We start from the raw sequence: 72089 nt of genomic DNA on the forward strand, positions 1-72089 counted from the left end.
CCTTGCTCAGCTGACCCCTAACTCCTGGGCAAACATTGTTGGTTTTATTGCCAAGTGTGCTTTGAGCGGCATCACTCCTTCTTTTCCTGCTTTCCTCCGACTTGTAGTTATTGCCCCTTCCTCTCGCTCTCCCTAGGGGTGGTTCACCCTTTATAGCCGTCGGGGATATAAGACGGTAGTGGGTAAAACCTCTAGCTGGGTTTGGTGGAGGAAGAAGTGGTCTGTAGTTCGAATGGAGGACCTCTCCCTTTCAAGGCGTCTTTCTAGGTGGAACCATCAGCCCCGCTATTTGTCTAGGGATGACGCCTTCCCCCGCCTTTTGTCAAGGGATTGGAGGCTCATAAAGCCCCTTTTTCAGGCCGAGATGTATCGGCTGTTTTCAAAGAGTCATGCATGGGTGCCTAATGCTTGGCTTCCCCATGTGGGTCAGTTCACCAACATAGTTTTCCTTGCGGCCGTCGGTATTTGTACCTATTTGAGTAAAGGTAGTTTCCCATAGACTTTCATTCAACACCTTTGTTCTTTTTCTTCTACTAACTTCCTTGGTTCTGTAGATTTTTCCATGGATCGTTTATCCTCTGAAGACAAGGGCTTGGTGGACGTACCCACTTGGTTGTCCGAGGTGTATACTGAAGACATTCTCAAGGCCGTGGAGGCCAAGAAGAAGGACTCCTCCAAGAATTCCGACGAGGGTGCCTCTGGTGATATTGCTAAGGTATGTTCTTGTTTACCTTTAATATGCTTTTGTATTCCTTTCAGATCTATCTTGGTCGTTTACTTGTTACATTTTTCAGGAGCCCACTTCGTCAGTTACGAAGAAGCTCCCTGCATCTTCGACGGTGGCTCCCAAGCCAAAACGACCCTTCTTTAAGAAGCTGAGTACTGCCGACGCTGCAACGAAGCCGTCGCTGGTAAAACCAGTTGCTCCTCTGTCTGGGGGAGAAGTTCCTATTTCATAGGCGTCTATTCCTCTTCCTGAGCACAAGGAAGTCTCTCCCCAGGTGGGCACCGAAGGAGATTTCGCAGTCAGGGCGGCTGTTGACGAGGTGACGGCCGACCAGGCTGATGCTACTGGAGCTACCACTTCGTCCAGGGAGAGCAAGGGTAAGGGTAAGGAGGCTGACGCTCCTTCTGTTGGTGACGCTCCCATGCCTCCTCCGGCTCCGTCGATTGGTTAGTGTTTTTTAGACTTTTAATCTGTCATGACAAATTGGTATTGTATGATATTTGATATCTTGACATTGATTTTGTTGATATGTTCAAACGGATGCGGCGTGCTGAGGTAGCGAACATCCCCCCATCAGGCGGTTTCAGCTCAGAGGCAAAGGATAAGATCCTTTCGGACGTCTATGCTGCCATTCCTGAGGAGTATGTGAGATCGCTTCTCGGGATTGACTTGGGGTACTTTGGGTCCATTCAGTCCCTCGTACTTGATGTGAGATACTTATTCAGGGTCCCCCTTTTATTTATTATTATTATTTTTTTTAACAACTCTATTTTGGTCTCGACAGCTCTTCATCCGTTGTGCCGAAAGTAGGCACTACCGCTTTGATGTGCATAAAGAGATGCTCAAGCATAAGGACCAGATTGAGAATCATGTGGCGTATGCCGAGAGGACAGCCAGATTGATCAATGTGGACGCGGATAAGAAGATTACGTCCGAGACGGAGCCTCTGAAGAAGGCGGAGGAGGACGCCTAGAATTTTGATAAGAAATTGCTGGAGCATGAGGAGAGGTTGGCCGTGTTGATAAAGGAGTATTCCTCCGTCTTAGAGCGGGTGACCAATTTCTCCTCCAAAGTGGACGCCTTGGAGAGCCAGCTTAAGGCTACGCAAGGCGAGATTGAAGTCGTGCGCAGAGAGCCGGCGAGCTCTTTTAAGTTCGGCGAAGAGTCCATTTTGGAGAATGCTCGAAGGGCATAGGATCAGTCTATGGACGGGAAGGACTTTTCCTGGTTTAAACGTCGTATCTCCTATCAGATGGCCGTCTCGACAGCTAGACGCCTAGGCCTAGATCCCCCTGAGTTTGTTAGCGAGGGGGAGGATGAGGACATGGAGGAAGAAGAGGTGAACTCTCCTGAAGGCCAAGACGTTCAGGACGGGAGTTCCACTGCCCCTCATCCTTAAGTAGCCTTTGTTTTAGTTGGTTTGAATGGTGCCGTGGGCGCTTGTAATAACTTTGGTGCCTTTTGGCATTTATTTATTTTGGTTTGTTTGCGCCATGAGCGCATGTATAAATATTTTGTGCCTTCGTGCACTCGTTTTATTTTTATTCCATTTCAATTTATTGCTGATTTTTAGGAATTCTCTTTATGGGTTCATTTGATGGACGGGAACCTCAATGTTTTAGGTGATCAGCCTAATTTGAGGCGCTAATCTAGGCCACTTCTCAGGCCGTCAACCGATTAGTCTTTTTCAGACGCTTTCCAAGGAGGAGGCGTCATGTTGAATGTCTGCTCTTGTTGAGTCTTACTTTGCGTTTTTGTTAGTACATGGTACTTTTAGGGCCGTCGTTTATTTAGTAAATAGTGACGCCTCCGTTTGGAGTTTGTTTTTTGTGGAGTTCTCCACCCCTTAGGGTTTTAAGGGGCTTTATTGAGACTTGCACTCGTCAGATAAGAAAACATTCATTTTTACTAAGTTGCAAACTAAACTCACCGCTTCGAAGGCGGGCATTTACAGGCCGTTTTGTAGGCTCTAGTACAATAGTTAGGCCGTTTTGTAGGCTCTAGTACAATAGTTAGGCCGTTTTGTAGGCTCTAGTACAATAGTTAGGCCGTTTTGTAGGCTTAAGTTACATGGGTTATTCTTAAGGACATTTTACTTTCAGCCACTTTTCTCTATCTTGACAGTTTCTGTTTTGGCTGGTTTACTCTCATGGGTGGCTGGCAGTTCGTCTTCGTGCTTTCTTTTGCTTCTGGCTTCGGCCGAATCTAGCTTCCATGCTGACGGGTTGAGGGTGGTGAGATAACAGTCTCTAGCTTGTTGTTGGTCTCCATGTATGGTGCCTATTACCCCATCATCGCACACAAACTTCAAAAGCATCAGATGGGTGACGACTACTGCTTTAATCTTGTTCAGGGTGGGTCGTCCCAAGATGACATTATATGCTGTCAAGTCCTTAACAATCAGGAAGTTCACTTCCATCTTCCGTCCATTCTTCCTATCCCCAATTCGAACTGGCAGAGTGATGACGCTTACAGGGTGTATAATGCTCCCTCCGAAGCCAATGATGGGATAGTGTATACTATCCATGGTTTTGGGATCATGCGCTAGGCGATTGAGGCATTCCAGGCTTATTATATCGGACGAGCTTCCGTGTCTATTAGGATGCGCTTTACACTCATATTGGATATCTTGAACTCGACCACAAGAGGATCATCATGCGGGGTGGCTATTCGCCCACCATCCGACTCACATATCTCTATCCGTGGGAAGGGGTCCAGAGGTGATTTTGCTGACAGCATTACTTGCCCCAGGCGGCGAGCATATTCTTTCTGCCCCCTCATGGTGGGTCCTCCAGCGGCTGGTCCTCCAGATATGACGGCTACAAACCCCCCTTCGCTGTGCTGTCCCTCTGCAGGTGAGACAGGTGACTTGTTCTTTTTGTACTGGTTTTTTCCAAAGCCGTGAGCATTCTTCTGTAAATAGTTCTTGAGGTGTCCTTTGGAGGCTAGGCCGTCTAGAGCCCTCTTCAAGATTCTACAGTTCTTGGTTTCATGCCCTATGTCTTCATGGAACTGACAATACAACTTGGGGTCTCGACTCTCAGCAGGAGACTTCATGGGGAAAGGTCGTTCAAGGTCAAACCTGGTTCCGACGTCTTTCAGCATCGTGAGGAGATCCGTGTTATACTCAAAATATTCCCTTTCTTGTGGTCGTTCTCTCTTTTGCCCAGGAGAATTGGTATCATGTTCTTTTGAGAGAGCCCATGTGCCATTTACCTGTGGGGCTTTTCGGTCTAGTTTGTCTTTCTTTCCCGAGGAATCTGTTGTCTCTCCAATCCTTCCCTCTTTTGACGCGCTGCATATTTCTGTTGCATGGATAAATGCTTCGGCTTCGTCCAAAACTCCGGCCATAGTCCTCACGCTTTTCTTGACAAGGTCAAACTTAAAGGATCCCTTCTTCAATCCTCTGATAAAATTATCGAAAGAGATGCCGTCGAGCAAATCGGGGATCTGTCCGGCCTCTAGGTTGAAACGCTTCACATAGCTTCTTAGTGATTCATCTTTCCCCTGTTGAATTCGTCCCAAATGCATACTTGTTTTCCTTTATTCCTTGTGTGCCATGAACCTAGTGGAGAACAGAGTTTGCAGTTCGTTGAAAGAGGCAATTCACCCTGGGGGCAATAGTTCAAACCACTTAGACGCCACTCCTTTGAGAGTGGCCGGGAAATATTTGCACCAAGTGGCTTCGTTGGTTATGTGAACATACATGTGATGACGGTATGCAACTAATGCATATCAGGATGGGTGGTCCCGTCATAGGCTTTAATGGTAGGAGTTTTTACCTTGGGTTCTTTTGGGGCGTTCATGATATCCTCGGAGAAGGGGGTACTCATGTGCCTTAGCGTTAGATTATTAAACCCTTGCTGAATGTGGTAAGTTGGTTCACGGCGGCTGGAGAGCAGGGGGGGACGCAAGCTTACCCTATTGGGCGTCATCTGAGTATGTCCTCGAGTAGAGGGGTAAAATGGCGGATCTTACATCACAGGGGTGGACCCAGTGTCCGATAGTTCAGATTCAGCTTTATAATGTTCTTGACGCCTTGAAGCGGGCCGTAAGACGGCTGGTGGGTTTCCCCTAGATGGTGGTCGTATGACCTGGTCCCTTCGAAGTAAAGAAGTTGGGGGGCCGCGGTCAATCCCCGAGCGTTCAGGCACAGGGCTGATTCCCCGACTAGCTTGTGGACGGGAGCTTTCTCCAGCCCTCCATACATTGGATCTAAGTGGCATTCTGTTTATCCGATTGACGCCTAGGCTGAGGGGTCTCTGTGGAGCCGTCCTCTCAGTGCTGTAGAATAGCATATTTTTCCGAATTTCATCTTGCAATGTGGTGCTCATCTGCTGTCGAAAGGTTTGATTCATTTGCTGTTGGAATCCTGCTAAGATCTCGCGTAGCGACCCTACCGAGACTGGCAAGTTTAAATTCTCATCCAGCACGGCATCTCGGACGCTGGGGCTTAGATGGCCACCTGGCGGAGACGCTTCTACAATTGGCTCTTCCTCCACGACCACTTCGGCTTCCTGCACCCGACGTGGTGTGCTCCCTGCATTTGCGATTCGATTGGCTTCTTCTATATGACGTTGACTCCTTTCGAGAGGCCGTCTCTCTTCTTCTTCACCAGTATACTCTTTGTCAGAGTGCAGTTCGGCCATGATACTATACCTCCCCACAGACGGCGCCAAATGTTGTGGGATCTTTTACGGTGATGACGTGTCACGCGTTCCTCGGAGGTATCAAGTATGAGCTGACACGAACATCTAGCAACCTGCAAAACAAGAATATTCCCGTAGGAATATTCCCTCCGATGCTTAAGTAAGTATAAGCTAGAGAGAGAAGTAGTGCTTAGAGAGAAGGCAGAGCAAAGTTAATGCTAAGTTGGTGGGAATGAATTGATTGTCCTGTTTACCTAGGGATCTGAGCCTTTTATAGGGCTAGGGTTTCTTGGGAACTGGTCCTGCATTGATTGGAGGTTTTTGCCAGATCAGGACACGTGTCCTGCTTAAGTACTGGAGACTTGATTTGGACTTGGTGGGCCTTTTAAGCGTTTGGTCTTCTGGAAAGCAATAGAATGGGGTCCTCCTGAGCAGGCGGGTCTCATGACCTTCTGATGGACCTTTTAGGCCTCCTCTTTGGGCCTTCATGATACAACCTAGGTGGCGTTTGTTTTAGGCCACATCATTATACAGTATGCATATTAGTCATAGATTTGTAATATTTCATATTTGATAAATAACAAACATTAGTTTTGACATATATATTTAAAGTGTACCATTATTCGACGCCCGCGTTTTTTAAAAACGCCCGCATTTAGAGGTGAAAAATACGATTTTACCCTTTTAATATTCATTCCCTATAATACTAATAATAATATTATACAATAATAATAATAATAATAATAATAATAATAGTAATAATAATAATAATAATAATAATAATAATAATAAAAATCATTTGATAATAATAATAGTAATAATAAAAGTAATAATAATATGGATTGCTTTAGCATAATTTGGGCGGTTAGGTTAGGCAAACAGGGGGAGAGATAAGGGGGTTGTCGGGTGTTTTTCGAAACAGCAGTCAATGGTGGGGATCCTTCTAACCATCAGAAAGAATGATTTCTTCCGGCAATGTTTTTACCGGCAAGTTTTTTCAGCGTTTGTGGGTTGTGCTTACAGCGAAGAGCGCATCAGGGGCTAAGAGGGAAGCTGGGATGTCGGGGAGTTTATCGGCCAGTTCTGCTCAAACAAAACTTCAATTGTCGCGCGCAACCTTTGAGCCGGCGGCTAGGCTGTCGCGCACAAGGATTGCGCCAACGACATGAACGCCACGCACAAGATTTGCGCGGCCTCCTTGTCGTCGTCGCAATATCTGTGCGCCGCAACCGTGCCACCGGAGCAGAGGTTGTGCGCAGCGGTTTTTATTTAATTTTTTCTAATTTTTTGTTATTATTAATGTTTTTATTAGTTGATTATTATTATTACCTTTTTTTATAATAATAATAATAATAAAAGAAAATCAATTTAAAAATAATTACCAACATTGTTTTTGAGGGCCGATAATTAGTTAATTACTAACCTCATCAAATATTAAAACTAAGAAAAAAGTAATAAAAGGGAAAAAAGTAATTAATAAAAATTAGTATATTGTGTGTGCGCTTTTTGGGGAGAAAAGGGCAAAATCGTATTTTTCAACATCATATACGGGCGTTTTTACGAAAACGTGGGCGTCGAATAAAAATCCCCTATTTAAAACTTGGTGGTAAATATGTATTTTCTACAACATGCCCTATATTGCAGATTACTATGATATTGAAAATAATAAATTCTCTCAGTCCTTCCAATGTTTACTGTTACGGGATGTCCACCAAATGATAATATTCACTAAATACAGATCCTTACTTTTCATATGACCCTTACTTTTCCTCAAATCATTCAATCTAACATATACAATGAAAAGACCGGAACTCGAGCCAGGACTTCTCGAGTTTGACCAGTGGTCTAAAGCACCGCACCGAGGTCAGGCAATTGGAAATATCAAGTTGGTGCCCACAAGGTGTTTGGAAATATTATGCCAAGTTAAGTAGCAAATCAGCTCCTACAACTTACGAAGGCAACTCCATCATCATCAATTCAGTTGTGCCCACAACGTGTTTGATAAAATGCTTCAATGAAGTCAGGTTCACATTCATGCTACCATTCTACAGTGAGAGGTTATAACTGATCTCCCGGAGTAGAACAAAGTAGTCCCAAGCATTGCCGAAGCTCCGAGGCTAGCGCCAAAGCTCAGTTTGCCGAAGCAGCCTCCCGAGCTAAACTCTTGAAGCTCATCTCCCGAGCATAGTGACCCCGAGGCTCAAACAACGATGCTCAGTGCCGAAGGTGAGGTCGATCTCCCGAAGTGGAGAAGCTTCCCAAGGTCAGCAAGTTGAGCCGAAGCTCCCGAGCTCAGCCTCTTCGGGCTACCGAAATTGACCCGCCGAGCTCCATTCCTCAGTCACAAGCTAAGAGCTAAGTTTCACCATCTATTTTTTGATGTTTGAAAAATTATTATACTTACATCTATTTTGATTGCTGCGCATTGCCTATGCATCAAGACATAACTAAACAGATTATGTTATTAATTGAGTAAAGGAGACATTAACTACGCATTATATAGCTATGCTAATGCCATTTGCAAAGGTGCCCACCAAATGTTTGTCAAAATGCTAAACAGATAATGAATGCTTAGTATGTCATTTATTGTCTTGGATAAACTCATGACGATGATCTGAGTTGTACAAACTACTTGTTATGAATGCACCTTCATTTCTATCAGAGTGTCAATGATCATAAAGCTCACTACTCTTTATTGGAGTAAACAGTAAATGATGCAGGGACTCACTTGGCTTGATTGAATGAATTCATATTGATTGTTTATCAAGGCAATACTTGGCTGGCAATATAGTGAGCTACGATCAACTTTCCTCCCGAAGTTGTCGACAAAGTCGCCAACTGGATGTCTGACCAAGCACCTCAATGAGGCTGGCAGAAAGTGTTGTTATACTTCTATGAAATGCCGAGCTCAAAACCGAAGTGTAGAGCCGAGCTCAATGGCTCAGAATCGAGTTCAATGCCGAGCATCCTCTGGACTCTAGTGATGAGTTATTTGGTGACATAATCAGTCATAAATAATTAAAGCTAATCGCCAAGGGTGACCAAGCAGCAAGGCAAAGTCCCAAAACTCAAAATCGATTTTGCTGTCAAACTCAATGCCGGAGGGAAGTGCCGAGTACACCAGCCAATTGCCAAAGCTCCGAGCCGAGCTCTGTCCCGAGCACTGTCGCCTAATCTTGGTGGATAGTGATGGTAAATGGCCGACAAAGCCGAGCATGGTGGAGTGTGCCGAGCATAACTGTGCCGAACTCAAAGCCAACTCAGTGCAAAAGTCAGTGCCAAAGTAAGTGCCGAGGCTCAGTGCCGGAGCTCAATCTCGAAGCTTAATAACTCCCAAAGCTGAGCATACTGCAAACTGATCTCTCGTGGCCCGAGCCAAAGCCTCCCGAGAAGAGCATAGCAACTCACGAGCTCATACCAAAGGTTAGTACCGAGGACAGTCTCCCGAGCACCCGAGGTGACAGAAGCATACCACATTCTGCTGCTACCTGCGAGTTCAGCAAGGAAGAGCTCCCCCGAAGCTCAATTCCCGAAGTCTGCAAGGGTCCCAAGTTCGACTCAAGGTCTGAACCTCCGAGGTTCGATTCAAGGTCCAAACTAAAGAGATCCAATGTCCGAACAAAAGGTTCTTGCTGAAGCTTAATGTCGAAGCCCAGTGTCGACACTCAGCGCCGAGCACAGCAGCGAAGCTTCTACCTATTGGTGCAAATTGTCGGCAAAATACAACAAGCAAGAAAAATGGAGTTATTTTACTTGATAAAATTACAAAGCTCATCATCATCTTGATGAAACTACAAGGCCCTGACATATATCTCACCTCATCATCTTGAGTGGTCGATATGGAGCTGAGACAGCCCGTTCGAGGTTAGCCAATCCGAAGTTGACCACCGAAGTGGGTACCGAAGAGCATGGCCGAAGCTCGTTGCTGAAACTCATGAAACAAGCAGCTCCCGAGCATTATTGCAATAAATATATTATCCAAAATAAATGGGTTTTGGTCAAAAGCTAGATAAAGCTGCAACTTGTGGCTAATAATTGATGGCTTATTAAAGCACGTAAGTCAAAGGTAGCAAAGGCAGAAATACTAAGCTCAAGCGACAGTAGCCGAAGTTCACCATACGACTTCAAAGCTAAGTCTTTCATTTATTTAAGCTTTGTACTTTATATTTTGTCAACATATAATTTACTTGACTTGATTAATTTGGTAAAATGCAAACTATTCTTGGAGACTTAATTTGACAGACATTGTCTAACAATAAGTCATTTTGCAAGAGCATACACCTCAAATTGTTCATCATGTTCAAAACGAATTATAAATTCATGTTTGACAAATATAAGTACACTATATATAGATTATACTTACCTTATCCAATACTACTCATAAGTCAACCAAAACTCAACTCATGAGTAGGGGGCATGATGAGAATACGTATCGGAGAGTAAGAAATTAATATTTCTTTTAGAAACGAAATCAAGTTTCATGAACATATGTCAAACAATGCAACTACATATACTCATATTACTTATCCGTTGATGTATCACACTATCGAATTTGCAAGTCAACTTCATAACAGCAAAATGAACAAAGGCTAATGTTAAAATTCCCTTTTTGTGATAGAGCATCTCACCTAACCAAGGTTCATCCGCTCGGATATTCAGCAAACTCTTGCCCAGATCCTCGGATTTGAAGAACTTGGAGCGAGCAAGTTATGGAGCGATCTCCGGGTCACCACAACTTGGAGCAAGTCTTGGAAAATTCCGTTCGCAACAAAAGTCGCTCAAATCAAGTTATAAAACTCCGGCTCAGATCCATGGATCGCCAAAGTCATAACTAAGAGTCAGACTAGCGATTTCTTGCCCAGGTTTCCGAACCACAAGAAATCGGAAGAATAGAAACCAAGCAAGTCCCTTAGCAGATCTACGGATCACAAGAAACTTGGATAAACAAGCAAGTTATGGAGCGATCTCCGGGTCACCATAACTTGGAGAAAGTCTTGGAAAATTCTGTTCGCAACAAAAGTCGCTCAAATCAAGTTATAAAGAGTTCGGCTCAGATCCACGGATCCCCGAAGCTCATAACTAAGAGAGACTTGCGATTTCTTGCCCAGGTTTCCGAACCACAAGAAATCGGAAGAACAGAAACCAAGCAAGTCCCTTGGATAAACAAGCAAGTTATGGAGCGATCTTCGGGTCACCATAACTTAGAAAATTCCGTTCGCAACAAAGTCTCTCGAATGCAGTTATAAAGAGTTCGGCTCAGATCCACGGATCCCCGAAGCTCATAACTAAGAGAGACTTGCGATTTCTTGCCCAGGTTTCCGAACCACAAAAACTCGGAAGAACGGAAGTAGACGTTAAAGAGCTCAAAAGTAGACTCTTGACAGATCCACGGATCTGAAGAGCTCAGAAGCAGACTCTAAACACGTCCAGACATTTTAAAGAGCTCAAAAGTAGACTCTTAACAGATCCACGGATCTGAAGAGCTCAGAAGCAGACTCTAAACATGTCCAGACACTTTAAAGAGCTCAAAAGCAGCCTCTTAACAGATCCACAGATCTGAAGAGCTCAAAAGCAGACTCTAAACAAATCTACAAACCTTAAAGGTCCAAAAGCTACCGAGTCTCTTAGCAAAATCTACGGATTTGAAGAAACTCAAAGCAAGACAAGTCTCTTAGAAAAATCTACGGATTTTAAGAAACTTGGGCAAAAACAAATCCGAAGGTAAAATCTGAGCCGAGATTACAACTCGAACCGATGTTACAATCCGAGCCGAGGTTAAAAACCGAGCCGAAATTACAACTCGAACCGATGTTACAATCCGAGCCGAGGTTAAAAACCGAGCCGAGATTACAACTCGAACCGATGTTACAATCCGAGCCGAGGTTAAAATTCCGAGCTGAAATTTGCTTTCACTGCCAAGTGATCAAAATCAAAACCCAACCCATTTTTCAAATAGAATTGGGTATGGGGGGCATTTGTTGGGGTGTTAAAATGGGCCCACCATTTTAACCCAAAAGCCAATAAAATCCACTCAAGCCCAATATCACTTACAAGGCCTCAAAGGCCCAACAATGGCACTATATATACCCCTCAAAGGGCAAGGTAAATGGTTCATTCTCTAACCCTAGAGAAGCCACCCTACTCTCTCTCTCTCTCCCCTAAACACCTCATTTTGTACATCAATTGTACTGACTTGAGCGTCGGAGGCTCCGCCTCGGGGACCCCCCCTTGGCCCGGAGTTCATCTTGCAGGCACCGTACGTGACCGGAACTCAAGATATCAAGGACGCTCCTACCATCGTTTCAACCTCGAAACACACACTATTCCGTATTACTATTGATATTATTGAGGATTATTTAATTGCATTACTCTGTTCTTTTGAGACAAGCATAGTTCAATTAAGTTTAATTTCAGATTTAACTCCACTCCTATAAATCAAAGTCAAAATTTAACTCAACAAGATATACGAATGACGCATGAAGGGTGGAGTAAGAGATTTAGAACATATACTCATTTATTTATTGTCCACACCCTGTTTGATAATCTTTGATACGCCACTCTCTATTAGAGCCAAGAGTCATTGTACGGGATACTCCCGTGGCTCAATCTTAGTACAAGAATAACATACTCTCCATAAAATGGGCCAAGTCCCAAGCTCATGACCTAATATTCTCCAAACCCCTATAAATACTCATTATGGGGGGAAGGTAAATTGGGACTCCTCCATTCTCACACTCTACCCTCTACTTTCTCTCTATATATTATATACTGGACACTAATGTTGGGCATCGGAGGCCCCAATCCGAGGAACCTCCCCGGGCAGGAGGATCATTTTGCAGGAACTCACTCCACGCTCAAGATCTTAAAGCCCGACCACACCACCCGATTCCAATACCGGAACAATTGACGCTAGAAGGAAGGGCACAATAACAAACCATTGTGTCCCGAATCTCAGAGTTGAAAGTGAGAACCTACTGCCATATTCTATTGCAGAAAGTTATAATCCAAACATACACCAATACCCATATTTTCCTATTCCAAATCTTAAAACTATGATGAATAAATAATCTGTTAGGGTTTGGTAGAGAAAACAAGAATTATGGCAAAGCAACCACTCAACAAGAGCCGACACCAACGATAACACGAGAAAAGAAACTGCACTGCTTTACAGAGAAAACAAGAAAATGAAGATTCGACAATATTGTAATTGATCCCTTTCTTTTGCCTAATTACTCTGCGTATATGCCTCGCTGGAAGATATTTTAGCCTAAAAAAACCTCGAACTACTTTGTTGGAAGATAATTCCATACTTCCTGAGTCCCAGATCTACAAATGAATAAAGAAAATAAATAAAGAAAAAGCCCAGTTTTATCTTCCTCATCAAAAACAATGAAAAAGCTATTACAGAATCTATTATCCAAAACAAAATTGAGTCTCAAAAACGTATCATGAGCTCAAATATCCCCATTTTATTTTTAACAACTTCATTATAGATAGGCAAAAAACAGTTTCTCTTAAGGCACATAATTGCCTAGAAGATTTTCAGATCTATAACTTAATTTAAGAAAGAAAAAGGAAAGCTAAGCATTAATGTCGTGGGTAAGTTAAATTGCTCAGCATGGGTTTGATCGTTGGCATTAAAGCAAGACGGATGGTTGTGATCCAAAAATAACCAAGTAAAGAAGTGCTACCGGCATCACTGACTAAATATTGTGCTAACGACGGCGACACCAGAACACCACTACCAGCTAAGTTCTCTTTCTCCTTATTTATGTGAAATTGAAAGAATGTGTTAAAGCATTAGCAAATTTGTTGACAATGAAACATCCTAGTATAGAAGTATACGTATTACTCCTTGCATTATGAATGCAGAAGGCAGACTGTGTGGTAGTGTGATACCGTCTGTCGGCTTAAGATTATGGCCATACCTATTGCCGGCTAAGATTATCCGATTCATTGCGGACTGAATTATTGCCGGCTAGAGATACCTGATTCATTGCCGGCCAAACTATCTGATTTATTCCTAGGATAGCCATACCATCAAGATTGTTGTCGGCCTAAAGTGGTAGATTTTAGTCGGCCCAAAGTGGTAATCTTATCCCCATACCGTATAATGTAATCGTTGATTGGACTCCAAGTTGAAAAAGTCTTGCTACCGTCTAAATTGATGCAGTCTAATGACAACCTAATCGCCCCTAGACCTATTAATTTACGCTTTCTAAGCGGCAATATCACCGTGGGATGAGGCTATGAGTCTAAAATTTTTGACTAGAATGCAAGATACACTCATTTTATATTTTCAAAAGAAAACAATACCCTCTGGCTAGTCGGCGCTTAAATTTGATTTCTTAAGTTTCTCGTATGAGGTTATGATTGATAAGTGTTATCCCACTTTTTGGACTAACGACTTAACCGCTCTGACGTTTGATCATGTCGTGTCAACTAGGTTTGATCGTGTCGCAGGTCGAGGTCGAGTCAAGAGGACATGTCAGACGCGACGTCGAACAACGAAGGATAAGCGATAGCCTATAGGCGACATAGGGACAACGACGTTGATGATTGGGACAAACAGGACTAGGGCAAAAGCCAGGCCCAAAGCCTAAGATCCACAGCGCCGTCATAAGGGAAGAAAAGGTCCAAGAGACGGTGAGAAGATCACGGAAGTAGTTGAAAGGAGTAGAAAATCATGGGCAACGGATAACCCCTATCTTTTAGGGATTCTCCTAACCAACTAAGTGAAGAGACCAGCGTATAATAGAAGAAGACGGTGACAAGCAAAGGGCACGTGAACTCAAGCTCTCAGACTCTCAAGCTATCAAAGCATTCATATTACTCTTGTATTTGCTCTTTAAATTTGTTACATTGATTTCTAGAATAATACGCAAACAATCATATAGGAAACTTCTCTGTGTCGTGTCTCTTTTGTCTTCCTTCATTTAATCCTCGCTTAGTTAGTGTCGACCCAAGCCAAAGGTCGCCCCTAGACGAAATTTGGCATAAACAGTTTGGCGCCGTCTGTGGGGACATTAACTAGGTTTCACACAAAATCACCCTACACACCATGACTACTGAAGAGATGACGCTCGCAGAGATGAAAGCGGCCTACGAGAAGGCCCAAGCAGAGCTGGCCCAAGAAAGGGCCTCCATTGAAAACCTCCAGAAGGAGCTCGAATCTGTGAAGAGCACCAAGTATCAATCGCGTTACAAGCCAGGTGCAAAACCGAAGAAGTTGATATTCGAGATGACTGACGACTCCGAGGACCTGTCCGACGACGAGGAGCCACATGGGGAAGAGGATGAAGCAACACTGGACCCCGTCACCAAGCGCCTAAATAAGATGGAAACTCACATGAAGAAGCGATGCTCGTTGATGATGAAGCTGATGACCAAACTGCCAGGGGCACCCACGCCCGTGGAAACCGAACCGACCGACGGGTATGCAGCATCGCCGTTCTGTGAAGCGATCGCTAGGGTGACGGTACCACACCAGCTCCGACTCCCTACCTGGACCACCTTGTATGACGGAACGTCTGATCCATATAGACACGTCAACTTCTACAAGCAGCGAATGTGGCAGATCGGCATCCCCTACGACCTGGTCGAGCCCGTCATGTGCAAATCCTTCGGAGGAACCCTCGACGGAGCCGCCTTGGAATGGCTCATGAACATAACACCTGGATCCATCTTCTGCCTGTCCAACCTCATCAACGCCTTTTACCAACAATTCGCCAGCAGTCGCCAGTTGGAGAAACAGACAAGTGACCTCTATCGGTTGGTCCAAGGACCTACCGAGTCGGTACGCGATTATTTTAACCGTTTTAATTGTGAGAAAATTAGTATAAAAAACTGTGATGTCAGGACAGCCATCGAAGCATTCAAGAGAGGCCTCGTCCCCAACTCGGAGCTGTACCGGGAACTAACCAAATATCCCTGTGCAACCTTCGAAGAGGTCAGATCGAGGGCCACTGCCCAGATGCGAATTGAAGACGACGAGATTACACGAATGGTTTCTCAGCGACCAGCAGGGGGCAGCAGCGACAGGAGGTCGTACACCCCAAGGAATAGCAGCTGGAGACACCAACCATACAACCGCCAGAACCAGGTACAAAATGTCAATCAATATGATGATACTAACAATGTTTACAGGAACGAACGGGTCGTTTATCCCCCCATCTCCGAGTATGGCTTCAACGTCGACATCGGAGGCGTGGTGAACGCCCTTCAAAGTGTAGGTGGTACCGTCAGATGGCCTAAGAAGAGCGACAGACCAGACTCTACGAAGGACATGAGCAGGTGGTGCGACTTCCACCGCGACAATGGCCACACAACCGAGGAATGCATCTCCCTCAAAAAGGAGGTAGCGTATCTACTGAAAAGAGGCCACCTGAAGGACCTACTGAGCGACAAAGGAAAGGAGACGTACAACAAGGATAGCAACTCCCAACCCAACCCAGCACCAAGCGGCGACCGACCGGCCCCGCCCACGTTCGAAAAAGTGGTAAACGTTATTTCTGGTGGTTCAGATATATGTTGACTAACTTCTTCTGCAGCTAAAAAAATCAACAGAGGCGAATCTGAAGCCGTCAAAGAGGGGCAAACCGAAGACGAAGTAGCACTCGACAAGTCATTAGCAGCGATGATAATAACCTTCGACGACTCAGATTCAACCGACACACAACAGGAACATCATGACGGGCTAGTCATATCGCTCCCAATAGGCAACGCTCTCATCAAAAGGATATTGATCGACAACGGCAGTTCAGCAAACGTATTGTTCCTAGAGGCTCTGCAAGAAATGGGACTAGACGAAAAGAGTATAATCAGAAGGTCGACCGTCCTAGTAGGATTCAGTGGAGAATCGCTACGAACAGTAGGAGAGAAATCGCTGCCTACGTACGCAGAAGGTCACTACTACAAAAATTGGAATAAAGAACGCATAATGGATAACAGTCAAGTTGGATAGACGCTTTATAAAACTATATAGTACACCTCCGTTAGATAACCGCTATATAAAAGGAATAAATACATAACACTCCCCAACTTAACCGCTTTGTATTCTGTTTACAAATTTTAATTATTTTTTTAAGAATATTCTTTTAAAATTTTTTAATTATTTTTTAATAATAATAATAGTAATATGGCCATATGGGCGTTTGGTCTCCTTTTTTTTCACCAAATGATTTGCGATTCTTTTAAACCTAAATGTACTCCAGCAGTCGTCACTCATACGAGTAAAAGTAAAATCCCTCCTCCTTCATCTCTCCTCTTTCTCGAGTGTGGGTAATTGACTACCCTTCATCTACGCTTGCTGGGCGCATCACCTCCGGCGACGCTTGTTGGGAGCATCACCTCCGGCGAACTCTGAAGCAAGTACAACATCCGATCTATGACGGTGCACAAAGATGATTAAGTTCTGGTGGTCGTGGCACAAACCCAGAATATTTCCCCAATTATGGACTCCCGACATCGCTCCATCTAAACTATCTCTTTTCATCCTTGACACCAACTATCAGATGAGTACTTCCTCAATACCTCTTTATTCTTTTAATTTTATTGTTTTCCCACCTATTCTCAATTGTTTTTGCTGTTTAATTTTGTGGAATTTGGGAGATTTTACTTATAGTCGTAGTAGGAAATACGAATTAGGGATTTTTTTATAGAGTTAATAATGATAACAATTATAATCATGGTAAATTTGATGATCCATTAATAACAGTGATCAATTGAGTAAAAGATCAGATGGGAGATTGAAAAGATAGGTGTTTGGAAGAAGAGTACAATGGTAAATAAAGAGAGACAACCAGCAAAATGGGGGATTTTATACACCCTTGATTTAGATGGTATTATGTGCAATAGCTGTGGGCCTGTAACGGGAGACCCCTCTATGATTTCAAGTTGCCTTTTCTATCTCTTCAGCTTCTTCTCAGTTCAAATGAGTTCATTTATTTTTCAGTTGTTTAATTTAGAAAAATTTCCATATTTGTTGTTGTTGCTGCTTAATAAGGCCGCCAAAGTTCGATCGTTGACCAAAATGCACTTTGTAACTCTCTCATTTTTTATTTTTAAATTATGAACTTAAATTGATTTTAGACTATGCATATCTGCAAGATTGTTACTCCGTTTTTGTTAATTTAAGAATTCTTGATTGTTTAAATTTTATATGCTATCTGAATTTGTTTGTTTGATATGTCTTTAATTTGTATAGAATATTACCAACTTTTCTAATTCTTTTGTTTTCTAATTCTTTTCTTTTTGGGAAGTGATGAATTTCATTTGATGACTTATAAATGGTTAAGAGCTGCTAGAGGATCAGAAATGTATCTTTCTTGTCCCTTTTTCTGTCTGCATTTGATGACTTGTAAATTGTATCTGTCTGCTATCAAATAATAGAATGAAGCATCCAACACAATGAACAACAAACAGAGTTACCTGCAAGGAAATCGAAGCCATAAGAATTCATGTCTCAAGGAAATCGAAGCCATAAGTTATAATGAACCATACTATCTTACATGTTTTTGTAATAGATCGCCTGATTGTTAGTAACTTAGTAAGTCATTAAATTATATGTCAAGTCATTTATCATCTATCATGCTGGTAGACTAACGAATATAGTTTAACAGTACAATATATTAAGTGGCTCGTTTAAGGTTGGTTTTGAACCCTGCAAAAAGTGAGCTAATCTTAAGTAGTATTTATAGCCTATTTCTAACACCTTGCCATTGGTTTTGAGTGTTAAAATGTCAAATTTTCATTTAATCTAATGCCTAATTGTTATCTATATTTTTGTAAAGGTCTATACTCCGAGGAATGCGCCTTATAGTAATGAGGAAATCGATGTGGTTCGTGAGCAATGGACTAAGTTTTTTACAAGAAAATAATTATTATTGGCATGGGCTTAGAGTTGTTGTTTGTCTGGACTTGTGTCTGCACCTCCCTGCGATTCTGTTGCTGTTGTTGTATTGTTTGTCGTTCTTTGTTAAATACTATTTCTGCTTGCTATCAGTTCATTTCTTACTCTTGCATTTTAACTTGTCTTGTAGTATTTTAACAAAGCTCCCACTTATTCTCAAACTACTATTGATGCAGTAAGGGAGAGGTGGATCTCATACGTTACCGAATATCACCAACCAAAAAACGATGAAAATGAAGATGATGATGACGATGATCTAGTGTGACTTAAGCTAGCTCAAGGAGACGGTTACCTCAGTTTAGTCCTGCAGACGAACTGCCAAGTCTACCACCAGTAGACAATTCCACCAATATGGTCCATGATGTTGCTGTAGAAGATGTTCTTGCTGCAGAAGCTGCTATTGTTGCTGTTACACCATCCCCTGTTGTTGCTGCCACACAATCCCCAGTATGTTGCTGCTGCTACAGAAGCTCCAGCGACTGCTGCAGAGGCTAGCTCTTTAAATTTTTTTTTGATATTGTATTTTTTTTTGCCGTACCTTGTGTAGATCATTTGTATTTTGTCAATGAATAATAGGATTTTGTTATTGAATGAACAATATTATTTTGTTAATAAATGAAAGGATTTTTGGAAAGATCGTGTGGATATCATTTTTATTTTATCTATTTAGATTTGGTTTACATACAGGACCTAGAATCGTAATATCCTATTTTAGGGATGCGCGTGCAGCTATTTTTGAATAATATTAAAAATAAAAGGGGTAGAATATAGAACGGTTATGTAAGGATACTGCTTTCTATCTTAATATTAAACAGGAAGTATATAGTACGCCTATGTACGAAAGATGTTCTGCACCTCAATATTTAACAGGAGGAATAGAGGACGGTTATGTACGGAAGGCGTGCTTTATTATAGAGTATAGGAGACGGTTATGTACGTTAACCGTTCTATATTCCTTCTTCATTTTCTGATTTTAGGAAGGGAATAGAGGACGCTTATCTCTTATCACTGTACTGTATGACTAGGTATATAAAACGTTTTTTTTACCCATTTTATAAACTTTATAGCGCGTTGAGTTGGAAAACGCCTCTAAGGCGTCCTATAAAGTGTATTTCAACAGTACTCTATGCCCTTTTTTGTAGTAGTGGGTGTTAATGTGATGACCAAGTTCAACGTCGTCGACTGCCCATCAGCATACAACGTCATTTTGGGACGACCATGGATCCACAAAATGAAAGCGGTGCCGTCGACATACCACTAGTGAATCAAGTTCCCAACCAAATGGGGAGTCATGGAAATCAAAGGATAGCAAAGGGACGCAAAGAAATGTTATGAAACGGCGCTGAAACCGTCAAAGTCATCCATCTAGCAATTACAGCCAGGGTCGACGGTAGACAAAGCCAGACCAAGTAGTAAGGATCGGAGCGTCGCTGCCTAACAACATCAAAAGTCAGATAGTGTCATTCCTAAGAGAAAACTCGGACTGCTTCGCTTGGTCGCACGAGGACATGACAGGAATCAGTCCAGACGTCATCACCCACAAACTCAATTTCGACCCCAACTTTAAGCCAGTGAAGCAGAAACGACGAAAATTCGCACCTGAGAGAAATAAAATCATGGACGAAGAGGTCCAAAAACTGATAGACTCCGGGAAAGTCAGAGAAGTCAAGTATCCAGATTGGTTAGCAAATGTCGTCGTCGTCAGTAAAAAGAACGGAAAGTGGAGAGTCTGTATCGATTTCACAGACATCAACAAAGCATGCCCTAAAGACCCATTCCCGCTGCCGCACATCGACGCCCTGGTCGACGCCACTGCTAGACACGAGCTACTAACATTTATGGACGCCTACTCCGGATACAACCAGATCCTTATGCACCCAGACGACCAGGAGAAAACATCTTTTGTGACAGACAGAGGAATTTATTGTTATAAAGTCATGCCTTTTGGTCTTAAAAATGCAGGTGCGACGTACCAACGATTGGTCAACAAATTGTTCAAAAACCAACTTGGAAACACGATCGAGGTCTACATCGACGACATGCTAGTAAAATCAAGGAAGGCCGACGACCATGTCGTGCACCTACGAAAATCCTTCGACATATTGAGGAAATACGGTATGAAACTTAACCCAAATAAATGTTTCGGAGTGTCTGCAGGGAAATTCTTAGGTTACATCGTCACCCAAAGAGGAATCGAGGCCAGCCACGACCAGGTGCGCGCAATCATCAACATTCAATCCCCCAGGAACATAAAAGAGGTACAGCGCTTGACAGGAAGAGTGGCGGCACTAAATCGTTTTATCTCGCGGTCGTCGGACAAGTGTCGTCTATTCTACGACGTCTTGCGCAAAAACAAAGGTTTTAGCTGGTCCGACGACCACGAAACAACCTTGCAAAACCTCAAAAAATACATGATGTCGCCACCCCTCTTGTCCAAGCCCAAAGAAGGCGAAGTCCTACAACTCTACCTAGCCGTCAGCTCCACAACAGTCAGCGCGGTCCTAGCTCGAGAAGACAAAACGCAACAGCTACCTATCTACTACATAAGTAAGTCGCTACTAGAAGCGGAAACCAGGTATTCCTCCCTCGAAAAACTCGTTTTAGCACTCGTTACTGCAGCTAGAAAATTAAGGCATTACTTCGAAACTCACCAAATAGTGGTGATGACTAATTATCCAATCAAGTCTGTGATGCGTAGGCCAGAACTAACAGGTCGAATGGAGAAATGGACGATGGCGCTAGGAAGCTTCGACATCAAATACCAACCAAGAACGGCGGTGAAATCGTAGGCCCTAGCAGACTTTGTGGCAGACTTTAGCCCCGACTTGGAGAAAATAGCGGACGACGAAGTCAAACTCATCAATAACGTAGAAGAGGTATGGACGCTCTTCGTCGACGGTTCGTCTAACTTTCGCGGTGCAGGTTTAGGCGTCGTGCTAAAGTCACCACAAGGGGACATGATAGCACAAGCCATATGCTGCGATTTCAAAGCGACAAACAACGAAGCAGAATACGAGGCGCTAATCGCCGGATTGACGCTAGCTGAAGAATTGGGGGCAAGCGGACTCAACATATTTAGCGACTCACAATTAATCGTCAACCAGATCAACAGCGACTATGAGGCTAAAGACCTGAAAATGACCTTATACCTCGAAAAAGCAAAAAAGCTAGCCTCCAAATTCAAACCCCTCTCCATTAAACAAGTGCCACGAGACTTGAACACATAAGCCGACGCCCTTGCCAATCTAGGATCCGCACTCAGAAAGTCACCATTCTCGACCATACCTCTAGTACACCTATTGTCACCCGCTATTGAAAAAGACATACCACAAGATGCCAGCCTCGTCCTATCAGCCACAAACACAGACAGCTGGACCAAACCCATCCTCGACTACCTAACACACGAAACCCTACCCGACGACAAGCTCGAGGCCAGGAAAATACTTTTCAAAGCGTCACGATATGTTATTTTGCAGGGTATACTATTTAAAAGATCAGCGAACGGAATGTTGATGTGATGCGCAGAAAAAATAGAATGGGAAAAACTACAAAAGCAATACCACGAAGGAGAATGCGGCGGACACGAAGAAGGACGAAGCCTGTCAACCAGAATCAAAAGAAACGGATACTATTGGCCAACAATGCTCAAAGACGCAATGAGGTACGTAGCTAAGTGCGACAAATGTCAACGACACGCAGGTATGACACATAAACCATCTGAATTCTTACACCCCACCTTAACTCCGTGGCCTTTCATGAAATGGGGGATGGACATGTTAGGTTATGATACATATGACATTTACATAAATCATGCGGAAACAACCATTAACCCAGGAAACATATTATTTACACATAATCATATAGCATAATTAGATGCATACTCTTTGTTGCGTGCCTTCCCTAGCTGCGCCCGAACCGAACAAGAACAAGTCTTTTAGGACTCCAAGTGTCGTCCCTCCGTAGATAGTCCACAGCACGTCCGGATCCGCCTTAAGATTGACCAACTAGAATCGCCCTTAAGGTACTAGAAAATTCGGCACTTTTATGAGCAAGATGTGTTTTAATTTTCTCTCAAAAACTCACTTTTGAATACTTTGAAACTTGTATGTAAATTATGACCCCTAGGCCTTTATTTATAGAGTTATGGAAAAGGAATCGTAATCCTAGTAGGATGCGAATTAATTGGAATTAGAATCCTACATGAATTCTATTTAATTAATTTATCCAATTAGGAATAGACATTTAATCATACACTGACTCTTGCAGATTCAGGAATCATGCATGAGCACAAACTCACACACACACGGCAGCCACAAGGACTGCCCATGCGTGCGAGCTGCAGCCCACGCAGCAAGGCCCACGCATCCGTGGCCTTGGCGCGCGCTGGGCTTGCGTGCGTGCTTGCTGGGCGATGGCCTGGCTTCGTGCTGGGCCTTCGTCCGGCAGGCCTCGTCCGATGCTAATTCGTACGATACGCTTCCGATTAAATATCCAGTTCCGGAATCTATTTCCGATACGAACAATATTTAATATTTCCGATTCCGGAATTAATTTCCGTTTCGAACAAATATTTAATATTTCCGTTTCCGGAATTATTTTCCGATTCCGGCAATATTTCCGATTCTGACAATATTTCCGTTTCCGGCAATATTTCCGATTCTGGTAATATTTCCATTTCCAATAATATTTTCCGATACGTACCATGTTTCCGTTTCCGGCAACATCTACGACTTGGATAATATTCATATTTCCGATACGATCCATATTTCCGTTTCCGGCAATATCATCGTTTCCGGAGTATTCATTTCTTGCCTGTGACGATCTTAGCTCCCACTGAAACCAAGATCCGTCGGTTCCGAATATTCATAGATGGAGTATTTAATGCCATTAAATACTTGATCCGTTTACGTACTATTTGTGTGACCCTACGGGTTCAGTCAAGAGTAAGCTGTGGATTAATATCATTAATTCCACTTGAACTGAAGCGGCCTCTAGCTAGGCATTCAGCTCACTTGATCTCACTGAATTATTAACTTGTTAATTAATACTGAACCGCATTTATTAGACTTAACATAGAATGCATACTTGGACCAAGGGCATTATTTCCTTCAGTCTCCCACTTGTCCTTAGGGACAAGTGTGCATTTCCTAATTCCTTTGTCGCTCGATGCTTGCTCTTGAACATAAGGTAAGAGTTGTCATCCTTATTATGTCCAGAGGTGTTCCTCGGTTTCAGAGTTCAACTGATCAAATAAACAGATAATCATAGCCTATGATTCATCCGAGCACGGCCATGCATTTCACAGTTTCTAGCTCTCCGAGTGGCCTTGTACAACTTTTAAGCATCTCTTCCCGATTTATGGGAGGACAATCCCAATCTTGCGATCTTGAGATTAGACTTCGTTTGATAGGTGATTACCTGAGCGTTGCCTTTATAGCCTCCTTTTACGGTGCGACGGTTGGTCAACGTCAAAGCAACCAGTTCTCAAACAAGTAATCTCAAATCACTCAGGTATTGAGGATTTAGTGTCTAATAATTTAATGAAATTTACTTATGACAGACTTTCATCTCTTACAGTAAAGTTTCATAGGTCTTGTCCGATACTAGTCTTCCCAAAGTAAGTATCTATGCAAATGATTATGACATTGCCATGTCCACATAGTTCAAGAAACAGAACTACTAGTCATCTTGCATTCTAATCGTCTAACGTTTTCTATGCGTCCAATTTTATAGAAAACTCCGATTAGGGACCATTTTCAACCTTTGACATTCAAGTTCACTTGATAGACATTTCTTAGTCACAGGACTGGTCCTGACAGTCTATCTTGAATATATCGTCAAGTTGAAGGGACTCATCATTTAATAAACCACAAATTAAATGGAAAAATGAATTTCTTTCATTTATTGTGAATGATTAACCAATAATGTTTTACAAAGATTTAAACTCTAAAACTTTAAAACATTAAACAGAGACATCAAAGCCATTCTCCAATATGCTTGATTCCCATAGCTGCAGTGTGCGAGTTGTGCTTCGCTTGCGGCAGAGGTTTAGTTAATGGATCTGATATGTTGTCATCAGTTCCAATTTTGCTTATCTCGACTTCTTTTCTTTCAACGAACTCTCGTAGAAGGTGAAATCTACGAAGTACATGCTTGACTCTCTGGTGGTGTCTAGGCTCTTTTGCCTGTGCAATAGCTCCGTTATTATCACAATACAGGGCTATTGGTCCTTTAATGGAGGGGACTACACCAAGTTCTCCTATGAACTTCCTTAGCCATATAGCTTCCTTTGCTGCTTCATGTGCAGCAATGTACTCCGCTTCAGTTGTAGAATCCGCAATGGTGCTTTGCTTAGCACTTTTCCAGCTTACTGCTCCTCCGTTGAGGCAGAAGACAAACCCAGACTGTGATCTGAAATCATCTTTGTCGGTTTGGAAACTTGCGTCCGTATAGCCTTTAACAATTAATTCATCATCACCACCATAGACCAGGAAGTCATCTTTGTGCCTTTTCAGGTACTTCAGAATGTTCTTGGCAGCAGTCCAATGCGCCTCTCCTGGGTCTGACTGGTATCTGCTCGTAGCACTGAGTGCGTACGCAACATCCGGGCGTGTACATATCATAGCATACATTATTGAACCAATCAATGATGCATATGGAATCCCATTCATTCGTCTACGCTCATCAAGTGTTTTTGGGCACTGAGTCTTGCTTAGAGTCATTCCATGAGACATGGGTAGGTAGCCTTGCTTGGAGTCCGCCATCTTGAACCTATCAAGCACCTTATTGATATAAGTGCTTTGACTAAGTCCAATCATCTTTTTAGATCTATCTCTGTAAATCTTGATGCCCAATATGTACTGTGCTTCTCCTAGATCCTTCATCGAAAAACATTTCCCAAGCCAAATCTTGACAGAGTTCAACATAGGAATGTCATTTCCGATAAGCAATATGTCGTCGACATACAATACTAGGAAAGCAATTTTGCTCCCACTGACCTTCTTGTATACACAAGATTCGTCTGCGTTCTTGATGAAACCAAAGTCACTGACTGCTTCATCAAAACGTATATTCCAGCTCCTGGATGCCTGCTTCAATCCGTAGATTGACTTCTTTAGCTTGCATACCTTTTTAGCATTCTTTGGATCCTCAAAACCTTCAGGCTGTGTCATAAACACAGTTTCTGTTAAAACGCCGTTTAAGAAAGCAGTTTTGACATCCATCTGCCATATTTCGTAATCGTAATATGCAACGATTGCTAACATTATTCGAATAGACTTTAGCATTGCAACTGGTGAAAAGGTTTCATCGTAATCCACACCGTGGACTTGCCTGTAACCTTTTGCAACCAATCTAGCTTTGAAAACTTCAAGTTTCCCATCCTTGTCCTTTTTCAGTTTGAAAACCCATTTGCTTCCAATGGCTTGGTAGCCATCTGGCAAATCGACCAAATCCCATACTTGGTTTTCAGACATGGAGTCTAATTCAGATTGCATGGCTTCTTGCCATTGCTTGGAGCTAGGGCTCGTCATAGCTTGCTTGTAAGTCGCAGGTTCATCACTTTCAAGTAATAGAACGTCATAGCTCTCGTTCGTCAAAATACCTAAGTACCTTTCCGGTTGAGATCTATATCTTTGCGATCTACGCGGGGTAACATTTCTAGATTGACCATGATTCTCACCAGATTCTTCTAAAGATCTCTGAGTTTCATCCTGAATGTCATCTTGAGCATTCTCTAGAGTTTGTTGTTCGACTCGAATTTCTTCGAGGTCTACTTTTCTCCCACTTGTCATTTTGGAAATGTGATCCTTCTCCAAAAAGACACCATCTCGAGCAACAAACACTTTGTTCTCAGATGTATTGTAGAAGTAATACCCCTTTGTTTCCTTTGGATAGCCCACAAGGATACATTTGTCAGATTTTGGATGAAGTTTGTCTGAAATTAATCGTTTGACGTATACTTCACATCCCCAAATCTTAAGAAAAGACACATTTGGAGGCTTTCCAAACCATAATTCGTATGGAGTCTTTTCGACAGCTTTAGACGGAGCTCTATTTATAGTGAGTGCAGCTGTATTTAGTGCATGTCCCCAAAATTCTAATGGAAGTTCGGCCTGACCCATCATTGACCTGACCATGTCTAGCAAGGTTCTGTTCCTCCGTTCTGACACACCGTTCCATTGTGGTGTTCCAGGAGGAGTCAATTCTGATAGAATTCCACATTCTTTCAGATGGTCATCAAATTCATAGCTCAGATATTCACCGCCTCTATCAGACCGCAGTGCCTTAATCTTCTTGCCTAATTGATTCTCTACTTCACTCTGAAATTCCTTGAATTTGTCAAAGGATTCAGACTTATGCTTCATTAGGTAGACATAACCATACCTACTGAAGTCATCAGTGAAAGTGATAAAGTAGCTGAAACCACCTCTAGCATTTGTACTCATTGGTCCACATACATCTGTATGGATTAAACCCAATAGTTCATTTGCTCTTTCTCCAACTTTAGAGAAAGGTTGCTTTGTCATTTTGCCAAGTAAACATGATTCGCATTTACCATAATCCTCTAAGTCAAATGGTTCTAGAATTCCTTCTCTTTGAAGTCTTTCTAAGCGTTTCAAGTTTATATGGCCTAATCGACAATGCCACAGATAGGTGAGATCTGAATCATCCTTTTTGGCCTTTTTGGTATTTATGTTATATACTTGTTTGTCGTGATCTAATAAATAAAGTCCATTGACTAATCTAGCAGATCCATAAAACATCTCTTTAAAATAAAACGAACAACTATTGTCTTTTATTATAAAGGAAAATCCCTTAGCATCTAAGCAAGAAACTGAAATGATGTTTTTAGTAAGACTTGGAACATGGAAACATTCTTCCAGTTCCAAAACTAGCCCGGAGGGCAACGACAAATAGTAAGTTCCTACGGCTAATGCAGCAATCCGTGCTCCATTTCCCACTCGTAGGTCGACTTCTCCCTTGCTTAACTTTCTACTTCTTCTTAGTCCCTGTGGATTGGAACATAAGTGTGAGCCACAACCTGTATCTAATACCCAAGAAGTTGAATTAGCAAGTATACAGTCTATAACGAAAATACCTGAAGATGGAACGACTGTTCCGTTCTTCTGATCTTCCTTTAGCTTCAAGCAATCTCTCTTCCAATGCCCCTTCTTCTTGCAGTAGAAGCATTCGGATTCAGAAGTGGGTTGACTGACCTTCCTCTTTGCAGATTTGGCGCCAGTTTGCTTAGTTGGGCTGGCCTTGTTGCCACCTTTCTTAGCATTCCTCTTCTTTCCAGATTTCTTGAACTTGCCCCCACGCACCATAAGCACATCCTGCTTATCACTTTTGAGCGTCTTTTCAGCGGTCTTCAGCATACCGTGAAGCTCAGTGAGCGTTTTGTCCAGACTATTCATACTGTAGTTCAGTTTGAACTGATCATACCCGCTATGAAGAGAATGGAGGATGGTGTCTATAGCCATTTCCTGAGAAAATTGCTGATCCAGCCGACTCATATTCTCAATGAGTCCAATCATTTTGAGAACATGTGGACTTACGGGCTCGCCTTTCTTAAGCTTGGTCTCAAGAATTTGCCTATGAGTCTCGAATCTTTCGACTCGAGCCAGATCTTGGAACATGTTCTTCAACTCACTGATGATTGTGAAAGCATCTGAGTTGATGAACGTTTTCTGCAGATCCGCACTCATAGTGGCGAGCATTAGACATTTCACATCCTTGTTGGCATCAATCCAACGATTGAGGGCTGCCTGAGTGATCCCGTCGCCTGGAGCTTCGGGCATCGCCTCATCTAGGACATACTCCTTTTCTTCCTGCATAAGAACTATTTGCAAGTTCCTTTGCCAGTCAAGGAAGTTTTTCCCGTTCAACTTCTCCTTTTCGAGAATTGATCGAATGTTGAATGAATTGTTGTTTGCCATATTAAAAACTACAATTGAAAAGAATAAACAAATAAATAACCATTCACAGTTTCTCTTAATAAACTTAAATTCTAGCATACATGCATAATTCAATGTTTATTAAGCATTTTATTCAAGTTATGTGTTCCGGCAGGTGTGAATAAAATGATTCCAAGATCCTAAAATCATTGAAGAACTAAGCACAGTTTGTCGACTTAATCCTAGAACATCTTAGGTAAGCAAAAGCCTTTTGCTAATAGTCTAGAAACTATTCTTGGTTGATAGGTACGTCTAAGAACTTATTAGGTAAACCTATCGAATTTACCACGACATAAAAGGACTCCTTACTTATATCGTTGAGTTTCACCAAAACTAACATGTACTCACAATTATTTGTGTACCTTGCCCCTTTAGGACCAATAAGTAACACCTCGCTGAGCGAAAACTATTACTAGATTGATGTAAAGGATATCCAAGCAAGTGTATATTTTGGCATGGCACCTTTTAACTCAATTTTTAAGTTTGGAACTTAAGGCTCTTACTATGTTGGTTAGATTTTAAGTGAACTAAAATCCTTAATCATGCAACATAATCAAGCTTTTGATCTCATGCATTTTAAGACATATTTAAAACAATAAATAACTTAAAACATGCATAAGATATTTGTGATCTAGTATGGCCCGACTTCATCTTGAAGCTTTGACTTCAAAGTCCGTCTTGAAAATCTCCGTGGGAGGCACCATTTTCTTCAAATAGGATAAGCTATAACTAATTACAACTATTTGATGGTACGCAGACCATTTTGAATTAAAAAATAACTTTGGTGCTTTAGACCAATTACATTCAAATTAATGGTACGCAGACCATATTTTCTATCCTATTTGGGCCATACTAGTCACTTCATAACCTGCAAAACAGTACATATACAATATATACCATTCACCCATTCATTATCATGAATGGCCCACATAGCTGGTTAGTAATACACATTATGCATCACGTAAACATTTGCAGCAATTAATCAAGGGCACCAATAATCTACCAATTATTCAGTCCTTATTAATTCTAATCGAGTTGTTTTAACCTTAAGGATTTGTAGACCTAATCAAGAGTTTATGACTAAAAAGCGCTCCCACTCAAACCAATAAATTCATATGCTTTACTAATTTTAAACATAAAATTGTATTTCTAGTCTAACCGGAAACATACAAATTTAATTAAAATTTAAAGCTCATATAAATTTATAATTGAATCCAAAAATTTAATTTAATTTCAGTCGCATTTAAATTAATTCATGATTTTAATTTTAGTAAAATAATTAGAATAAATTCCATTTATTATAATTATAATATTCAAAATTAAAATCCAAGAAATTAATTCAAATTATTAATTTTAAAATTAATTAAAATTACGTGAACTGAAATTTTCAAATTAAACATTCAAAACGATCTAATCGTAACGCAAACATCCTATGCGTTGCACGCCCATGGGCCGTACGCACACAGCCATTGCTGGCCATGTGCGCGCAGCCCATGCGCTCGTCGCATAGCTGCTGCTGTCTCATCGCAAGCCTCCGCACAGCGCCCCATCGCACGCGAGCTATCGCTCGCTGGGCGCGCTGGCTCGCTCGCTGTGCGCGCGAGCCATCGCTCGCTGGACGAGCGACATCGCGCGCTGCGCGCGCGAGCCATCGCTCGCTGGCGCGAGCCATCGCTCGCTGGTGCGCGACATCGCTCGCTGGGCGAGCGACATCGCGCGCTGCGCGCGCGAGCAGTGCTGGGCGCAGCGCTCGTGGCACGCGAGCTTGCGCTCGCTGCGCGCGAGGCTGCGCGCACTTGTGCGAGGCAGCGCGCGTTGTGGCGCAGCTCGCTTGCTGCCCACACGCGACTGCCTTTGGCTCGCCCTTCGCCCATGCCCATTCGTTCATTGCTCGTGGCACACGACACAAGGCAGGGCTGCTGCCTTGCGCTCGTGCACTACGCCCTTGCTCATTGCATTCGTGCCGCACGGGCGACGAGCTCCCTTGCTCGTCGTCGCATGCCCGCATTATACAACACCCCTTAAGGGTAACACGAAGCGTCCATTGCTTCGTGCGTGCAAGTTATTTGAACGAATCGCATAAAAATTTAAAATTTATATTTAAAATTAATGACAAATTAATAAATATTATTAATTTCATAATTTTAGGGCGAAAAAATCGAAAATTTATTATCCAATTGATTTCCGATTGATATGGATTCAAGTCTAGGTCATAAAAATTTAAAATTTATCGTAAATTTACAATTTTTTATGGTGGTTTTTAATCATAGGTTTCTAATTAAATTACAATTAATTATGAAAATCAAATTAATTCTAAATTATTCTAATTTTCAACAAATTAATCATAATTACAAATTAGATTGCATAATTAACAAGACTAGGCATTCAAACTTGTTAAACATATGCAGTAGGTCAATCAAAAATTCAAGATTTATCAACAAGAATCGCAAATATTTAATTTAACATCTTAAATTTACGAAATTTTGCATTCGAAAAACTAAAACCTTCGAAAAGTCATAGTTAGGCTTCGAATTTGAGAATTCTGGGTTCGGCAGAAAAATACTATTTTTGTCAAAATTTTAGAATGCCTTTTACATGCGGAATTGACACAAAAATCACTCAATTCGGATGAGTAATGAAGAAACTGCCGAAAAACTGCGTACATATAATTAAATAAACGCAATTTGCAATTAATTAACAATTACGAAAATTAATCACCCCTTTTAATTCTTGCAAATTTGTAATATTTAACCATGTTCATGCAATTTAGATTATGAAAATAATAAGGGGCTCGTGATACCACTGTTAGGTTATGATACATATGACATTTACATAAATCATGCGGAAACAACCATTAACCCAGGAAACATATTATTTACACATAATCATATAGCATAATTAGATGCATACTCTTTGTTGCGTGCCTTCCCTAGCTGCGCCCGAACCGAACAAGAACAAGTCTTTTAGGACTCCAAGTGTCGTCCCTCCGTAGATAGTCCACAGCACGTCCGGATCCGCCTTAAGATTGACCAACTAGAATCGCCCTTAAGGTACTAGAAAATTCGGCACTTTTATGAGCAAGATGTGTTTTAATTTTCTCTCAAAAACTCACTTTTGAATACTTTGAAACTTGTATGTAAATTATGACCCCTAGGCCTTTATTTATAGAGTTATGGAAAAGGAATCGTAATCCTAGTAGGATGCGAATTAATTGGAATTAGAATCCTACATGAATTCTATTTAATTAATTTATCCAATTAGGAATAGACATTTAATCATACACTGACTCTTGCAGATTCAGGAATCATGCATGAGCACAAACTCACACACACACGGCAGCCACAAGGACTGCCCATGCGTGCGAGCTGCAGCCCACGCAGCAAGGCCCACGCATCCGTGGCCTTGGCGCGCGCTGGGCTTGCGTGCGTGCTTGCTGGGCGATGGCCTGGCTTCGTGCTGGGCCTTCGTCCGGCAGGCCTCGTCCGATGCTAATTCGTACGATACGCTTCCGATTAAATATCCAGTTCCGGAATCTATTTCCGATACGAACAATATTTAATATTTCCGATTCCGGAATTAATTTCCGTTTCGAACAAATATTTAATATTTCCGTTTCCGGAATTATTTTCCGATTCCGGCAATATTTCCGATTCTGACAATATTTCCGTTTCCGGCAATATTTCCGATTCTGGTAATATTTCCATTTCCAATAATATTTTCCGATACGTACCATGTTTCCGTTTCCGGCAACATCTACGACTTGGATAATATTCATATTTCCGATACGATCCATATTTCCGTTTCCGGCAATATCATCGTTTCCGGAGTATTCATTTCTTGCCTGTGACGATCTTAGCTCCCACTGAAACCAAGATCCGTCGGTTCCGAATATTCATAGATGGAGTATTTAATGCCATTAAATACTTGATCCGTTTACGTACTATTTGTGTGACCCTACGGGTTCAGTCAAGAGTAAGCTGTGGATTAATATCATTAATTCCACTTGAACTGAAGCGGCCTCTAGCTAGGCATTCAGCTCACTTGATCTCACTGAATTATTAACTTGTTAATTAATACTGAACCGCATTTATTAGACTTAACATAGAATGCATACTTGGACCAAGGGCATTATTTCCTTCAGGACATCGTCGGTAAACTACCCGTCGCCCCAGGACAAAAGGTCTTCATGCTAGCTCTAACAGATTATTTTTCTAAGTGGATAGAAGCAAGTGCGTTCCAACAAGTAAGAGACAAAGAGGTATGTTCGTTCATATGGACTAATATCATATGCAGATTCGGAGTGCCATCAGAAATCATATGCGACAACGGATCCCAATTCATCAGCGACAAGACCAGGGCTTTCTGCAAGACGTGGAACATCGAGCTAAAGACGTCGACGCCAAGATACCCCCAAGCAAATGGACAGGCAGAGTCCAGCAACAAAACAATCATCGCATCGCTAAAAAAGCGGATGGACAATAAGAAGGGACGATGGGAAGAAGAGCTGCCATCCATCCTATGGGCCAATAGGACGACGCGTAGGACGGCGACGGGACAGACCCCCTTCTCACTTGTTTACGGGTGCGAAGCAGTACTACCCCCTGAAGTGACACTGCCCAGTGCACGATATGGACTCATGACACCAGAACAGAACGACGTCGAACTTAGTGAAAATCTCGACAACTTATAAGAGTTCCGAGAAGCAGCGTTGATAAGAATGGCGTCGCAACAACAGATCGTGGCAAAATGCTTCAACAAAAACGTCAAAGTAAAAATGTTCAAGGAAGGCGACTGGGTGCTGCGCAAGGTATTCCAAAATACAAAGGAACTAAACGCAGGTAAGCTCGCACCAGCTTGGGAAGGACCGTACTTGATCGACAAAATCGTCGGAAAGGGGGCATACAGACTCGCCACCAAAGACGGCAAGTCAGTCCCCCGAAGCTGGAACGCTACACATCTTAAACTCTATCACTTCTAAACGTTCGTCGTATCCAGTTTTATCAGTTGTCGTACCATCATTTTTACCTTTGTCATTTCTTTTTATCGCTTTATTTTTTCGGAACCATTACTGACTTAGGCATCGGAGGGCCGTTGGCATCCCCAACGGCCAATCCTCCTAGCAACCCATGTTTCCTTTTGCAGGAAAGTGACACCCAACGAATGTCAACTAAGATCGACGACGTACGACGGAAAATAAATCCCAAGTAACAAAACGACGGACAAACGACACAGGTACTGTTTTACATGCATATAATTCTACCGCCTTCAATATATGTTTTTCGTAAAACACACGTTGCACGACACGCGACAAAAACTGTGAAGCACAAATGCAAAAGTCACACACAAGAGAAAAAAGAACACACTGATATTGCAAATTACAAACTGCGCGACCCCTGGGGCCACGACCTACAAAATGCAAACACAAATATCATCCAAACACCTCGCCGCCGCCACCGACGACGAGCAAAAACATTCAAGTTACGAAAATAAAACACAAGTTATCCAAACCACCTCGTCGTCGCCATCGACGACGAGTAAAGAAATTCACAAACAAAACACAAAAAACCAAAAAAATATTCCAACTACGAACTATTACATCCCTTCTTCTTGGGTGGAAGCCTGGATCTCCGCCTGAATCTCCACCTGAATCTCTTCCTGGGTAGAAGTCGGGCCTGGGGGCACGACGACGTCAGTCACGTCCAACGTCTCCTCCAAAGACGCCTCCTGAGCAGCGACGACAAGTGCGTCTCCCTCATGACGCCCATCTAAAGGTTCCCCCCCTTGCTCCAACGCAGGAGTGTCCTCGACCAAAGGAGTAACGTCGGCGTCGGTCGCGACTGTGGCAGCAGTATCCGCCTCCACCTCGTCCACGTCCACCACAGGAACCGATAACTCCGCCATGATACCACCGTTAGCCAGAAAGTCATCCACCTCCTTCTGACATGGCCAAATACTGGTCTCCCCTATCATGCAAGAGTACATCATTTGCGCTCTTGTCCTCCATATGGCCAGAGCCTCGACATCCTTAGCCTCTTCCTGCAAAGCTTCATACAAACTCCGCAGCCCCTCCATCTCCTCCGAAGTCGAGACCAACTCTTCCTTCACCTTCTTCAACTCATTGACCGCGTCAGCAAGCTGCTCGTCCTTGATCTTCAGCTGCTCGTTCTTCGTTTTAACCACTGCAGTCAGATCGACCACTTTCTTCTCGGCGACCTTCCATTTAGCCTCCCACGACGCAGCCGCCTTCTTCGTCGCCGCCAACTGCTTTCCAGCGTTGGTCAATTCGTCGCACAGTAGCGAACATTGCCTACGCACGGCCAACGCAGCCTGAGATGCCTGCGCACAACGCATACCCAAAACAAAATCAACACAATGAACATTTTACACACGATAAACGAAAATAACATAATACTCACCCGCAAGCTAAGTTCAGCAGCGTCCGACGCGACAGAAAGAGGATCCACCTCGTGGTATCGCTGATATGTCGTAGGCAGAATCAAACGATCAGCGTAAGGCCAAATAACGCTCGCCTCACCGTCGCCCAAGAAGTCTGGGGGCAAGGAAATAACCGTGTCCTCGACAGCGCTCTTCTCGACCGAACACTTCTTGGCCGACCCGGCAGACACACCACCAACAGCAGCAGCGACAGGCGACGGCGCCTTGAACGGTTTCGGAGGCGACGACGAAGGAATAGGATGAAAACCTTCACCACCTATAACGACGGGCGTATCAGGCGACGCCCCAATCTTAGAATGGCGAAAAACGACAGACATGGCCCGACTGCCAGACGCAGCAGACGAGCCCTGCCCACCAGCGGCAGCCGTCGACCTCAGACGCTTCCTTGCCCTCTCCATCACTTCACTCTGCGACATCCGCGACACTGGCCTACTTGACAACGTGTGCTCTTCAAAAACAAAAACACAACATCATAAAACACAAACCCCCAAACACGTAACCAAAAAGCCAAAAAATACACAAACCTGAAGTGTCAGCCATATCTTCTTCTCCCTCAGCAGACGACGAATTTGCTACCACCTCCTCAGCCAAATCCAATCTCTTGCGACGACGAACCAAGGGAGCTACCTCCTCTTCTACCTCCTCTGCACCTTCGACGTCGTCTGGCCTAGCCTCCTCCTGCCCGTCTTGGAAACCACCGTCGCGACTAAAAGATCTAGCCTCGACAGGATAACTTAAAAACTTCTTGTACTTGTCGATCGAGTCAGCGTTCAACTCAGTCAGCGACGATGCCTTGACGACTGAAAAACAAAACCAAGTAAGGCAACGTTCAGTAAAATAACGAGAAACAAAAACAAAAAGAAACCACCTTTACCTTCCATCGTCCACCCTTCAACCAAAAACTGCCCTTTATTTCCCAAAGAATCCTTGCTCACATAGACAAAACGACTTTGCCAACCCCTGTCGTTCACAGCTAAGCCAACGCCTAAATTCTTCTTCCCCTTCTTTGTGACTAGTGTATATCTACAACACTCCTTCAGCGCCAGGTCGTAAGAAAACATCAAGTCGGACAAGTCAAAAGGCACTTGCCAGTCTGCTGTAACTCCTTGCACCACCACGAACACCCGCCAGATCTGGGGCATCAACTGACCCGGACTCAAATGAAAAAGTTCAATGAAAGACCTAGCTAACGGAGTGAAAGGAAATTTAAAACCGATTGTGAACGGATACTCGTACATGACGACGTACCCCTCAGGACAGTTAAGAGCTTCTTCGTCTGAAGCTAGAATCCTCACCGGCGGCAAACCAGCCAGCTCGATAAACGCCGCCGGATCCAGCACGGTAGAGTATATCGGATTAAGGGACTTAACCCGAACAGATCCCGACTCCCCCTTCCATCTAACTATAATGGATTTAGATCTAACCTTCTTATTTATGAAATTCTACAGGAAAATCGAAAGAAAACAAGTGAACTTTACCTGAATTCAGACGAACTCAGTGCGAGAACCGAATTCTTCTTTCTCCTTTTCTCTCTCTTGTTTTCAGATCTGGAAACCTTTTTGGAAACTCTGTGTGAAGAAACTTTATTGCATGTCGTAGATTAGTATTTATTGCTCTGGAATTTCGAGCGATTTTTGTCCCACGAACTAAACAGTTACAGACGGTTTATTTTTCAAAAATTGAAATTGTTTCTTTTGCTTTGAATGGCTCCGCAAAATCACAATTGGGGGCAAACTAATATCCCACTTTTTGGACTAACGACTTAACCGCTCTAACGTTTGATCATGTCGTGTCAACTAGGTTTGATCGTGTCGCAGGTCGAGGTCGAGTCAAGAGGACATGTCAGACGCGATGTCGAACAACGAAGGATAAGCGATAGCCTATAGGCGACATAGGGCCAACGACGTCGATGATTTGGGACAAACAGGACTAGGGCAAAAGCCAGGCCCAAAGCCTAAGATCCACAGCGCCGTCATAAGGGAAGAAAAGGTCCAAGAGACGGTGAGAAGATCACGGAAGTAGTTGAAAGGAGTAGAAAATCATGGGCAACGGATAACCCCTATCTTTTAGGGATTCTCCTAACCAACTAAGTGAAGAGACCAGCGTATAAAAGAAGAAGACGGTGACAAGCAAAGGGCACGTGAACTCAAGCTCTCAGACTCTCAAGCTATCAAAGCATTCATATTACTCTTGTATTTGCTCTTTAAATTTGTTACATTTATTTCTAGAATAATACGCAAACAATCATATAGGAAACTTAGTGGATTGATAGCCTCATAGCTATCCGCGGTTTTTTACCTTATTCCTGGGTTTTCCGCGTCAACACTTCTCTGTGTCGTGTCTCTTTTGTCTTCCTTCATTTAATCCTCGCTTAGTTAGTGTCGACCCAAGCCAAAGGTAGCCCCTAGACGAAATTTGGCATAAACAATAAGTACTACTAAGTGTTTATTTTCCAAATCCCATGATAATGGGCCGTACACTGCCATTTTAGTTGCTTCCGGCTAATTAATCACCCTCTACCATTTTCAAGATGTTTGATAAGACTTATAACTTATAAAAGCCCAATACTCCGAGAGAAACTGGACTATTTTCTTTTCAAATTATGTTACCAGCAGTTACTAATCTGTCTAAAATATGAATTTTTGGTCGGCCAGCCGACTCCTTACAAGTTACCAGTCACTCAGAAATTCTTGCTGGACCCAAATTTATGAAAAGGAGTAGGCAGGAGGTCTTAACATTTTGTGAAAAATCAGTTGATTGAGACCAATTTCCATAAAGCATGATATAAGCATAACGTTAAGATAGAAATAAAATAAGTAAGTTAGAATTATACAATAATACAAACTACTAATATCCTAATGTTAGTAGAGTCATGGTATTAGTGAGTTAGCTTTACATATTTGAGTTGGGAATAGATACATAATTTGTACTATATATTTAACTTTGAGATATGAGAATAATAGAGTTTTGAGCTATATTTGACATGGTATCAGAGCCAGACCCACAATTGGGACCTTACTGTACTGTATTCTGGGCCAACTGAACGGGATCCATGCGAGGGGGAGTAATAAAGACACTCTGACCCATGAAACATCACATGTGACCCATATTGAAAAAGGGACCTCACACGTGAGGGGAAGTGTTAAGATCTGACCCATGAAACTGAAGGAAATATGTCCTTCAATCAAGGTGCATTTAGTCTAATACCAAGGTTCAGATTAATTGCGAACAATTAATTCAGTGAGATCAAGTGATCGGAACAGCTAGCTGGAGCAATGCTTCCGATCAATGAGTTCTAATGAATATTAAGCTCACAACTTACTCTTGACTGAACCTACAAGGTCACACCAATGGCATGTAACAGATCACCGGATTAAATGAATCGGAAATTCATTTAATAGCTTTTCGGGAAATTAGTTCGGAAAACATAATTATACGATTTAACATTAGATGGTGAAATCGTATATCGTGATTGCATATATTCGTAAGCTAGGTGAAACGAATAATGGTATCGTATGACAATGGATCGTCAAGTACGAAACGATAAATGAATTATCGAATGATAATTAATTAAAGCAAACACAAATGCAAGCCCACGAGCAAAGCGCAAGGAGCAAAGGCCCATGGCTTTGCTGCCTTGGCTGTGCACGCACGGAGAAGCAACAACAACAGCAGCAGCGTGGCCCAGCCCAATGCGTGCTGTGTGCTGCGCGCTTGTGCAGAGGTTTGGTCGTGGGCCTTGCTGGCCGGTCGGGCTCTATGCTTGGCCGGTTGGCTTGGCTCACTTAATAGGTTATTGATATAACCTAGTCTATTATGTTTTTCCTAATCCTAATGCAACAAATCAGTCACACACATCAAACCCTAAGGAGGAGAGAGAAACCCTAATTCTCTCTTAGCCTCCATGGATGTGTTCTTTCCAAAAGCACAAACTCTTGAGTGATTGTCTAAGCTACGATTATCAAGACGGATCTGAACGTGTCGGTGAACCAAGTAGAGGAATGACAAGTGGAGTTCTATGTTCATGTTCGTTGACTGATTACTCGGGAAAACACGCTTCAAATGTAAGTTTGCTTAATCTGTGCTTTATACATGTTTCCTGAAGGAAATAATGCCCTTGGTCCAAGTATGCATTTAATGTTAAGTCTAATAAATGCGGTTCAGTATTAATTTAACAAGTTAATAATTCAGTGAGATCAAGTGAGCTGAATGCCTAGCTAGAGGCCGCTTCAGTTCAAGTGGAATTAACGATATTAATCCACAGCTTACTCTTGACTGAACCCGTAGGGTCACACAAACAGTACGTAAAGGGATCAAGTATTTAATGGCATTAAATACTCCATCTATGGATATTCGGAATCGACGGATCTTGGTTTCAGTGGGAGCTGAGATCGTCAAAAGCAAGAAATGAATACTCCGGAAACGATGATATTGCCGGAAACGGAAATATGGATCGTATCGGAAATATAAATATTATCCAAGTCGTAGATGTTGCCGGAAACGGAAACATGGTACGTATCGGAAAATATTATCGGAAATGGAAATATTATCGGAATCGGAAATATTGCCGGAAACGGAAATATTGTCAGAATCGGAAATATTATCGGAATCGGAAAATAATTCCGGAAACGGAAATATTAAATATTTGTTCGAAACGGAAATTAATTCCGGAATCGGAAATGTTAAATATTGTTTGTATCGGAAAGAATTCCGGAATCGGGAATTTAATCGGAAAGCGTATTGTACGAATTAGCATCGGACGAGGCTTGCTAGACGAAGGCCCAGCACGAAGCCAGGCCGACGCCCAACAAGCCACACGCATCCAACACGCCAAGGCCTCGACCAGGCCCAACGCAAGGCCAGGCCCAGCCAAGCCTTGGCGCGCGACAAGCTCAGCGATGGGCTGCGAGCATGGGCCTCAGCGTTGTGTGCTTGGCGTGGGCCGCAAGGCTTGCGTGCGGGCGTGCGGTGCTTGAGCCGTGCTTGTATGCGTGACAAATCCTAAAGCTATCGGAATTCGTGCATTGATTAAATCCTAATCCTAAAAGATTAAATTTATTATATAGAGTTCTAAAAGGATTTTAATTAATAAATTAGTATTCTAAAAGGATTCGAATTCCTTTTCCATAGTCCTATAAATATATGCCTAGGGTCATAAATTTATACACGAGTTTTCAATAAGTATTCATACAATAAAATAGTGATTTTTGAGCAGAAAAATCAGTCACTTTCTTGCCCCATAATAGCCGAACTTTATAGTACCTTAAGGGCGATTCTAGTTGGTCAATCTTAAGGCGGATCCGGACGTGCTCTGGACTATCTACGGAGGGACGACGCTTGGAGTCCTAAAGACTTGTTCTTGTTCGGTTCGGGCGCAGCTAGGGAGGGCACGCTACAAAGTGTATGCACCTAAATTATGCTAAATGATTATGAGTAAATAATATGTTTCCTGGCATTAAGGTTTTCCGCATGATTTATGTTTAGTCATATGTATCATAACCTAACAGTGGTATCACGAGCCTCTTATTATTTACATAATCTAAATTGCATGACATGGTTAAATTTTACAAATTTGCAAAGAATTAAAAGGGGTGATTAATTTTCGTAATTGTTAATTAATTGCAAATTGCGTTTATTTAATTATATGTACGCAGGTTTTCGGCAATTTCTTCGTTACTCATCCAAATCGAGTGATTTTTGTGTCAATTCCGCATGTAAAAGGCATTCTAAAATTTTGAAGCTTAACTATGACTTTTCGGAGGTTTTAGTTTTTCGAACGCAAAAGTTTGTAAATTTAAGATGTTAAATTGAATATTTGCGATTCTTGTTGATAAATCTTGAGTTTTTGATTCACCTACAGTATATGTTTAACAACTTTTAATGCTTATACTTGTTAATTATACAACCTAATTTGTAATTATGATTATTTGTTGAAATTCGAAAAATTTAGAATTGATTTCATTTTCATAATTAATTAATAATATAATTAGGTATCCATGATTAAAAACCACCATAAAAATTGTTAATTTATGTAAATTTTTAAATTTTTATGACCTAGATTTGAATCCATGTTAATCGGAAATTAATTGATTAATAAGATTTCGATTTTTTCGCCCTAAACTATGAAATTAATATGTTTTATTAATTTTTCATAGATTTTAAATTAAAAATTAAAATTTTTTTATGAATTCGCTCATGAAAGTTGCACGCACAAAGAAAAGGAAACTACGTGTTACCCTTAAGGGGTGATGTATAGTGCGGGCACGCGACGACGAGCAAGGGAGCTCGTCGCCCATGTGGTACGAATGCAGCGAGCAACCAAGTCATGGCGCGCGCGCGAGGCGAGGAGCCTGGGCGTGTGTGCTGTGTTGATGGGCGGTGGGCGAAGGGGCGTGGCACAAGGTCGAGGCGCGCGCGCGGGAGAGCGCAAGCTGGGTCGCCCAGCGAGCACTGCTCCGCGCACCAACGAGCGCTGCCTCGCCACGAAAGATTGCTCGCGCCTAGCGAGCGGTGCATCTCTTGCGTGTAGCTGCTGCTGCATTGTGCCATGGCCGTGCGATCAGTCGTGCACTCGATGGGGCTTGGGCGCAAGCCCAAGTGCCTCGTCGCGTTGCGATTGAGTCGTTTTGAATTTTAATTTGAATTTTCAGTTCGGAAATAATTTTAATTAATTTTAAAATTAATAATTTAAATTGTTTTCATGGATTTTGATTTTGAATATTATAATTATTATAAATTCCAATTTATACTAATTATTTTACTAAAATTAAACCTTGAATTAATTTAAATTCGTTTAAATCAACTGAAAAATAAATTAAACTAAATGGATTCGATTATAATTTTATATGAGCTTTAAATTTTAATTAAACTTGTATGTTTCCGGTTAGACTAGAAATACATTTTTATGTTTAAAATTAGTAAAGCATATAAAGTTATTGGTTTAAGTGGGAGCATTTTTAGTCATAAACTCTTGATTAGGTCTACAAATCCTTTAAGGTTAAAATAACTTGATTAGAATTAATAAGGACTGAATAATTGGTAGATTATTGGTGCCCTTGATTAATTGCTGCAAATATTTATGTGATGCATACAATGTGTTTTACTAACCAGCTATGTGGGCCATTCATGATAATGAATGGGTGAATGGTATATATTGTATATGTACTATTTTGCAGGTTATAAAGTGACTAGTATGGCCCAAATAGGATAGAAAATATGGTCTGCGTACCATTAATTTGAATGTAATTGGTCTAATGGACCAAAGTTTGTTTTTCAATTCAAATATGGTCTGCGTACCATCAAATAGTTGTAATTAGTTTAATTATAGCTGATCTTATTTGAAGAAAATGGCGCCTCCCACGGTGAAATTCAAGAAGTTTCCAATCCATTTTCCAGACAAACTTTGAAGTTGAAGCTTCAAGATGAAGTCGGGCCATACTAGATCACATTTATCTTATGCATGCTTTAAGTTATTTATTGCTTTTAAATATGTCTTAAATATGCATGAGATTGAAGCTTGATTATGTTGCATGATTAAGGATTTTAGTTCACTTAAAATCTAACCAACATAGTAAGAGCCTTAAGTTTCAAAGTTTAAAAATTTAGTTAAAAGGTGCCATGCCAAAATAACACTTACTTGGATAACCTTTACATCAATCTAGTAATAGTTTTACGCTCAGCGAGGTGTTACTTATTGATCCTAAAGGGGTAAGGTACACAAATAATTGTGAGTACATGTTAGTTTTGGTGAAACTCAGCGATATAAGTAAGGAGTCCTTTTATGTCGTGGCAAAATCGATAGGTTTACCTAATAAGTTCTTAGACGTACCTATCAACCAAGAGTAGTTTCTAGACTATTAGGAAAAGGCTTTTGCTTACCTAAAAGATTTTAGAATTAAGTCTAAATACATAACGTGCTTAATTCTTCAATGGTTTTCAGGATCTTGGAATCATTTTATTCACACCTGCCGGAACAATAAATTTGAATAAAATGCCAATGACTTGTTTAAATTGCATGATTGCTTTAATTTTCAAGTTATTACTCATGATAAATGTTTAGACTTTGCATGCTTCAATGTATGTTTTAATTATTGTTTATAATTAAATATCTTACACTGCAGTAAATCCTTTTAGAAAGGTAACAGTAAATTTCCTCGATTGGTAGTGAATCCAAGAACGATTCACGGAAATGAGAGAAAATGAGCAATTTAAAATGTACGTTTCTTTTAGCGACTTTTATGGTTGTTTTCGAGTATCAAAGTCGTATGGCAAACCGATTGGTGCTTGTGAATTCAAAATACAACGTAGTTTTGAGATCATAAAGCATTGAGTTTAAACGCTCAGCTTTACCAATGGTTAACAACCTAATATCTTTGTCCATTTAATTCTCGAATGAGTTTAGTCCCTAGACATTCGGAAAGATCGATGCTTAGAGAACTTTAGAAGCTTCTGGTAAGATCATCTAGTTGAAGCAAAAAATTCAACATAAATAAAATGGTAAGAACTTTGTTGGAGTGACATTGGACTTATCTAACAAAGTATAAAAGTCAACACCAGAGAATTCAATTCTTAAGGCTATTAGAAAAGGTACAAGAAATAGGAAAACAAAGGAACAAATAAAAGGAATTTACAATTCCGTTTCTAACTAAAATTATATGTTTAAAGAGAAGTGACCTAGCAATCAAACTTCCTTGGTATCATATACCGCTTGAGGTTCTTACTTCTGTAATAACTCAAATAATGGAATCTAGGCTACACTAATGACCTAGAAGTGGGAAATGAAGCATGGAAATGCTACATTAGTTGTAGGGTCATCTAGTTTGTTTTAAGTCATTTCAAAGGCTGGAACTTAATGGCTATTTTGTTCCATAATCAGCATACCTAAATTTCTGCTTCAAACAGAGAAAGACTCACATTCAAGAAAGACAAAAACAATGTTTGTTTGTTTATTTGAATGAAATGGTCATTTACGGGTTGAGTCAATATTCTTGATTAAAACAAACAACACTTTAACAATAAAAACTTTACTAGGTTCAAATCAATCTCTTGATTTGAGTTCCACAAATCTTTGGCATTGTTACTTAGACCATATCAACAAGTTAACGTTCTAAAGCTCTATTTTGATGGACTTTTGAAGTTGATTGATTTCTAGATCAATTCAAGACAAGTTAGTCTTACTTGTTGAAAGTAACAAAAGATATGAACTATTGTTAGAACGCCTAGACAATAGAGTTCAAAGCTAAAGAACGATTTTATGACTTTATTATTTCACCTAGATTTGAGTGAATATTGGTTTATTTACTCAAAGCGATATAAGTTTGAATCCGTTTGGCTAGTTCAAAGGTATAAAATCCGCATGGCAAGAAATCATAAAGATCTGGTTAGATCATGACGATGATTACTTTAAGACCAAATATGATCATCTATGATTGTGTGTTGTAATTTCACGATCTAGCTCCATAAGATATGGCATATCTACGTTGGAATGATCGAAGTCAATTAGTACTTGATTTGATCAATGATGCATCACAAAAACTTTTCCTAAAATTTCTAAACAAAATGCTCAACTACCACCAAACTAAACCAAATTCGTCAAAGCTGTTGAAAAGTAATTTCAGAGTATCTTTTCGATAATATATATCTAAAGAGTTGCTAAACTCAGTGGGAGCTTAGTGTTTGTTATTCGACAAACTAAGGCCCAAGTCTAGATATATGTTTCATTGTGATTTATTCAAATGAGACACAAGGGTATTGTTTCTACCACGAATTTTTGAGAACATAATGTTTGTTTGCTCGAAATAATGTCCTTTTGGAGATTCGTTTCCAAAATGACAAGTGGGAGAAAATAAACCTCGAAAGTCTTTGAGGCGAACAACAAACATAAACGGACATTCCGGAGGCTTTTCGAAGTTCTTTAGGATATCTGAACACTTATTCTTAAGGACTTTAGAAGTGGCTTTAAAGAATAGACATCTCTTAGAAGACTTTACAAGTGCTTCAAGGAGAACAGAATATTCAAAGGACTTTCAAGTGGCTATTGATATTCTATTGTTTGATGTTCTATACCCAAGTAGGCATAGAGTTCAAGTCACTGAAACTATGAGAAGTCACTGAAACTATGAGATTCTTCTATTTGATAGTGAAGAATCATGGAGTTCAGGTCACTGAAGCTATGTGATTCTTCTATTAGATAGTGAAGAAACCTACAACTTGCAGTCAAACTATTATCATGTAGATTAATGAGTTTGTGACTCGTAAGAAAGCTATGACGAAACCTAGATTCCCTAAAATGGTTAGAGACCATATATAGACTTAATGTTTAATTGGTTAAAGGCCATAAAAACATACTCAATGTTCTGATGACAAAATTGAAATTTTGTTGATTTGCAAGAATGATTTACACCTATTGGTTGTAAATTGGTTTTACGGATAAAAACCATCAAACATGGAATTGTGTTCACACACAAAGCTAGATTAGTTGCTAAAGGTTACAAGCAAATTCACAGCGTGGATTGTGTTGAAACCTCATGCATAATCGTAATGCTTAAGTCTATAATTCAAGCAATGATTGCATATTGGTAAATATGGCAATTGGATGACAAAAACGAATTCCTCAATCAAATGTTGGAAGAAACTATGTACATGGCATGTCATAGGCTTTGTGGATCCAAATAAATGCTTGAAAAGGAAAGCTAGCTTATAAAATCTAAGAACAGATTTAAGCAAGCAATTGGGAATTGGAAATGTATTTTAGTGAAACTAATAAGTATTTTAGTTTCATAAAATGTACATGATTCTTATAGATGTATAAGAAGTTTAGTGGGAGTACGTAAAACTTAATTTGGTCCTATGTGTATCACACACATATCTCTCTATTGTGAAATAACATTCAAATGCTAATGACTTAGATTTGAAATTATTCATCAATGATGGACCAAGGCGAAACTTAGTACATACTGGGTATTAAGATCTATTTACAAAGATCTTATGATATTGTTTTGGATTAAGTAATGGCATTTACTAAATCAAACACGAAAGACTCCATTGGAGATATTCGATCCATATGAATAAATCTAAGTAATGAATGTTTGAACTATGTATAAGCATTTACTAAGTAAAACATCAAAGGATCTAAGTAAGATTCTTAACATATATTATATGTCAAAGAATTTAGCTGGATTTAGTATCTATTGAAACTAGATGAGCTAAAGTTACATGAATAGAATTCAATTGGGAATTATTCTGCAAAAGAATTTATCATGTATGATATAATATGAGGATCGCCAAAAACGTATCGTATGGCTTTAGGCATGACGAACATATACCAAACTCTATTGATCTAAGTAAAGATCAATTAGATTGAGATCAAGAAAAACCTATGGTACTTAAAAAGGTACATAGGAATAGTTCTTGATTCAAGGAAATAAAGATATGCTAAAAATTGATGCTACACGCATAAACACTGGCAAAGGATCAAGCAAGATCCCTTTGAAGTTAACCATTGGCAAGGACGAGCTAAAGAGCATCGTGTTTTGAAATGGCAACATGGATTGGAGACCATGAGTTGTTGCATGGGAAATTAAATACTAATTTCTATGTTCTAAGATACAGCTGGAAAATCTTCCACATATCTATGAACTACTTGGATAAGTAAATCCAAACAAAGCATCACTAGCAACCTATACAGTTGAAGTAAAAGCACTTATTTCCCAAGAAGCAATAAAACAGGGTTGTTTACGTTAAAGAGTTCTTCACTGAACTTGGGTGGATCACATGTCTGTTGACTTGATGGTTCTTCATTGCAAAATGCGTAGAACCACTATCGACGTAAGAAAGACTAGATCACATAATAAACTAACTCAAAAGATCTTATCATCCTATTTCAAAAGACATTCGATGAAAGGGATATTAAGATTGGCAAAGCATGATAACTAAACCTATGCAACAAGTGAGAAGCAAAACTCACATTGTAGCACTGGAAATCAAGCATAGCTTTGAATTCCATGGACTGTTTTAAAGATGGGTTTGAGGCCCATGATTGTAAAACATTAGGGTTGAACATTTATCATATATGAAATGTATTTTCATATTCCATTTAATCTTGGTTTAGTATTAAATGATGAGTCCTTTCAATTTAACGATATATTCAAGATAGACTGTCAGGACCAGTCCTGTGACTAAGAAATGTCTATCAAGTGAACTTGAATGTCAAAAGTTGAAAATGGTCCCTGGTCGGAGTTTTCTATAAAGATGGACACATAGAAAACGTTAGACGACTAGAATGCAATATGACTAGTAGTCTTGAACTATGTGGACATGGCAATGTCATAATCATTTGCATAGATACTTACTTTGGGAAGACTAGTATCGGACAGACCTATGAAACTTTACTGTAAGAGATGAAAATCTGTCATAAGTAAATTTCATTAAAATTATTAGACACTAATCCTCAATACCTGAGTGATTTGAGATTACTTGTTTGGGAACTGCTTACTTTGACGTTGTCAACCGTCGCACCGTAAAAGGAGGCTATAAAGGCAACGCTCAGGTAATCACCTATCAAACGAAGTCTAATCTCAAGATCGCAAGATTGGGATTGTCCTCCCATAAATCGGGATGAAATGCTTGAAAGTTGTACAAGGCCACTCGGAGAGCTAAAAACTGTAAAATACATGGCCGTGCTCAGATGAATCATAGGCTATGATTATCTGTTTATTTGATCAGTTGAACTCTGAAACCGAGAAACACCTCTGGACATAATAAGGATGACAACTCTTACCTTATGTTCAAGAGCAAGCATCGAGCGACAAAGGAATTAGGAAATGCACACTTGTCCCTAAGGACAAGTGGGAGACTGAAGGAAATAATGCCCTTGGTCCAAGTATGCATTTAATGTTAAGTCTAATAAATGCGGTTCAGTATTAATTTAACAAGTTAATAATTCAGTGAGATCAAGTGAGCTGACTGCCTAGCTAGAGGCCGCTTCAGTTCAAGTGGAATTAATGATATTAATCCACAGCTTACTCTTGACTGAACCCGTAGGGTCACACAAATAGTACGTAAACGGATCAAGTATTTAATGGCATTAAATACTCCATCTATGGATATTCGAAATCGACGGATCTTGGTTTCAGTGGGAGCTGAGATCGTCAAAGGCAAGAAATGAATACTCCGGAAACGATGATATTGCCGGAAACGGAAATATGGATCGTATCGGAAATATAAATATTATACAAGTCGTAGATGTTGCCGAAAACGGAAACATGGTACGTATCGGAAAATATTATCGGAAATGGAAATAATACCGGAATCGGAAATATTGCCGGAAACGGAAATATTTTCAGAATCGGAAATATTATCGGAATCGGAAAATAATTCCGGAAACGGAAATATTAAATATTTGTTCGAAACGGAAATTAATTCCGGAATCGGAAATGTTAAATATTGTTCGTATCGAAAATGAATTTCGGAATCGGGAATTTAATCGGAAAGCGTATCGTACGAATTAGCATCGGACGAGGCTTGCTAGACGAAGGCCCAACACGAAGTTAGGCCGACGCCCAGCAAGCCACACGCATCCAACACGCCAAGGCCTCGACCAGGCCCAGCGCAAGGTCAGGCCTAGCCAAGCCTTGGCGCGCGACAAGCTCAGCGATGGGCTGCGAGCATGGGCCTCAGCGCTGTGCGCTCGGCGTGGGCCGCAAGGCTTGCGTGCGGGCGTGCGGTGCTTGAGCCGTGCTCGTATGCGTGACGAATCCTAAAGCTATCGGAATTCGTGCATTGATTAAATCCTAATCCTAAAAGATTAAATTTATTATTTAGAGTTCTAAAAGGATTCTAATTAATAAATTAGTATTCTAACAGGATTCAAATTCCTTTTCCATAGTCCTATAAATATATGCCTAGGGTCATAAATTTATACACGAGTTTTCAATAAGTATTTATACAATAAAACAGTGATTTTTGAGCAGAAAAATCAGTCACTTTCTTGCCCCATAATAGCCGAAGTTTATAGTACCTTAAGGGCGATTCTAGTTGGTTAATCTTAAGGCGGATCCGGACGTGCTGTGTCCTATCTACGGAGGGACGACGCTTGGAGTCCTAAAGACTTGTTCTTGTTCGGTTCGGGCGCAGCTAGGGAGGGCACGCTACAAATGTATGCACCTAAATTATGCTAAATGATTATGTGTAAATAATATGTTTCCTGGCATTAAGGTTTTCCGCATGATTTATGTTTTGTCATATGTATCATAACCTAACATTTCCTATCTTTAGGGATTCTTTCCGCACATGTTATTATGTTTAACTGTATTCCCCTACAGTGGTATCACGAGCCTTATGTATTCAAAGCATGTTTTAGCATTATTTATGTGTTTTTGATGTTGTCGAAATTTTGGAATTTTTGTTGATTTTTTCGGAATTTTTTATGAATTATTGGATTAATTGCGTAAGCTGTTCCGAAATAAAAAAGATTTGGTTTTTCGACTTTTCTGACCCTAATCTGATTGAAAACGATTTTCTAAGAACAATTTATGGGAGCGAAATTGCAAAAACTGGCCTCGAAGTGATGTTTTTTGGGCGGTTTTGTTAATTTTTGAATAAAAATTAAAAGTGTCGGAAATTAATTCAATTAAAAGGTCGGCCTAAAAAACTCGGAATTGCTTGAAATTTTGACACGATGTTGCTAGTTATATTCTTGATCTATGGTAAAAATTTTCTTTCCCCAAATTCTTAAAATTTAGATCCTTAATTGATTTTTTAAATAATTTAGATCTAATAATTCGGTTAATTGGGAAAGAGAATATAATTTCATGGGCCAGTGGCTAATTTTAAAAATGATTGGATTAAAATTTTGAATGGTTTCGTTAATTTTAATCCCACTTAAACCTAATTACTAAAATCTGAAATTTAAATGTTTAAAGAACGATTTAAAGTTTTGGATTTTATTATTTAAAAGTTCAAATTTTGGTTGATTCGTTCGTTCTTAAAATTTGAATAATGTTAGCTTGATTTAATATTTTACGAAATTGGATTTTCGTTAATTTTATTAAATCGTAAAAACCGTTGTTTTTCGAAAATAAAAATTGTAACTTTTTTATGAAAAATATCATTAATGCAAAAGTTCGTGAAATTAATTTTTTTTATAATTAAGTTGGTCCGTAGGCACGAACCAAAGGCACGAACACAAGGGTGGGGTGGACGTGTGGCTCGACGAGCCACGCGGGCTGCCATGCCTGTGATGAGCCACAACGACGAGGGCAGCAGCAAGCGAGCTGCATGCCGCGCGCGCTGGGCGAGGAAAGGGCGAGCAAGGCAGGCGCCTTGGCTTGCGAGTGCTGCGAGCAAAGCAAGGCACGAAGCCTTGCGACGCGCAGCGCAACGACGAGCACAACGAAGCGCGCAGGGGCAGCGAGCGCTGTGGGCACGCATGCTAGGCTGCGGGGTATGCGAGCATTGCTCGTGTGCCTCGTAGGCCACACAAGCGCGGAAATGGGCTGGGCGCAAGCCTAGCCCAAGCATGCACTTGTACATTTTTTCTTAAATTTGTTTATTTCGTTGGGCTTGACATGTTTGCATTAATTTGGGCTAACGGGATATTTAATTTAATATTTTATTTACTTGGGCCGGGCCGCGAGTTTTAATTTAATATTTTATAATTAATTATCCGGAATAATTATTGGTTTGAGTGGAAGCCACTAAATGAAATTAAAATGAAATAATTATTTTTAATTATTTTCGTAGGTCGCATTATTTTAATTAAGTTCAATTTTAATTAGAATAATGTATAAGGATTAATAATTTGGAAATTGATTAATCTTTTAGGACGCGTTTATGTGAACGTGAATTTTAATTAATTCACGTAAACACTTGCATAATTATATGGGCCATTCGTTTTAGCATACGAATGGGTGAATGCATATAATGTATATTTTATGTAATGCAGGTACTCCAAGTGACTAGTATGGCCATTTAGGATAGTTAAATACGGTCTGCGAACCGTTCTATCTTTGAATGTAAAGTTTTTAATATGGTCTGCGTACCATGGAAATTTTGGTGTAATTTTATTATTTTCAAGTATTTCTAAGTTTAGAACTTTAAGTTAGCAATTGAACGAAGATTCAAGACGATGCCAAGCTAACAAGATGGTGATGAAGATTGGATTCTTCAAGACAAGATGTTTTGGGCCATACTAGTTCACCATTTATTTATGCATTTTGATATATATTATGCTTGAATGTATGTATGTATACTTTGCATGAATAGGTTGTTTCGTATGACTCGATTAGATTAAGTTCACTAAATAATCGAACCAACATAGAAACAACTAGGTCCAAAGTAATATTGAGTTTAAAAACAAATCAAGCACTTACAAAAATCTAAGGATCTAAGGTAGTAGGTTTCCGCCAAAGCGAGGTGCTATTGTAGTTGACTTAGGTGGTAAAGCGTCCCAAAGGAGCACGTTGATTGTGGTTTCAACTCAAACAACAATGGCATTATGTTGTGGCAATGGGATAAATTATGGTATTAATTTATTAACCAAGAGTAATTTGGAGATTACTAGCAATAGGTTTTGCTTACCTAGAATCTTAAAATACTTAAGACATGCCAAAGCTGCTTAAGGATTTAGGACTTTTAGGGTCTTGGAATCGTTTCATTCATTTTCGCCATGTTTTATTTTTGCATGAATGAAATGTTTAATAGCTTTAATGATTGCGTGAATACTTTTATTTCAAGTTATTAAAGTATGATAAATATTTTCTTTGCTAGATTCATTTTGTAGAATAGTAAATCTTCAACCAGCTTATTGCATTCGGACAATAGAACTGCGATATTTCCTCGATCGATTGGTAACTAATTTTGAGAGAGATTCTCAAAGAAAAGGAGAGTGAGAGCGTATCTTGAATGCTATTTTCTTATAGTGATCTTCATGGTTGTTTTCAAAGTAAAATTTGAATGGTATACCAATTGGACCTCATATATTCAGAATACTGGGTAGTTTTGAAATAATGAAGTATTGAGTTAAAGACTCATGTATAACCAATGGTTAACAACCAATTTTCTTTTGATTCGATAATGAATTAGACTCATTGGATGCTGTCATTCAAAGTGAACAAAAGAAAGAGACTTTGTAAGCATAACAAAGTAAGAAGATCAAGCAAAGAGTAAAATCTATAGGACTATAAGAAAACGTGCTAGAAAGGATAGGAAAGGGGAACAAAAGAAATGAATTCAAGATTCAATTTCTACCTTGAATTTTATGTTAAAGAGAAACGACTTAGCAAAAAAACTCCCATGGTATTAGATTACCGCTTGAGCTTCTAACTCTTGTTAAGAACACAAATTCCGGGTGCTAAGTGTGGTAATTGACCTACAAGTGGGAAATGAAGCAAAGTTGTGCTACATTAATTGTAGGGTCATCATGTTTGTTTTAAAGTCCTTCTAAAGGCTGGAACTAGTATTATGTTCCACTAATCATCATTATCAATTTCTGTTTGGACAACGGAAAGACTCACATTCAAAGTAAACAAAAACATTTGTTGAGCGTTTATTTGAATGAAATGGTTATTTAAGGGTTGAGTCATATGATTGATTAATAAACAAACGAATCTCTTCACACTCAAACTTCAGAAGGTTCAAATCAAACATTTTGATTTGTGTTCCGCATATCTTTGGCCATGTCATACGACCATATCAACAAGACAACATTCTAAGATTCCATGGCATTGATTTCTTAAAGTTGGTTAATTTAAGACACGTGGGTCTTGCTTGTTGAACATGACATAGAAATGGACTATTGTTAGAAGTTTCTAGACAATCAAGTTCATGGGCCAAAGATGGATTTTATGACTTACCTATTTCACAAGAATTTGAGAAAATATGGCTATATTTACTCAACGTGAAATATGTGAAATGCTTCAATGCGATTCACAAAAGGGTATAAAATCAACTTGGCAAGAATTTTGGAACATCTAGGCTGGGTCAAGGTGATGATTGCATGAGCCAAGAAAGACTATCTAGATTGTTTATATGGCATTATAACAATCCAAGCTCCATAAGAATATGGTATGTCCAAATGGAGAAATCAGAATCTATTTCGATTAACGATAATCACGACTATTTTCCTATATAGTTTCTAAATGATACTCTCAAGTGACTATCACACTTATAAAAGTTGTCAAAGCTAAGGATAAAGATGTCATAAGGATTGAACTTCGGTTCAGTACATCTTTTCAGTACATATATATATATCTAGGGTTGTCAAACCTAGTGGGAGTTAGTGTTTACATCAAACAAAGTCAAGTATAATATTTCTATAAGAGCGAATCATAGAAACAAAAGGTATTGGTTCTACCACAAATCTGAGAACATATGGTTGTTGCTTAAGATAATGTCTTTTAGGAAACCATCATATTTCCAAAAAGGCAAGTGGGAGAAAAATGACCTCGAATGGACTTCAAGTCAAGAAACAAACAAATGTAGGATACTTAGGAGTCTTTGGAAAATCTCCTTACTTAGAAGCCTTTGGAAGAGCTTCAGGAAGACTTTGGAAGTGCTTCAAGAGAATCCTAAAACTCAAAGGACTTGAGTAATGTCTTTATAGACACTAACGTTTGATGTTCAATGCCTAGGTAAATCGTATAAGGAATAGAATTCAATCAAGAGAGATGCATAGATATCTTGAGGAATGAAAACTATGAAGACTTTGGAAAGTGCTTCAAAAACATACGATTTACAGGTTACCTACGACGAATTAAAAATTCCCAAGTATGGTTTGAGGCCATCAAAAACATAAGTATGGTTCAAGGCCATAAAAAATGGTTTGAGGCCATTTCATCCAAAGTACCTTCATATTAAAGAATCAAATCTATGATTTGGTTGATTTGCATAAAGGGTTCACTCCCATTAGTTGCAAACATGTTTTCTAAACATAGAACGTTGATTTGCATAAAGGGTTCACTCCCATTGGTTGCAAACATGTTTTTTCTAAACATACAACGTTGATTTGCATAGAGAGTTTACTCCCATTGGTTGCAAACATGTTTGCAAAACATACAAAGGTGATATTGTATACTCATACAAAAGAAAAGCTATATTGGTGGTTAAAGATTGTAAACAACTTCACGGCGTTGATAATGTTGAAATCTTTTTCACCAAGTCGGAATGCTTGAACTATTTTGGATAAATCTAGCAATCATTGCATATGGGAATATGGCAATTGAAAAACGAAACACCTTACTCAATTGGACTTGTAGAAAGGAATTGTGTACATCACACAATGTAAAAGTTTTGGATGCTAGATAAAAGAGCAAGCTTAAGAAATCTATTCGTAGATTAAAGCATGCAAGTGGGAATTGGACCATATTTGTCTAAAAGTCTATTGAGCAATCATAGCTTTATGAAAATATGGATCATCTTATAGATGAGGAGTTTAGTGGGAGCTAAGTCAAGTTTATTGGTTTTATATATATAAGATACATATCTCTGTATTGAAAATGACATTCAAATTCTAAATGGTTATATTTGAAAGTATTTGTCAATATTAGAACCATGGCGAAACTTAGAACATACTGGGCTAAAGATCTATTGGGTAGGATCTAAAGCGTTGTTTGGATTATGTAAAAATAATTTCTAAATCAAACACAATGGAGAGACTCAAAAGAGACTCTCAACCCATATGAGTAAGTCTAAGTTATGAATGCTTTAACTAAGTATAAAGCTAGGCTGTTATCACTAGAGTTAAGCATGAAAGGACCTTGAAGAGGTGCCTTAACCTTATATCACATGGCAATGCCAAAATTTTAGCAAAGATTCAGTATCTCTTGAAACAGAATAAAGCTAAAAGTTACATGGATAGATTTTAAAATGCGAATGGTTTTTGCATTAAAATCAATCATGTATGATGTGATATATAGATCACCAAGAAAACTCGTGAACATTGGATAATGACGAGTTTATACCAATCTCTATTGATCTGGATCAAAGATCATTGGAACAGTATCAAGAACATCCAATACATTTGGATATGTAGGATGAGCACTTGATAAGAGGAAGTGAAAATAACTAAAGTTTTGATGCTACATGCATTTGCCAAAGCAAAAGTTGAATCTTGTTGGTAGGCAAACCACAAACATACACGGGCAATTAGGCGTCATCATTTAAAGGTGGTAACATAGGTTATAAACCATATGTGATGCATGGGAAACTGAATCAATGATTAGTTTCCAAGTTCTCAGTTGAAAGATGTATCTCCCACATCTATGTGAACTGGTTGGAGCATTCCAAAAGGGAATCATCATTTGAAATTCTACATAATTGAAATGAATTCATTGTTGCCTAAGAAGGAATAAAAGGGAATTGTTTTTAGTGGGAGTTCTTCAATGAACTCAGGTTGATCACAAGTCTGCTATCTGGATAATTTCTATTTTGAATATGTGAATCATTCTAACAGCAAAGAAAGACTAGATCATTCTATAAACATGCATATTCAAAGATCTTTTCATCTTACATCGAAAGGCTTTCGATAGAAAGGATGCTAAGAATAGCATAGTATGATAAACTAAACCTCTGCATTGAATTAGACACAACATTCATATGCAAAAATGGAATCAAGTTTGAGTTCCATGAATGTTTTAAGTATTGGGTGAAAGGCCTATATCTGTAAAACATTAAATGCTTGATTTTGGGTTAGAGGCCCACAAATTGGTAAGCATTTGGTTTAAACATTTATCATTTATGAAATTATATTTCATATTCATTTAATTTTGGTTTAGTATTAAATGATAAGTCCATGTGATTCAAAACATTCAAATGGGATGTCAAGATGGATTCTTCAACAAAGAAACACCCATAAGTGAACTTGAATATTGAAATCACAAAAGGATCCCTAATCCAGGTCATTGAAAGGTTGGACGACCAATGACTAATGAAGATTAGATTGCAAGTTGGGTTATAGTTCTGTTTCTTGAACTAGATGGACTGGATGTCAGAAACCATTTGCATAGATACTTATTGGATCTTGTATCGGATTGACCATGAGAACACTTTAAGAGATTAAAGTCATGTCATAAGTAGTTCTCATTAATGGTGATTAGAACCATTCCTCAGAACATGAGCGATTATGTCTGCTCGTTGGAGAATTAGTTCGCTTTGATGCTAGCTAAACATCGCACCAGAAAAGGAGGCTATAAAAGCAGTAATTGGGCGTACTATGAATCAAAGTGAGTGTTCATAGATTGCAAGAATGGATTGTCCTCCTATCTTTGATAGAATATGGTGTTGTTGTGTAACAAGGCCTCTCGGAGAGTTAGATACTGTGAAAATGCATGGTCGTGCTCAGAATGGTTAAGGCTTAACCTTCTGTAAAAGTTTAACAGTTGATCTCTGTAATCCAAGAAACACTTTTGGACCTAATAAGGATGGCTTGGATCTTACGTTATGTTCAGTAAGTAACACTAAGTGACAAAGGAATGTGAATGCACACTTGTCTTAATAACAAGTGGGAGACTGAAGGAAACATGTCCTTCAACCAAGGTGCATTTAGTCTAATACCAAGGTTCAGATTAATTGCGAACAATGAATTCGGTGAGATAAAGTGATCGGAACAGCTAGCTGGAGCAATGCTACCGAACAGTGAGTTCTAATGAATATTAAGCTCGCAACTTACTCTTGACTGAACCTACAAGGTCACACCAATGGCATGTAACAGATCACCGGATTAAATGAATCGGAAATTCATTTAATAGCTTTTCAAGAAATTAGTTCGGAAAACATAATTATACAATTTAACATTAGATGGTGAAATCGTATATCGTGATTGCATATATTCGTAAGCTAGGCGAAACGAATAATCGTATCATATGACAATGGATCGTCAAGTACGAAATGATAAATGAATTATCGAATGATAATTAATTAAAGCAAACACGAATGCAAGCCCACGAGCAAAGCGCAAGGAGCAAAGGCCCATGGCTTTGCTGCCTTGGCTGTGCATGCACGGAGAAGCAACAGCAACAACAGCAGCGTGGCCCAGCCCACTGCGTGCTGTGTGCTGCGCGCTTGTGCAGAGGTTTGGTCGTGGGCCTTGCTGGCCGGTCGGGCTCTATGCATGGCCGGTTGGCTTGGCTCACTTAATAGGTTATTGATATAACCTAGTCTATTATGTTTTTCCTAATCCTAATGCAACATATCAGTCACACACATCAAACCCTAAGGAAGAGAGAGAAACCCTAATTCTCTCTTAGCCTCCATGGATGTGTTCTTCCCAAAAGCACAAACTCTTGAGTGATTGTCTAAGCTACGATTATTAAGACGGATCTGAACGTGTCGGTGAACCAAGTAGAGGAACGACAAGTGGAGTTCTAAGTTCGTGTTCGTTGACAGATTACTCGGGAAAACACGCTTTAAATGTAAGTTTGCTTAATCTGTGCTTTATACATGTTTCCTGGCTTTGGGGATTGTTTCCGCACATGTTATTATGTTTAACTATATTCCCCTACAGAAACATCATGTGTGGGAGTCCCACATTGATAAAAGAGAAGAGAGTTAAATATTCAATAAGGCCAAGGGGCTACTCCCCTTATTGCCATATGGTTTTAAGGTGGAACCTCCTTTTGACTTGTTAAGTGGACTCTCTCTCTTGATGACGGGTGCGGCCCAAACCCGTATTTAACACATAAAGTGCTGAGGTAGTCATTAATCAGTCGGCTAGGCGCCATTGCCAACCTTGATATTGGTATAATAGAAACAACCTGCAACATTGTGACTTGTTTAAACTATGAGTTTTCTATCTATCTATTCTATGAGTTTTCTACCGGCCAATTCCTAGACGGGCTTAGAAGCACAAGTCATATTATAATTGTTTTTGAAAAAACACTCATACCAATTAATTTATTACCGGAAGACTATGCCCTTACCATCTCATTTCAATTATCAATTCTCATAGAGCAGAGTATGCTAGTGTACGTGAAATAGTTCCCTCATGCATATTCTGTTTTGAAAGTGATTCCAGTTTACCAGTTTTGGCCTAAATTGCTATCAGCCCACTTTAAAAATTCATGCCAACCTAATGCTTCTCTATAATGAGAACTTTTGTAGTTCTGATTATGAACATCGCACACAGAATTGTTGCCATTCAACCCAGCTTTTCATTCATTCATTTGTGTAAAATCATGAGCTGCAAATGAGCATTACAATGCCTTAAATAGGCGGCGCATCTACCTTAAACTTAGTGCCCTAAAGACACCTCAGCATCCCCTAAACATGTGACTAGGAAGCTTCCTAAATAGTAGATACACCTATTACATGAATTAGCTAGAAACAACAAAACAACTATGCTATATGAACTGATTGTTGATGCTGGGCTGGGCTTCATTTATGGCTTCATATAGACACTATTCTCAACACTCCCCCTCAAGCTGAGAGTGAGGAGGAAGAACACACTCCCAGCTTGGAAAGAAGGTGGTTCTGCTGCTTTGTAGACAGGAGTTTGGTGAACACATCTGCTAATTGGTTGGTAGTGTGAACATAGGTGGGATTAATTGTTCCTTCAACAACCTTGTCTCTGATGAAATGACAGTCAATGTCAACATGCTTTGTCTTTTCATGATGCACAGGGTTAGCAACTATGGCTAGTGCAGCTTGATTGTCACATAGTATGGGAGTATGTTTGAGATTCTTCAAACCAAGGTCTTTGAGAAGATGTTTGAGCCACATGAATTCACAGATAGTTAGAGCCATTGGCCTATATTCTGCCTCTGCAGATGACCTGGCAACAACAGACTGTCTCTTTGATTTCCAGGAGATTGGAGAGTTTCCAAGTAGGATACAGAATCCAGAAGTGGACCTTCTAGTGGATGGACAACCTGCCCAGTCACTGTCACAATAAGCAGTGATTTTGGCTGCTGATGTGTTAGCAAGCAAAATTCCTTGATCAGTTGATCCAGCAAGGTATCTTAGCACCCTCTTGGCAGCTTGAAGGTGCACTGTTGTAGGTTGGTGCATGAATTTGCTTAGAATGTGGACAGTGAATGAGATGTCAGGTCTTGTGATGGTGAGGTAAATCAGTTTACCAACCAGCTTTTGAAATTGTTCAGGGTTCTCAAGAACATCTCCCGAGTCAGGAGTAAGTTTTAGATGACTATCCATGGGAAGTTTCAAAGGTTTACAGTCTATGAGGCCATATTCAGCTAGGAAGTCAAGAGTGTATTTCTCCTGGGAGAGACATATGCCTTCTTTAGGTCTGTCAACTTCCAAACCTAGAAAGTATCTTAATTCACCTGGATCTTTCATGTGAAACTGAGAGGAGAGGAATATTTTGGCTGCAGATATGGAATCCATGTTGTTTCCAGTAATGACCAAATCATCAACATATACAAGGATGGCTGTGAAGTTCACACCTTCTTGCTTGGTGAATAGAGAATAATCAGCCTTAGATTGAGAGAAATGGTTGTTCTTGAGTGCAGTGCTAAGTTTTGCAAACCACTGTCTAGGGGCTTGTTTGAGACTATACAAAGACTTTCTTAGCTTGCACACCTTACCAGATGTGGGTTTTGGATACTCTTCTCCTTCTTTGTGAACATAATTCTGGAACCTATTCCATTGTATCCTTGAGGCATAGTCATGTATACATTTTCCTGCAAATCACCATGTAGAAATGCATTTTTAACATCCATCTGATGTAAAAACCAATTTTCTAGGGCTGCCACAGCTAGAATAGACCTAACAGTTGCAAGTTTTGCTACTGGAGCAAATGTTTGATCATAATCTATTCTATATTTCTCTCTATTTCTTAACACAACCAGTCTGGACTTGTGTCTGTCAAGTCTACCATCTCTGTCAAATTTGGTTTTGTATAACCATTTGTTTCCTATGGCTTTCTTCCCTTTGGGAAGATCAGTGATTTCCCAGGTGTTGTTTTCTTCAAGAGCATCAATCTCTTCATTCATGGCTTTGACCCATTTCGGATCTTGAATAGCCCTTTTGAAGTGTATAGGTTCACCAGCTTTGGCTTTGCTGGCATTTTTTGTGAGATGAGACATGAAACATGAGAATTGAGGTGTAGGTTTGGTATAGGCTATATGTTTGGCTTGAGTTGGTTTATTTTTGGTAGCAAGATTGAGAGAGTGGTCTCCCATCCATGATGGTTTTTTAAGAGTTCTTATGGATCTTCTGATCTCAGGAGGAGACACACGTGGAGGAACAACAAAACTGTTGGGAGGACTTAGTTCAATGGGTGTATGGACATCCTCCTGAGAAAGAGAAATGTCAGTTATGGTTTCAACATTATCCATGGATTGACATGGATGATGTCAGTTCTGGTTGTAGGTTTGTGTTTAGTGTTGTGAAAGAGTTGATAAGGAAAGATATATTCATAAAACCTCACATCCCTGGATACAAATGTAGTATTAGTGGTAAGGTTCAGGAGTTTGTAGCCTCTTTGAGAGAAAGGATAGCCCAAAAATACACATTGCACACCTCTAAAGTTGAACTTATCACTAATTATGCTAGGGTTACAAGCAAGAGCTAAACAGCCAAACACTTTCAAATGATTATAAGTAGGAATAGCTTGATACAGTACCTCATGAGGTGACTTGTTGTTCAATAGAGGAATGGGAATCTTGTTTGTAATATGAACTGCAGTTTTAACACAATCCCCCTAGAACTGAAGGGGCAAACCAGCTTGAAATATAAGAGCTCTCCCCATTTCAAGAATGTTTCTGTGTTTTCTTTCCACCCTTCCATTTTGTTGTGGTCTTCCCACACAAGATGTTTGATGAGTAATTCCCAGTTCAGAGAAGAAAGGTCTGCATTGTTTGTCATCAAACTCCAGTGCATTATCTGATCTGACCTTCTTCACAGTCATATTGAATTGATATTTCACCATTTTGACAAATCCTCTTAAAGCTTCATAGGCATCTGATTTCAACTTGAGTCGGTGAATCCAAGTTGTTCTTGAATAATCATCCACACCAGTGAGGAAGTATCTGTATCCACCTCTAGTGCACACCTTGTAAGGACCCCAAGTGTCAATATGAATCAACTCAAATGCTTCACTTGCTCTTGATTTACTGGAGCTAAAGGGAAGTTTGGTGAATTTTGCCAGTGGACATGTCACACACACATCAGTGCTTTCTGTATTGAACCCTTTCAACCCATGGATCTGATTGATCTTTGTGAGTGGGGCATGTCCAAGTCTGTGATGCCATAGAGTGGTGTCATTCATGGGCTTAGTGTCCCTTATTGTAGTGGGAACAATGAGATCCCCTGAGGCTGTCATGGCTATCTTTCTGCTTGCTGCTGTTTTTGTTTGAGACACACACTTAGTGATGAGTTTCACAACTTGATCAAGGGGTTCATTCACTAAATAATACAGTCCATTCACAACTCTCCCAACAGCAATCACCTTGGGACTCAGATGTTCTTGAATGATGCAGTACTCAGAGTGGAAGATCACTTTGCACTTCCCATCTTGGGCAAGTTTCTTGACATAAAGAAGGTTATGCTTGAAAGCTGGCACACACAACACATTCTTAAGTTCAAGTTGATTGTGTAATCTGACATTTCCTGTGTGAGTGATGTCTGAAGTTTGCCCTGTAGGCAAGTTGATCTGTGGACTATCTTCACATTTAATAGGATTGATTATCACATTCAGACTTCCAGTCATGTGATGGGAAGCTCCAGTATCAATGATCCACTATTGGCTTGTTGCATCAGCATAGTAGCAACTAACCATTCCAGCATACCCTGTGTCCATTTCATCTTCAGTGTCAGAACCAGGTGTGGCTTTAGAGGGTGTGGGAAGCATTGTAAGAAGTTGCTCAAGCTGTTGAGTGGTGAAGGTTGAGCTAGCAGAGCTGGAACCAGCTTCACTTCGATTGTGGACATTTGCAGCCATTCTATGTTTGTTTCCAGATCTTCCTTTGTTCCATTGTTGTCCTGTCTTAAAGTTGTTGTTGTAAGGGTTTTTAGAGGAGTCTCTCCCTTGTGCTATGTTTCTGTGTTCTCCCTTTTTGCCTTTGGAATCTTTTTTTCCCATTGGATGCCAACTTGGATAGCCTACCACAAACCAGCAAGTGTCCCTTGTGTGTCCAGGTTTGGCACACTGAGTTTGGCACACTGAGTGCATACTATTTCACTTCCTTTGCTATACATAGCAATGACTTTAGACTCTTCTTTGATAGGTCTGTGTATATCTCTCTGAGATTCTTCCTGCTGCAAGCAACTACATGCACTATCTACTTTGGGAATAGGTGTCATTATGAGTAACTGGCTTCTCCGTGGATTGTACCCATCATCTAGTCCATTCAGAAATTGAAACAACTTCTTTTCTTCTTGTTGTTGATGCAATGCACCTATAAATGCATTGATTTCAGGTGTCATGGTAGTGATGGGAGGATACATGTTCAAAGCTTCAAGTTCTTCCCACAATGCTCTCATCTCTGTATAGTATACTGAAATAAGCTTTCCTTGTTGCTTAGTTTCATAAATATCCTTGCAGATTTTGTACTTCCTGGACCCATTTGATACAGTGTACCTTTGTTCAAGTTGTTTCCATATGGTTGCACTATCAGTCACAAACATAATGTATTTCTTGATGGGTTCAGATACAGAGAACATAATCCATGAAATGACCATACTATTACAAGTATCCCAATGATCTTGCTTCACAGTATCACTAGCATCTCGTTTTACTACACCAGTTACAAATCCTAGTTTCCTCTTTGCACCAAGAGGGATTTCCATAGATCTTCTCCATGACCTATAGTTGGAAGATCCCTGAAGTTTTTCTACAGTTATGGAGTTACTGCCATCTGAGGGATGCAAGTAAAGGGGACTGGTTGTTTCTATAGTAGTCATAGTATTGTTATTTTTGGATCTTCTCCTAGGCATACACAGGGAAAGACACTAAATTTTCTGGGTTTAACAACTGTAGACTACAAGACTACAGTTCATGAAAAATACTACTTAAAGCTTCAACCTTTAGAAGAGAAAATACTCTAACAACAGCTATTAGTAAACAGAATAGCAGAACTGTGCAATAAATGAACCTGGATGCTCTGATACCATGAGAACTTTTGCAGTTCTGATTATGAACATTGCACACAGAATTGTTGCCATTCAACCCAGCTTTTCATTCATTCATTTGTGTAAAATCATGAGCTGCAAATGAGCATTACAATGCTTTAAATAGGCGGCGCATCTACCTTAAACTTAGTGCCCTAAAGACACGTCAACATCCCCTAAACATGTGACTAGGAAGCTGCCAAAATAGTAGATACACCTATTACATCAATTAGCTAGAAACAACAAAGCAACTATGCTATATGGACTGATTGTTGATGCTGGGCTGGGCTTCATTTATGGCTTCATATAGCCACTATTCTCAACATATAACGTTTGAATTGCTACCAGCATATATAGTAGTATCTCGACCTAAAGTAATAGTGACTACCTATAACAATGTGATTTCTTAAGCTGTGAAACTTTCCTATCAGTGTTCGACTCTATACCTTGTGAATAGCGGTGAAAGACAGGCTATTCAAATCAATACTATTGTAGGCCCTGTGTCGACTATGTCTGATTTCCTATTTGAGTCTCTTGTACCTCGAATGTGTGTATGGATGTGCAAGCATAAATGGCTGTGCTTGCTCTTACACCGTTTAAACTTTAAATCAGTCATTCTTACACCATTTAAATTTGCTATCATCCATTCCATTGTCAGTCAAACAATCAATTATTTTTCTAACATACTGGTTAATCACCATTTGCTAAAACAGTCTTTTCTACGCATAATTTGTAAGTGTTGTGATAAGTTCAATTAAAGGTGGGAAAGCATATGGCCAAGTTAAAATGTGCAAGCTACGTATTGGGTAAAATACCCAACGCTAGCCAGGCTTTTTTGGATAACTCCATTAATCCTCAAAAACCTCAATCATAAGCTCTCCGTCATACAATAAGTGGAAATTAAAGTTGGCATGACTTGTCTTTCATTAAGGAATTATGCATGCTTCCTAAGGAATTATTAAGAAATAACAACATACGTACCGTATAATTTACTTCCGGACTATTTATGCCGGATTCATAAATATGGGAATTGCTAAAGTCTTAGCTCGTTTATTGTCAATGAAGGTTTTAAGCACTCTAGGTACAATTTTTTGGTAGTGCAAAGATTTGTACTTCATAACCAAGAAGCTTTAAGTCTTCTTTCGGCTAGTTGTTTAACTCACTACTTGTTGGACATAGTGTTATTTTAAATTCACATTGTGTGTATTAACACATGGCTCAGAGAATGACTCACGCACTCTAACTTTCAGTGTGTATATAAAAACTTTGTTTGTACATTCTCACTATATTTAACGAAAAAGTATCAACTCTTGGAAGTCTTAACACCGAGCCTTATTGCATCTCGCCGTGTTAGTAAAAGGTAGTAGTAGTACAATAGACTGTTGTGTTGAAAGCTCCTCTTTTCTTTGGTTTTCATAAAATGTTTACTAGAAGTTTGGATCCAATGCTAACTATGAGTTAAATTATTTTGCGCAATAGGGGAAAAGTAAAAAGAAGCATAACACATTTACACTTGTATGATAGTCAAGTATTATTAAGAGTCCCATGGTGAAACCAATTTTCTAGGTAGAAAAAAGAGGATAAGTTCACTTTATATATAATTCATTTGTTTGATAGGTGCTTAATCCTACCATTGCTTCGCAACTCCGAGGGAGAATCTAAATAAAGTCCTGGCATAGATGCTCCATCGTTTATGGGCTTAAGCAGGAAAACTCTGAGATAAGGGTGAGCTCGCAACAATTAATTAAGTTAAAAACCAGGAAAGTCTACTTAACTCCTCATATACGCTTGATATGAAATAATAATGGTTTTATGCATGAGAGAGAAATAACTATGCATAAGAAGGAATTGCCATTAGTTATTCAATGTACTCATATGAGGCATGTGGTTACTTACCCTATGCAATGCCTAAAAGCAAGCTTAGAATATGCATGAGGTGAAGCATAATAGTGTCATATTTTTTTTGTCATGGTTATTATCCAACCTACGACATGCTTGGAAAATCATGTTAGTCTAGAGTAACTAAGCTATGAGTATTGAACTTTCTTAAGTGGTAAGCTAATTTAACCTTCTCGGCACTGATTGCTTATTATAAGCGTACGTGACCGTCACAACATAATAGCCACAACACACAGTAGTCGTGGCAAGTTAAAAGCAAGGAATTATTAAGTTATAGTGGTCCTAAGTGCCCAAGTATTGGACGTGAAGTTGAGAATGAAGGAAATATGTCCTTCACGTACCTAATGTGCATTAGTCTAATACCAAGGTTTAAGTAATTACGAATAATTAATTCAGTGAGATCAAGTGATCGGAACAACTGGCTAGAGAAATGCTTCCGATCAGTGATTTCTAATCTATATTAGGCTCACAACTTACTCTTTACTGAACCTATAAGGTCACTCCATTGGCATGTAACAGATCACCGGATTAAATGAATCGGAAATTCATTTAATAGCTTTTCGGGAATATAGTTCGGAAAACATAAATATACGATATGACGTTGGATCAGAATCGTATATCGTCTTGCTATATTCGTAAGCTTGGAGAAACGAATAACCGTATCGTACGACGGTGGATCGTCAAGTACTATATGATAAGCAATCGCCGTAAGGCATTGGACGCAAATACAAGAACGCAACGCTTCCGGCCCGACGAGCCAAGTGCGCAAGCGCGCAAGGCCTATCAGGCGCAGTAGCGTGCCAACGGCACAAGCAAGGCCCAAGCCCTCCGGCTGGGCGCGCGCGGATCAGCAGCAGTAGCAGCAGCGCACACAGCACGGGCCGAGGCCCGACGCCTGTGTGGCTGTGCGCGTATGAGCTTGCGAGGAGAGCTGGTCGGTCTTGGCCTTGTGCCTTTGCCGGTTGGTGTTATAACCGAAAGGTTATAACATTAATCCACAACTTATGTTTTTCCACAACTTAACCTATTCCGTTTCTAACCAAAAGCACAGAGAAAACCTAAAATCTCTGTGTGCCTCCGTTAGAAGTGTTCTTCCCAAAAGCAAACAATCTTGAGTGAATTCTAAGCCATCGATCTCAAGACGGATATGAACGTGTCGGAAAACCAAGTAGAGGAACGACATATGGAGTTCTTGTTCGTGTTCGTGATTCGTTGAACAAGGGAAAACACGCTACAAACGTAAGTATTGCTTAATCTGTACTTTATACATGCTTCCTGGCTTTGGGGTTATTCTGCTATCATGTTATGTATTTAACGGTAAACCCCTACAGGGGTATCATGAGCTACATGTATTCAAAGTACTTATTAGAATGTTTTATATGTTTGTGATTATTTTCGAATTTTTCTGAATATTTTTGTGAATTTTTTCGAATTTCTCTGGATTATTGGATAAGTCGTAGAAATTAATTCTTAATTCGTAATATGTCGGAAATTCGATTGTTCTGACCCTAATCTGATTGGAAATGGCGTTTTAAGATCAACACATGAGAACAGAATCTCAAATACAGGCCCCGAAGTTTGAGTTTTTGGGCGTTTTTGTTAATTAATGATTGAAATCATTAAATTTGGAAACTTTTTCAATTAATTGTTCAACCTAACGAACTCGGAAGTAATTGAAATTTTGTCCTACTGTTCTTGGGTATATTATGGACTTATGGTAATTTTTTCGTCCATGAATATTAAGTATGAACCCTAATTTGTTGAATTTTAGATCGAAAATTATTTTTAGTAATTGGTTAGTTCTGAATATTTATTTAGGCGAGAGGGGGAATATGTAAATGGCAACTTTAAAAATTCATGGATTAAAATTTTGATTGAATTCGTTAATTTGAATCATCACCTAAATCAAATTTGATAAAAATCTAATTTTAAATGTTTAGAACGGTTTAAAGGTTTGGATTTGATTATCAAAATCATTCAATTTTTTGTTGATATTCATCGTACGTTAAATTTGAATAATTGTTAGCCATGATTTATTAATTTCTCTAATTGGATTGTTTGAAATTTAATAAAATCATTCAAAACATTATTTTTCGTAATTAACGATTAATTTTGTTAAATTTATAAAAAAAATGTCATGCAACTAATGTTTCGTGAAATAAAAAAATATTATTTTTGATGGTTGGCTCATATGGCACGAGCCAAAGGCATGGAACAAGGGGTACGCGGCATGTGCGTCTTGGTGTAGCCCGTGCGTGCTGCACTCCGTAGCTAGGCACAGCGACGCGAGGCCCTAGCGAGCGAGCTGGGCATGCCAGCGCGCGCTGGCCGTGGCGAGCAAGCAAGGCAACAGCAGCAGCTCATGTTGCATGGCTGTGCGCTGCGCTGTGCGAGGAGAGGGGAGGTGCTCCTCGTCTTCATGTGGCACGCAATGCACAAGGCAGCGATGGGCTGGGCGCAAGCCTAGCCCATGTTGCACAATTTTACTATTTTTCTTCATTTGTCAGTCAAGGCCTAATTTGGGCTTTGGGCTTAATTTTGCATGAAGGGGCTAACAGTGGGCTTTTTGTTTATTTTATTTTATTTAACTTGGGCTGGGCTGTGAGTTTAAATATTGAAAATTAAAAGGTCCAAAATGAAATATTGGTTTAAGTGGGAGCCGTTTAAATGAAATTATTCAAAATAGTTTATTCTAATTATTTTTCGTAGGGCACCTTTATTTTAATTAAAATAATTTTTGATTAAAATAATTTGAAGGATAAATAATTCGGAATTGATTAATCTTTTAGGACGTGTTTACATGATTGTGATTTTTATTAAATCATGCAAATACTTGCATATTTACTTGGGCCATTCGTTTTAGGACACGAATGGATGAATGCATAGATATTATTCTATGTATTGCAGGTATTGAAGGTGACTAGTATGGCCAATCTAGGATAGTTAAATACGGTCTGCATACCGTTTTATCTTTGAATGTAAAGTTTTAAATATGGTCTGCGTACCATTGAAGTTTTGATGTAATAATTAGGTTATTATTATTTCAAGTTCTTCTAGATTATTTAAAATCTTAAGTTAGCTTTTGAATGCAGTTCAAGACGATGCCAAGCTAACAAGGTGAAGGGAAGATTGAATGCTTCAAGACCAAGTTTTTGGGCCATTGTTCACCAAAGTTATTTATGAACTTATATATATGGAATGAATGTATATTATGAATGAATGTTGTTTGTATGTTTGATTAGATTTAGTTCACTAATTAATCAAACCAACATAGAAACAAATAGGTCCAAAGTAATATCGAGTTTAAGAATTGCCTTCCAAATCAAGCACTTACAAAAATATAAGGACCTAAGATAGTAGGTTTCCGCCAAAGCGAGGTGCTATTTTAGTAGACTTAGATGGTAAGGTATCCCAAAGGAACATGTTGATTGTGGTTTTAACTCAAACAATGTTGGCATATATTGTGGGATAAATTATGGTATTAATTTATTAACCAAGAGTAATTTAAAGATTACTACCAATCGGTTTTGCTTACCTAGAAACTTAAAAGACTTAAGACAAGCCAAAGCATGCTTAAGAATTTAGGACTTTTAGGGTCTTGGAATAGTTTCATTCATTATGGACCATGTTTGTTTTGCATGAATGAAATGTTTAATAGCTTTAATAATTGCATGATTGCTTTTATTTCAAAGTTATTAAAGGATTATGAATGGTTATTTATTGCTAATTCTTTTCAAATGTAGTAATCAATGGCCGCAAACAATAACAACTCATTCAATATGCGTTCAATTCTCGACAAAGAGAAGTTGAATGGAAATAACTTGCTCGATTGGCAAAGGAACTTGCACATAGTTCTAATGCATGAGGAAAAGGAGTATGTCCTTGAACAGTTGGATCTAGGCCAACAGGGATGTCAAATGTGTGATGTAGGCCAACAGGGATGTCAAATGTGTGATGCTTGCATCCATGAATCCTGAACTTCAGAAAACGTTCATCAACTCGGATGCTTATCAAATCATCTCGGAGTTGAAGAACATGTTTCAGGATCAGGCCAGAATCGAAATATTCGAGGCTCAGAGGTTGATCCTTGAGACTAAGCTCAAGAAAGGAGAATCAGTGAGCCGACATGTTCTTAAGATGATTGGATTATTTGAGAACATGAGGTCTCTAGATTCTGATGTCTCAAATGAGATGGCCATTGACATCATTCTCCATTCACTTCATAGTGGATATGTTCAGTTCAAGTTGAATTACAACATGAATAGTATGGAGAAAACTCTTACTGAGCTTCACGGTATGCTGAAGACCGTTGAGAAGACGCTCAAGCAAGAGAATAAGCACGACTTGCTTATGGTGTGTAAGAGAAAGGGTTTCAAGAAATCTGGCAAGGGAAAGGGCAAGAAGGGTAAGGGAAAGGATACGCCCACACTTAAGTCCAATGGCACCAGTTCTGGTAAAGAGAAGAAGGTGACTCGTTCTCCTGCCGACTCTAAATGCTTCTACTGCAAGAAGAAGGGGCATTGGAAGAGGGATTGCTTGAAGAGAAAGGAAGATGAGAAGAACGGGAACGTTGCTTCTACTTCAGATATGTATGTTATACAATGTAATCTTGCAAGTTCTACTTCTAGGGTATTAGATACAGGTTGTGGCTCACACTTATGTTCCAATTAGTAGGGACTAAGGAGAAGTAAACAGCTTGATAAAGGCGAGATGGATCTACGCGTGGGAAATGGAGCACGGATTGTTGCATTAGCCGTAGGATCTTATTTTACATCTTTGCCTAGTGGTTTGTTTTCGAACTAGAAAACTGTTACTATCCAGAAACAAAATTTTTGTTTCAAGTTTTGATTCTAAAGGTTTTAGTTTTCAATTTAAAGACAATAGTTTTTTTTTTTCTTTGAATGGAATGTTTTATGGTTCAGCACAACAAGAAAATGTTCTATATGTGTTAGATACAAGCAAACAAATTTATAACATGAATACCAAAAAGGCTAAAACCGGTGATTCGGATCTCACATATCTGTGGCATTGTCGATTCGGACATATAAACACAAAACGCATGGAAAGACTTCAAAAGAAGGGCATTCTAGAATCATTCAACTTAGAGAAGATTGATTAGTGCGAGTCTTGTTTACTTGGCAAAATGACAAAGCGACCTTTCTAAAAAGTAGGAGAAAGAGCAAGCAAACTACTAGAGCTAATACATACAGACGTATGCGGGCCTATGAGTATGAAAGCTAGAGGTGATTTCAGCTATTTCATAACGTTTATGGACAATTTCAGTAGATATGGCTATATTTACTTAATGAAACACAAGTCTGAATCGTTTGAGAAATTCCGAGAATTTCAAAATGAAGTAGAGAATCAACATGGCAAGAAAATCAAAGCTCTAAGATCGGATCAAGGAGGTGAATATCTTAGCCACGAGTTTGATGACCATCTAAAAGAATGCGGTATTCTTTCTGAATTGACTGCTCCGGGGACACCTCAATGGTATGGAGTGTCGGAACGGAGAAACAAGACCTTACTTAATATGGTCAGGTCAATGATGGGTCAAGCCGAACTTCCTTTATAGTTTTGGGACATGCGTTGCAAACATCAGTACTCACTGAATCGTGCTCCGTCAAAAGCTATTGAAAAGACTCCATACGAGTTATGGACTAGGAAACTTCCGAAGTTGTCTTTTCTAAAGATTTGGGGTTGCGAAGCATATGTCAAGCGATTAATTTCGGACAAGCTTGTACCAAAATCAGAAAAATATATGTTTCTTCGTTGGGTACCCAAAAGAAACTAAGGGGTATTACTTCTACAACAAGTCAGAGAACAAAGTATTCGTTGCTCGTGACGGTGTATTTTTGGAAAGTAATCACATTTCCAAATTGACAAGTGGGAGAATAATAGACCTCAAAGAGAATCGAGACAAACAACGAACCAAGAACCCTTTAGAAGCAGTACAAGTTGAAAGAACCTCCAAGGCCTTCAGAAGAGCTAGTGGGAGTAGTTCCTCAAGACGTTGTTGCCCCTCGTAGGTCACATAGAACTAAGGTTCAACCGGACAGATGGACAGGTGTCCTCTTGACTGAAAACTTAGAAGTTCTCATATTAGATAGTGATGAACTATGTCCTACAAGCAAGCTATGACGAGCCCAAGCTCCACAAAATGGTAGGGGCTTTGAAAGCCGAGATAGACTCCATCTCTGAAAATCATGTCTGGGATCTTGTTGATTTGCCGGATGGGTTCACACCCATGGGAAGCAAATGGGTCTTCAAATTGAAGAAAGACAAAGATGGAATTGTATACATATACAAGTCAAGATTGATAGAAAAAGGTTACAGGCAAGTTCACAACGTTGACTACGATGAAACCTTTTCTCCAGTTGCTATGCTTAAGTCTATTCGTATAATCCTTGCGATTTTCGCGTTTCATGACTATGAAATATGGCAAATGGATGTCAAAAATGCCTTCTTGAATGGTGTTCTTGAAGAAACTTTGTTCATGACACACCCGGAGGGTTTTATCGATCCAAATAATCAAGGAATGGTATGCAAGCTTTAGAAATCCATTTATGGATTGAAGCAGGCAACAAGGAGTTGGAATGTACGATGTGATGAAGAAGTCAATTAATTTGGCTTCATCAAGAATCAGGACGAATCTTGTGTATACAAGAAAGTTAGTGGGAGTAAAATTGCATTCCTAGTCTTGTATGTAGACGATATACTGCTTATTGGAAACGACATTCCTATGCTGGAGTTTGTAAAGACTTGGCTTGGAAAGTGTTTCTCAATGAAAGACTTAGGAGAGGCACAATACATATTGGGCATCAAGTTCTATAGGGATAGATCTAAGAGGATGATAGACTAAGCCAAAGAACTTACATTGACAAAGTTCTAGCTAGGTTCAGTAAGATGGAAGCCAAGAGAGGCCATCTACCCATGTCACATGGCATATATCTAAGCAAGACTCAGTGTCCCAAGAAATCCGATGAGCGTAGAAAGATGAGTGGAATTCCATATGCTTCCGCTATTGGATTTATCATGTATGCTATGATTTTTACAAGGCCGGATGTTTCGTTCGCACTTAGTGCAATGAGCAGGTACCAGTCAGACCCAGGTGAGGTGCATTGGACTGCTGCCAAGAATATCCTAAAGTACCTGAAAAGGACAAAAGATCAATTTCTGGTCTATGGTGGTACAGATGAGTTGATTGTTAAAGGCTATACGGACGCAAGCTTCCAAACCGACAGAGATGATTTCAGATCACAATCTATTTTTGTGTTCTGCCTCAATGGCGGAGCAGTAAGCTGGAAAAGTGCTAAGCAAAGCACTATTGCGGATTCTACAACTGAAGTAGAGTACATTATTGCCTCAGAAGCAGCAAAGGAAGCTATTTGGATTCGGAAGTTCATAGAAGAACTTGGGGTTGTCCC

The 72089-nt window shown here is 39.9% G+C and overlaps 2 protein-coding genes across 2 annotated transcripts; one reads left to right on the top strand and one right to left on the bottom strand.

Moving 5' to 3' along the window:
- Positions 1-14437: 14437 nt before the first annotated feature.
- LOC130471609 (uncharacterized) lies at positions 14438-18551 on the top strand. Its single transcript, XM_056841844.1, has 4 exons — positions 14438-15861; positions 15943-16330; positions 18168-18215; positions 18417-18551. Exons 1-4 carry the CDS (start codon positions 14438-14440, stop codon positions 18549-18551), a joined length of 1995 nt encoding a protein of 664 aa, XP_056697822.1.
- A 43204-nt stretch (positions 18552-61755) lies between these two features.
- Positions 61756-62556, bottom strand: LOC130471610 (uncharacterized). The gene has a single exon (XM_056841845.1). The coding sequence runs from the start codon at positions 62554-62556 to the stop codon at positions 61756-61758; it is 801 nt and encodes a 266-aa protein (XP_056697823.1).
- Positions 62557-72089: the final 9533 nt, after the last annotated feature.

This window comes from Spinacia oleracea, chromosome 4 (assembly GCF_020520425.1).
Source record: "Spinacia oleracea cultivar Varoflay chromosome 4, BTI_SOV_V1, whole genome shotgun sequence".
Taxonomy (NCBI): domain Eukaryota; kingdom Viridiplantae; phylum Streptophyta; class Magnoliopsida; order Caryophyllales; family Amaranthaceae; genus Spinacia; species Spinacia oleracea.

Coding starts and splice junctions, on each gene's coding strand:
- LOC130471610 (XM_056841845.1), bottom strand. CDS start 62,556: ATGACTACTATAGAAACAACCAGTCCCCTTTACTTGCATCCCTCAGAT.
- LOC130471609 (XM_056841844.1), top strand. CDS start 14,438: ATGACTACTGAAGAGATGACGCTCGCAGAGATGAAAGCGGCCTACGAG. Junction 15,862..15,942: donor GACCGACCGGCCCCGCCCAC/GTTCGAAAAAGT, acceptor AAAAATCAACAG/AGGCGAATCTGAAGCCGTCA. Junction 18,216..18,416: donor GTAATGAGGAAATCGATGTG/GTTCGTGAGCAA, acceptor CTTGTCTTGTAG/TATTTTAACAAAGCTCCCAC.